The sequence below is a fragment of the Epinephelus lanceolatus genome, chromosome 16, assembly GCF_041903045.1.
Source record: "Epinephelus lanceolatus isolate andai-2023 chromosome 16, ASM4190304v1, whole genome shotgun sequence".
In the NCBI taxonomy this organism is placed as follows: domain Eukaryota; kingdom Metazoa; phylum Chordata; class Actinopteri; order Perciformes; family Serranidae; genus Epinephelus; species Epinephelus lanceolatus.
Window position 1 is genome coordinate 42,786,675 of NC_135749.1, and position 69,251 is coordinate 42,855,925.

General features: G+C 41.7%; 1 protein-coding gene, 3 long non-coding RNA genes and 1 pseudogene across 5 annotated transcripts; 4 read left to right on the forward strand and 1 right to left on the reverse strand.

The window, feature by feature from the left end:
- The first annotated feature begins 23,935 nt into the window (after positions 1-23,935).
- Positions 23,936-25,657, forward strand: LOC144467471 (uncharacterized). The gene is made up of 6 exons (XR_013493666.1): positions 23,936-24,139; positions 24,303-24,347; positions 24,453-24,500; positions 24,772-24,834; positions 25,294-25,368; positions 25,475-25,657. It is a non-coding gene; the product is annotated as an uncharacterized LOC144467471 (long non-coding RNA).
- Positions 25,658-25,664: 7 nt separating this feature from the next.
- LOC144467472 (uncharacterized) lies at positions 25,665-27,550 on the forward strand. Its single transcript, XR_013493667.1, has 3 exons — positions 25,665-26,032; positions 26,123-26,229; positions 27,412-27,550. It is a non-coding gene; the product is annotated as an uncharacterized LOC144467472 (long non-coding RNA).
- Positions 27,551-27,867: 317 nt separating this feature from the next.
- On the forward strand, positions 27,868-28,919 carry LOC144467473 (uncharacterized). The gene is made up of 3 exons (XR_013493668.1): positions 27,868-28,041; positions 28,148-28,320; positions 28,792-28,919. It is a non-coding gene; the product is annotated as an uncharacterized LOC144467473 (long non-coding RNA).
- Positions 28,920-31,120: 2,201 nt separating this feature from the next.
- LOC144467470 (uncharacterized) lies at positions 31,121-37,327 on the forward strand (annotated as a pseudogene). Its single transcript, XR_013493665.1, has 4 exons — positions 31,121-31,188; positions 32,437-32,602; positions 35,733-36,026; positions 36,538-37,327. The product of XR_013493665.1 is annotated as an uncharacterized LOC144467470 (transcript).
- Positions 37,328-40,488: 3,161 nt separating this feature from the next.
- On the reverse strand, positions 40,489-46,315 carry LOC144467474 (uncharacterized). The gene has a single exon (XM_078176121.1). It carries the CDS (start codon positions 44,005-44,007, stop codon positions 42,067-42,069), a length of 1,941 nt encoding a protein of 646 aa, XP_078032247.1. The 5' UTR covers positions 44,008-46,315; the 3' UTR covers positions 40,489-42,066.
- Positions 46,316-69,251: the final 22,936 nt, after the last annotated feature.

The following is a 69,251-nucleotide window of genomic DNA, read 5'->3' on the forward strand; positions in this document are numbered from 1 at the left end:
TTCTATGTAATATTATCTGTATAGGCTTTGTTGTGTGTGTGTATAATACCATCCATGTGTTGTATGTATGTTTTTTGGTTTGTGTGTGTTCTGTATTGTATTGTGTTTCAGTTATACTGTATTGTGTTTATTTTGTAATGTTTTTATGCTATGGACTCTTGGAAGAATAGCCCAAGTGGGCTAAAAGAGATCCAAACAAACAAACAAACAAACCTGTCTCCATTGTTTGATGTCAGAGCGATGATAAATAGCTATTTTCTAAAAGTTTACTAACTACTAAAATCCCACATCCTGTGTTAAATGCAATGTATCTTAACTATATTTACAATGAAGCTTAAATCTGCACTATGCACTTAGTCTGTATGTGAATGTTTACTGTTGCTATGGCAACAAGTGACAGCTGACGTTAGCATTAATTAGCTTAGCTCAATCGTCTGACAAACAATAACCCATAAATTATAATTCAACATATTTAAACAAAATCAACAACAGCTACCAACAGTTACAGTCCTTACAACCTTAGCTAATGTGTTGTCACAGGTTAGATTGTCAAAATGAAAGTATTAACGGCTTAAATCCCTGAGGAACTACGCTAGCTGTAAGTGTCTTTCCACTGTCACTTACTGCAGGTGCGTGTCGGTGCAATGAATTGACGCGCGCCAGGCTTGGCTCTCACAAACAATGTCCAGACGTTTTCCCGTTGCTTTGCTCCATTTATTTCTTACATACAGTACAGGCCAAAAGTTTGGACACACCTTCTCATTCAATGCGTTTTCTTTATTTTCATGACTATTTAAATTGTAGATTCTCACTGAAGGCATCAAAACTATGAATGAACACATGTGGAGTTATGTACTTAACAAAAAAAGGTGAAATAACTGAAAACATGTTTTAAATTCTAGTTTCTTCAAAATGGCCACCCTTTGCTCTGATTACTGCTTTGCACACTCTTGGCATTCTCTCCATGAGCTTCAAGAGGTAGTCACCTGAAATGGTTTTCCAACAGTCTTGAAGGAGTTCCCAGAGGTGTTTAGCACTTGTTGGCCCCTTTGCCTTCACTCTGCGGTCCAGCTCACCCCAAACCATCTCGATTGGGTTCAGGTCCGGTGACTGTGGAGACCAGGTCATCTGCCGCAGCACTCCATCACTCTCCTTCTTGGTCAAATAGCCCTTACACAGCCTGGAGGTGTGTTTGGGGTCATTGTCCTGTTGAAAAATAAATGATCGTCCAACTAAACGTAAACCGGATGGGATGGCATGTCGCTGCAGGATGCTGTGGTAGCCATGCTGGTTCAGTGTGCCTTCAATTTTGAATAAATCCCCAACAGTGTCACCAGCAAAACACCCCCACACCATCACACCTCCTCCTCCATGCTTCACAGTGGGAACCAGGCATGTGGAATCCATCCGTTCACCTTTTCTGCGTCTCACAAAGACACGGCGGTTGGAACCAAAGATCTCAAATTTGGACTCATCAGACCAAAGCACAGATTTCCACTGGTCTAATGTCCATTCCTTGTGTTTCTTGGCCCAAACAAATCTCTTCTGCTTGTTGCCTCTCCTTAGCAGTGGTTTCCTAGCAGCTATTTGACCATGAAGGCCTGATTGGCGCAGTCTCCTCTTAACAGTTGTTCTAGAGATGGGTCTGCTGCTAGAACTCTGTGTGGCATTCATCTGGTCTCTGATCTGAGCTGCTGTTAACTTGCCATTTCTGAGGCTGGTGACTCGGATGAACTTATCCTCAGAAGCAGAGGTGACTCTTGGTCTTCCTTTCCTGGGTCGGTCCTCATGTGTGCCAGTTTCGTTGTAGCGCTTGATGGTTTTTGCGACTCCACTTGGGGACACATTTAAAGTTTTTGCAATTTTCCAGACTGACTGACCTTCATTTCTTAAAGTAATGATGGCCACTCGTTTTTCTTTAGTTAGCTGATTGGTTCTTGCCATAATATGAATTTTAACAGTTGTCCAATAGGGCTGTCGGCTGTGTATTAACCTGACTTCTGCACAACACAACTGATGGTCCCAACCCCATTGATAAAGCAAGAAATTCCACTAATTAACCCTGATAAGGCACACCTGTGAAGTGGAAACCATTTCAGGTGACTACCTCTTGAAGCTCATGGAGAGAATGCCAAGAGTGTGCAAAGCAGTAATCAGAGCAAAGGGTGGCTATTTTGAAGAAACTAGAATATAAAACATGTTTTCAGTTATTTCACCTTTTTTTGTTAAGTACATAACTCCACATGTGTTCATTCATAGTTTTGATGCCTTCAGTGAGAATCTACAATGTAAATAGTCATGAAAATAAAGAAAACGCATTGAATGAGAAGGTGTGTCCAAACTTTTGGCCTGTACTGTATATTTAAGCACAAGAAGGTACAGCACCTTGCTTTGTAGCAATTTGGTAGCCTATTATCGTATACTGCTCCTGTCTGCCGACATCTCAGCCATGCCTCAGCCACGGTCAAAAAACTGTTTGCCTCTACTCACGCACACCTGGCCTCATTAACCTGGCTGACTAAATGAACTTCCACCGGAAGTTGCCACAGTGCCACACAGTACAAAAGTTTTACAACAAAAATAAGCACACGTGTAGATAAATGGCTGTAACACTAGCATTAATGATTGTTGCATCCACTCGTATGCAGTTACCTTATGTTACAGTTCCCTCAAACAATATATATATATATATATATATATATATATATATGTAAATATATATATATAGCACAGAGAAGCAGTCAGAGCTACAGGCTACAGTGAGGCTAAAAACAGAGTTCATATGATGTTTTTCGAAACAACTTTTTATGTCGCGGCTGCAGCACACTTGGATCACTATGGATGACCAGTATGAAGATACTTTGTGAATTCAATTTTGTGATCTTGGACATTAGTCTGGGGCGCCGTCTACCATTAAGTGTGCTAGCCGCTCCCGCCGCCGATCTCCATAAGGGATGTGAGGACTCTAAAACTTCACCAGGGCCTCCATCAGCATATGGGTGAGTAGATAATGGCTGAATTTTCATTTTTGGGTGCACTATCCCTTTAACCTCTTTCAAATAATAGACAAACCTACCAGACCTAATTTCAAAAACCCAAATAAATCCACATTAATAGATATTATACTCACTAACAGACCACACAAATACCCTGCCTCTGGAGTTTTGGCTCTTAATATTAGTGATCATTGTCCCATTGCCTGCATCAGAGACACCAAATTACCCAAATCTCAATCACAAATCATCACCACAAGAAATTATAAGCACTTCAATCTTCAGGAGTTTTTAAATGATTACTGGTCTCTAATATAAATAATATTTTCTCCATTACTGATTACTGATCCCTCCATGGCACTGGAAATCTTTTCACAATCCTTTAACGTTACAGCTGACAGACATGCCCCTTTCAAAAAACACAGAATCAAAAACAGATACAGTCCTTGGTTTTCCCCGCAACTCTCAGATGTAATACATAGCAGAGACAAAGCCTGGACCAAAGCTTGATCCAGTGGCACCCCTGATGACTGGTTACACTTCAGACAACAAAGAAACATCTGCACCAGCACGATCAGGAAAGCCAAATCAAATTATTATCAATCAGCTCTCTCTGCCTGCGACAGCTCCACCAAATTTTGGAACACCATAGCTTCACTTAAGAATTCTTCACAGTCACACCTCCCACCTCAAATCAAACTAGTATCTGGTCATATTACTGATAGACCATCCATAGTTGAAGCTTTTAATCACCATTTCCTCTCCTCTGGTCTTTTATTTAATATATCTGCACATCCCACTACAAACATTTACCACGTCCGTCCAGCAGAGGAAGTCCCCATGCCTCAGCCTCTGCTGAGGGCACATTCTCCTTTAACCTGGTCAGTAGTGTAGATGTACACAAAGCTCTCCTTAGGTTAAAATCATGAAAAAACACTGGTGCAGAAAATCTTGAGTCATATCTCCTCCGTCTAAGTGCCCCCTTCATCTGCTCTCATCTAGCTCATATTTTTAATCAAACCTTTTTAACAGGCAGGATTCCAGCTTCATGGAAAAGTGCCACAGTATTACCATTACACAAAAGTGGAGATGTCTGCGATCTGAACAGCTACCATCCAATATCTAAATTAACTCTCTTAGCGAAACTTCTTGAATCATTAGTTCATTTTCAACTACGCACCTTTATTGACTCTCTCAACCTACTACAGCCACAACAATCTGGTTTTCACCTGGGTCACAGCACCATAACAGCTGCAGCTTCAGTTATCGATAACATTGTCTCCTCCCTGGATAATAAACAATTTTGTGCCGCCCTCTTCATCGACCTCTCAAAAGCTTTTGATACTGTAGATCATAAAATCCTTCTCCATAAATTACAGTCCATAGGTCTTGATGAAGCCACAATTGATTGGTTCCACTCTTACCTTACAGAGAGAACTCAGACTGTGGTCGCTGATGGTACCCAGTCAAGCCAACTAGTCATCAGAAACGGGTTGCCACAAGGGTCTATCCTCGGTCCACTGTTGTTCACGTTATACACAAATAATATGGTTATTCCTAATCAATACTTCAACGTCCATTTTTTTGCTGATGATACTATTTTATATGCTTCGGGCTCCACTCCAGCCGAGGCTCTGAGTCATCTACAGTCTGCCTTTGATGATTTTCAACAATCACTCATTAATCACAGACTAGTTTTAAATGCAGAAAAGACCAAGTTCATGGTATTCTCTACCTCCACCAGTGACTCGGGATATCCTGCCATCAAAACTTTAAATGGCAGCCATATTACTCAGGTTGAGTCCTACAAATATCTCAGAATTACACTTGACTAACATTCAAGACTCATATTCAACAGTTGACTCAAAAATTAAAAACCAAACTAGGCTTCTTGTATAGAATTAAAGGCTGTCTGTCTTCTTCCAGCCGTAAAACTATTGTACAGTCAACCTTCATGTCTGTTCTGGACTATGGTGACATTCTGTATTGTCATGCTGCTCAATCAACACTTCAGCAGTTAAACCCTGTGTATCACAGTGCATTACGGTTTATCACAAATGACGCATTTCGTACTCATCATTGTTCTCTGTATCAAACAGTTGGATGGACTTCCTTACAGACAAGAAGAAATATCTATCTCATGTTATTTATTTTTAAAGCTCTACTGTTAAAGCTACCAAACTACCTCACATCTCTTCTCTCTTTCAATTCCAGTAACTACAGTACACGATCCAGTAACTACCTAACCTTAGATATCCCCTGCATGCGCACAAATGTTGGTAGATCTGGTTTCAGGTACTATGCACCTTTTAAATGGAACAAGTTACAATCGACCCTCAAACTTGAATCTCTTGTTCCTCTTGGAGTTTTTAAAGCTTCTCTATCCGATGTTTTTCATGATTCATGTAATTGTTTTTATTAATTCCTTGTTGTGTTGTTCCTGCTTGTGTCTGTGTGTTTTTGTTGTTATGGATGTTCCTTTGTTCTCAGGTCTCTCTTGAAAAAGAGATCTTGATCTCAATGAGACTGCCTGATTAAATAAAGATTAAATAAAAAATAAAAAAAATAAATGAAGCTGGTAGCCTGTGCAGTTGTGGTGAGTAAAAGCCACTATTTTTTAATTTTCTTACTTTAAGTCATCTGGTGAAAATTCTTGTATTTTTTAATATTGCAATATATATTGCAAAAAATAAAATAAAATCGCAATGTCAGTTTTTTACAATATCGTGCAGCCCCAGCAGCTACTAGTACTCGCTACCTTACGTTATAACATATCCTGTAACAGATGGCTAACATTATGTGACATTAACGATACTGTCTTTAATGTTACTTAACGTTGCGTTTCAAGCAATTATTATCGGACTAATTGTCTGTCACCATATCTGTAAATTCAAACTATACTGTAGATTTACATGCATAACGTTATGAGCTGCTTTCTTATAGTCTCTGAGCTTGTGTTATTTGAACTGAAAATTTATTTTTCTTTTACAGTGTCAGTCTGTGACTCAAATTCATATGAAGCAGTGGAAAACAGTTTTAATAAAGTAGTGAATTTAGAAATACATGAGTTCTGTTTTTTATTTTTATCGTGGTATCGAATAAGTATCGAGAATCGTGGAAATTCACTGGTATTGGTATTGACTATTGAAATTCTGGTATCACGACAAGCCTATAATAGACATTTTTTAACGTTTAAATTGATTTGTTCAGATTTCTACGGCACCACTGAGCGTGGTGTGTGTTTAGGTTGATCCTTTACTGAAAAGATATACAAAACCATATCAAACAACAATCCTGGGGTTCTGAGTATTTATTCATAAAATGTATGTCATTATCTACAATCAAAATAATGTACTCATTCAACCCTGTTACTTTGTGCAACCCCACTACTCTAATTTCAACCCTGTTACCATATAATTTTCTTTAAAAAAATTCTTAAATGATTTTCCCAGCTCTTAAGGGTGTAACATATTGTCTTTGTAATAGTATGAGTGATTATATGCAGAATGTATTTTAGAAAATATTTTAATAAATAAATACTAAAATAACTAAAAAATAATGTGTGACATCTTAAAAGTTGGACAAGATGATTTAAAAAGTTTTATCTGATTCTGTATTATCTGTGTTATCTGAACTTAAATGAGTAAACAATGTAAATGTGACTATTTTATATGTATTGGTAAAGTATTTAACCAATAATATTTTAAAATACACTTTTTTTCAGGGTCTTGAGTATTGGTAACAGGGTTGCATCAAGCATGGCAGACAAAAAATAAAAAATTTCATATAAAGTGTATCTTTGATGTCTGAGCTGGGTGAATCAAATTATTTGATGGTTTATTACCTGTTCTTCTTAAAAACATAACAGAAAATTATAAAATAAAGGGTCAATTTTTCAAAAGTTTTGTTGTCTAAATTGTCCTCCAATTGTGGAATGACCCAGGTATTGTGATAATTTTGGTTCCTGTGGTATGTTTTTGTGTTTGCTCTCTCTCCCTCCCCTCTTTTCTGTTCTGCAGTGCATGTGTGTGTCAGGGGGTGTGGCTGGCTTCTCCTGCAGCAGCAGATGAGGCACACCTGTCTTCACTCACCTCATCTTCCTGTCTATAAAAGCCTGGTCTTCACTCCACTATGCTGCCAGATAATTCCGTCATGTTCGGTAGAGCTCTGTGTTCTTACATTTTGTATCTTGTGATCAACTTGTTGCATAGCCGTATTTTTGCTGCCTGTTCTTCTAGTGTTGCTAGAGTTCTTTTGAACTTACCTGTGGTTTTTTTTCCTGTTGTGCTCAGGTCGTCCTTTGTGCCTCACCGTGTGCCTGAGTTTTTTCAATCCATCCTTCGGTGAATATTCTACGAGCCAGCCAGCTCCCTGCCTCCACTGCCTGCTCTTTTGTTTTTTCGTGTTATTAATAAACCTTTTTTTTGTTACTTACCTGCATCAGTATCTGCTTTGGGGTCCAAACAAAACCTGAACCTAACAGGTAACATTAAGATTTTATCGATACTACTATTTTTGTTGATACTCCTTATCGAGTCGGTACTTTATCAGTACTCTTATCGGTTCTTTTTCATTTCTAAATAATTGCTTTTTAGAAAATATATTAATTTAAAAATAATTTCGAACAGGATAACTGAATATGTTGAATATAACTAATGTTTCCAGAGCATCAACAGTAATTTCAGCAAAATCACTATAAATGATATTCCTGACATCACAATACTGAGGTTCAGTTTTTATTAGTATAAGTCATTCCTCCTGTCCTCATCCTCCTGTCCTCCTGTCCTGTCCTGCTCCCTCTCTGCTGATGTGATTCACTGTGTGCAGGTAATATTAGTGCTGGTAGAGAGAGGGGGGGCTGTTTGTCTTAGCCAGCAGCTTAGTTTAAAAGTATCTGCCCAATTTTACGATAAGTGTCAAACTAAGTTGGTCTACATACAGACAGCTGTCATTTGAGCTTATTAGTAATTTGCTATCAGCCGAACAAGCGTGCTGTCTAAATCAGCGTGTAAGACATAACGTTAGTTACGGTGGATGAGAGACTGTGGGCGGAGCATATCGCTGTCTACATGTTTACATGTTCATGCTTGCTGAAAACATGTATTGATAAATGATTGGCTTTTTACTGACTAAGATTTAATTTTACTCACAGTAATGAGTGTAGCTGCTGTCAACTCTAATAATTTTTTAGTTATCTTCCCTTTGTTTCCACCACAGCCGCTCAGCACAGATTACAGTGTCGTGTAGGCGTGTGTGTGTGGATGTGTATGTGTGTGGAGGAGGTCAGCTCCGGCACAGAGCGCAGATGAGAGGCTGCAGGATGAAAATGAAGTACCGATAGAAGAACATACCGTCAGAACTTATCAGCACTACGCTCTATCATAATTTAGCCCCGGGGCTAATTTAGTACCGGATTTCGGTACCTATCCATAGTCAACATCTAAAACGCTTAACAGTGTCGTCCCCTCCCTGTAACTTCACCAGACCAAACATATGTATTCAAACTAGGGATGTAACGATATGGAAAATTTGATATCTCGATTATAGTGACCAAATTATCATGATAAACGATAATATCGCAATATTTTTTTAAGTGCTGTAAAATGTCCAAAAAATAGATACATTTGAAATAATTTCACAAAATCTTGTAACTTCCTTATAGAATAGATATCACAAATGTGCAGGAGAAACCAAAAAAACACTAAGGGCAATGGTCCTCATTACACAGAATAATTCACACATTAGAAGTCTGCATGTGAGTGAGAGGAGTGCCTGTATGAGAAAAGGAGTGCATGTTATCGTGTGTGTGTGTTAGGTCAAGACTGTGAGCAGTGAATTTAATTAACCTTATAAAACCGAGAGCCCCCATTAAGGCTCTTGGTTAAAGGTTAACACGGCAGCGTTTTATGTTGTTTCCTTTAGCTTATGTCGAGAAAGCATAACTGGCCGTCTATATCGATTCTAGCTCGCCATACAATAACCATAATCATAGTGATTCAATCATAGTTGATCTCAATTAGTAGGGTCCATGTCATTGGTTCGACAGCCCATTGGTTCGACATCCCATTAGTCCGACTGTCCGCGGTGCTGAACGGCTCACGGCGGGCGTATGGTGCACCGCGACCAGCTTGAGGCGGAGCAGGCTCACGGCTTATGTGTTTGCCACTTTCTTTTTCATTTTAACCCACACCATGATCTTTTCCTGACCCTAACCAAGTGGTTTTTGTGCCTAAACCTAACCAGACCTTAACCACAGGGCGTCATGATGATTTTGGAACGGACTTCGGAACAATGAGTTTAATATGGTCGGAACAATGGGATGTCGAACCAATGGGCTGTCGAACCAATGGGCAGTTCCCAATTAGTATTAATATAAAATGAATATGTTTACATTACGTTACGTCGGTTTATATTCTGTTGGCTCAAATGTCCCGTATACGTCAAGAGTTACACATTATGACAGTCTTAGTAAAACCGAAGTCCCTCACACAATAACTGACGTTTGCATAGCATACGTTGCATTGGCTGTAAAGCTGTGAATGATGGTCACGGAGATGAGCCAGTAGTGTACCTTGGCATTCTTCAGAAACCCAAAGTACACCCAGACCTCAGATTTTGTGCGTTTAGTTGGGGGGAAAATGTCCTGAGTGCCGCTATCACCACCTTTTGCCATGTTTTCATTCTTTGTGTTTACACAAGCTATGCATTCACGCAGCTCCTGCATTGCGAGACTTGGATGAGGCTGTTATTACATATCCTGATAATCCACCGCGATAATGCAATTGATTTAAACATAAACGGTAATTCTTACCGTGTAAAAGTTAACCGAGATTTACCGTAATATCGGTAATCGTTACATCCCTAATTCAAACACATGTAGAGACAGACACATACACAACATTCTTTCATCACACAAATACCTCCTCAGCTGTATAACTCAGACTAACTACAACATTTAGTAACGATATTGTGATCAGCCTCCATGTAACAGAGCTCCAAGTAAACAAACACATTGCATATTTTCCATAAAACGTATGTTAAAAACCGATTCACAATCAAACTCCGAGTACAGCCACACATTTTGACAAATAAATGCAGGTCTGATTGTTGCCTGTCAACTAATCACTCGAGCTAGTGGCATTTAGTTGCTCAGATCGGGCATCACAGATAGACATTAAAATTCATCTCACTGAAACTAGCAGTTTAACTTACTGTACACTTAGTAGCAAAAGCATTTCAAAACAATAGCTTTAGTTTGCCAGTTTGCCGAGACCTACAGCTATAATGCTGTGTAAAACACAAAGGAAAAGGGAGAAAGCATAATAGGTCCTCATCAAAAGCCGATTCACAATCAAACTATGAGTACAGCCACACACATTGACAAATAAACGCAGCTCTTAATTCGACCCCAGGTCTGACTGTTGCCTGTTAGGTAATCACTCAAGCTAGTAGCAGTAGCTGCTTAGCTTATCACACATAGCAATGTTTCGGCTTTTGTCAATATGGACATGTTGCACATCTTAGCTCTGTTAGATTCTCCACAATTCAGTCATTAAATTCATCTTACTGACACCACCCAGCTAGCAGTTTAACTCTGTACAATTAATCAGTCAATCAATTTTATTTATAAAGCCCAATATCACAAATCACAATTTGCCTCAGAGGGCTTTACAGCATACGACATCCCTCTGTCCTTAGGACCCTCGCAGCGGATAAGGAAAAACTCCCCCCAAAAAAACCTTGAACAAGGAAAAAAAATGGTAGAAACCTCAGGAAGAGCAACTGAGAAGGGATCCCTCTTCCAGGATGGACAGACGTGCAAAAGATGTCGTACAGAGCAGATCATTATGATAAATTCCGTAATGAGACAGAAAGAGAGACAGAGACAGACAGAGATGCAGGACAGACAGTGATGACAGTAGGTTACAACAACATTAATTAAAGTAAGTAAATTAATTACGGCTATTGTGGTACAATATGTTGGAATATTAATGAAATATAATTATTAATTAATAATATATTAATATCTGATAGTATACATATGTGACAATATGTGTATAATAACAGTAGAAGTAGGACTAATGATAACAGCAGGAGGCATCAGGCAGGACCACGGCAGCAGCACAACCACACACGTCACATCTGCCAGGCACTGCCGCGATATAAGTTAACTTGCGAGACAGTGGAGCACAAAGGCTCCGGAGAAGAAGCCGAGTTAGCGAGATGCAGTAACAGGACATGAGTGTTAGCAAAGGAGAGAGAGAGAGAGAGAGAGAGAGAGAGAGAGAGAGAGAGAGAGAAGAGGAGAAGGTGCTTGGTGTATTATAGGAGGTCCCCTGGCAGACTAAGCCTAACCGTGTGTTCCCACCAAACGCGATGAATGCGATTTACCCGGCTTGTTGTCGTCACTGTGCATGTATGCACACATTTCTGTTGCCCTCACTAGCAGCTGAGCAGCTGTTGTCGCCAGCATCAAACTAAAATATAACTTCTAACGTTAATGTGGGAGCTAAGCAGAAAACTTTATCAGTCATGCCCGTCTGTAACATTAATAGACAATGTTAGTTTAACAGGACAACACAATTATGTGTGTCTGAAAAGTTATGTTAACTGTAAAGTCACAGATTGAAGCTGAGAAAACGTTTGGTTTCTCCCGTAACCCCTGGTTCTCTGATCACATAGTGAGGTAGAAACAGGAGCATCCTGAGCCTAAACTACCAACTCTATTTGATCAGCAATGAAAATATGGTGCCAATTCACCAGAAGCACAGAAAATAAACAGGGCTGTAGATAAATATATTTGTATGGACATATCTTGTTTCTGGTTGTTATTTATTTTGGGGGGATTTTTTGTTATCATTGATGTTACTGTTCTGATCTTTATTTAAAAAATGACATGCCTCTTAATTTTTTGCTGCTGTATCAAAAATGGTATCGAGTACTGAATATTTTCCTGGTTATCAATATCGAGTTTGAAATTTTAGTATCGTGACAACCCTAGTCACTTCATATAGTGAGGAATATCATATCTTACCACGTCTTAGTCTTGCATGTGTTTCTCCCTGTCTATCCACATTTGTAGTCCAGCTTGCAAGATGCAAATATCTCCATATTGTCCAGCTGACACTCCACTGTAGCCTTATTATGCATGCGTGACAGGGCAGTAGTCACCATATTCAATGAGGGGGACACGTCCCCCCCCAATGCCCAAAATGTCCCCCCAGTATATAACTGAAACTGAAAAACAACAACAAAAAAAGGTTCAAGTCAACATCATGTCAACAAGAAAACGTCCAGAATTTTTTTTTACTGCAAACAAAGTGGCAAATATTATCTTGGAGGACATCATTGCACTTGGTTGACAATTTTTCCATTATCTTAGATGTAAATATTGCATGTTTCTTTCAGATAAAACACATTTTTGACTTGTGAATGAGTCAATGGAATTTCTTGCAATAATGAAAAATACTGGCAATCATGTCTGCCTGGCACAAACCACATGTTTTGGACAACTGGGAAGTGACAGAATGTCCCACTATCATGGTTCTCATATTACCGGATTCCAGAGAGTCTGCCCTCTTCATATATGGCAGAATATGTCAACTTCCAACTTGCTATGGTGAGATACATGTAAAAATGTAAGAATTTAGTAACACGGATTTGTTTTTTCATTGATATAAAATTATTATAAAATACAGGCACATAGAAGGACATGGAATGATGGCAAATCTGGATAGCCCAGATTGTCCTGAAAAAAAAATAAGATATAGCATGTGTATGTAGCCTTTATAATGACTGTGATATGAGCTTAAAAGTAAAGGCAGTAAAAATACCCCAAAAAAGCCTAGGGCCCATACCTGTTAAACCCAAAAGTCTTGTTGGGGGACTTTGAGAGCTCCTTTACAAGCCTGGTGTGTAACAATACACTGATCACAAAGAATATAGTAATGTTGCACATTAAATTTTACAGCAGAACCTCAGCTACACAGCTGTAAAAACCCTTTTTACATGCCCCAAACACAGCTCAAGCAACAACTAAATAAACAACAACAACAACTAACTCCAACAACTCCATACAGCACAGATATTCTGACCCACTCGGTATATTTCGGGCTGTAACTCGACCACACGTTATTCAAAACACACGCCATTCATCTCAAATGAAAGCTGAGACTCCACCAAAGCACCCTACCACAAACCATCACAGAGCTACAGGCCAAAGAACAACAACAACAGAAATCTCTTCACCAAAATATATATGTCTCTTACCTTATTATTATTACCGTGAAATGCGCATTCTGCTGTTGATTCACACTCCGTTTGCGTATTACCAGATGTGGTCCGTCATTCAAATGAATCCAGGTGGAAAAAAGGTTCCAGGGGAACCAAAACAATGACCACTCACAGCAGCCGACATCTCCCCACAATGCGTTCTGCTGACTCTGATTGGGTTACAGTGCTGTCAATCTCATTTTGGTGGGTATAGCGTCATTCTATTGGCTCTAACAAATCAAACGAGGTGTCAATCACTCAAATTGGCCAAGCCGTCGCGGAGATACGGGCCTCCAAAGCTCAGAATAGAAACTCAGGTTCAAATGTAGTAGGTGCATATTGGTCAGTTTGGAGTGGGAAATAGAGGAAAAAAAACGAAAATGACAGTTGTATGTGTATATCCTAAACATCAGTAGGGATTTACAGAAACAAAAAATGACAGATATAGGATTGTACATGACAAAAATCACATGCAAACATGGTGCAATTTTGGAGAGCTCGTCTGAATTTTCTGTACTAAAATCTCTCTAATATTGTTCTGCTTCACTTTATCAGAATCAACCTTTGCAGAGATAATGTTCACATATTGTACTATGATTTGATAGAGGTTTAGAGCTGCAGCTGCATCATTCCAAAGGGATACTCATCCTGAAAATGCTTTTTTTTTTTTTTTTAGGCGAACCTCAAAATATTTCATTTGTGCTGTGTGCCATCTTCATTTACTCCTCACATATAACACATATACTGATATTTACACATCTTAACAAATCTCACAAGTGTTCCCTTTACCATGACACCAAAAGTATTCAAGCAGAGGCCTATAAAATAGGCTTAGGGTTTAAAAGGTTTTAAGTCATTAACTTAAAAAAGGGTCCCCTCCTCTGCCCTGAGGCAATGCGCCTTGATTAACAACCCTGCTAGGATCTTAAGACAATGCTTCTTTTCTCCACCACATCCTGTCCCTCCCTGTCAACCCAGGGGATCACGCCCTCCCCTCTCTTACCAAATGTTTCTGTGTGACAAAATTGAAATGTCTGTTGCAAGTGAGATTATACATTTGTTTCTTTTTTGTTGGTTGCTTTCCTATGTTCTAAAATTGTACATGTGCATAATCATGTTTTCTATCCAAATGATACTTTGCTTTAACCCTGTAAAACCAAAGTTGCAAAATTCAATTTCAACCGTTAACGCTTCGTCTAACATGGAGCCATACTGCCATCTGAGTTCCCGTAAGGGAGTCAACTTTATTGTTCGAGTTAAGATATAATGGGGGATTATTAATCAACTTGTTTGCATGAATACTATATGTGCTTCTTCATTTTGTTTTTCATTATATATTGCAACTATAGGTTAGTCTATAGTGTGTGCATTTGAAGTAGCTTAGTTTATACGGTACTCCGCTTATATATGCGGCATAATAATTGTATTTTGATTTAATATTAATTTGTATTTTTAATTGGATGTTAACAATCAATTTTGGTGAACAGCAAACACCCCGACAACGGCGCCCATGAGATGACTACCAATCCTCCTCTGATCAACTGTCATCTACCTCCAGCTCCAGTTTTTTAGACATCAGTCGACGAGGAGCTACAAAACAGCGAAGTCAAGCCCGTCCACGAAACACCACATCCGGAGAGGAAACAAGACTCACCGGCCGTTGGAGACCACAACCAGTGCCTCAGAAGCCATGTACCCGATCCTAGAACGAACAACAGAGGATCTGACAGTCTTCAATCTCTCCAGTAAGACATTAAACGCCTCACACTTGTCAGTTTTGAATAAGGGACTATCTTTTGTCCCTACTACCAAGTGTAATGAGTGTGATATACATGTTGACCTTTATAAGTTTTTCCATAACATAAGATTACGAGAATATTTCAGTAGGTCTAATTCTGACACATTAGAATCAGCAGAGCAACAAAATTTTCCCTTTTCAACAGCTATACAGACACCATTTCAGGGTAAAAGTTATTTTAGTCCCCCGATTAATTGTAGCCCTTCAATTGAAACATACTGCAGATTGGTTACTCAGGATGTGTCTTCCTTGTTAAAAAACAAGCAACATTGTAATCCCTACAGTAATCTTACAACAGATGAAATTACTGCTTTAAAAGATCTACAAGCCGACACTTCTATTATAATCAAACCAGCGGATAAAGGAGGAGCTACTGTTGTTTTGAATAAGTCTGACTATGTTGAAGAGTGTTTAAGACAACTTTCTGATGACACTTTCTACAAGAGACTGTCTAGCAATCCCACCCAATTATTTAAGGAATCTGTTTACAACACTCTGGACCATTTTTTTTCAAGTGGGTGAAATAACCAAAAAAGAACTTGATTTCCTAAAAATTGAACATTCTATAATCCCCAATTTTTACACTCTACCTAAGGTCCACAAGAGTTTGAAAAACCCCCCTGGCCGCCCGATTGTGTCTGGAATTGGATCGCTGACGTCATCCATCTCACAGTATGTTGACTTTCACATCAGACCTCTAGCTGAAAAGGCTCCCTCATACACCAAAGACACTGATCACGTTATCTATTGTTGAGTCTCTAAACCCTCTTCCTGAGGATGAACTGATTCTCGCTACTTTTGACGTGTCCTCCCTGTACACCTCTATCCCTCATGATGGAGGTGTTATGGCCATGGAACACCGTTTGTCTAAAAGGGACTGCAGCTCTATTCCTTCATTAACATGTCTTGTAGAATTTGTAAAATTAATTCTCACAGGTAATTATTTCACTTTTCAAGATTCCTGGTTTCTCCAAAACAGAGGTGTAGCTATGGGAAGCCCTTTTGCACCTTCTTTTGCTAATTTGTACATGGCATTTTTTTTTTAAGAGATGTACATTTACAATAATAACATCTTCAAAAACAACATAGTGGTATGGAAACACTTTCTTGATGATGTGTGGGTTCTCTGGCGAGGCACAGTTGATCAGTTGAAAACATTTTTCAATTATTTAAATAATTGTTCTGATTTTCTTAAATTCCTTGATCTGTGGATCAGAGAATAACACACTTTACACTGGCCTTTTCATTAAACCTACAGCACGCAATAGTCTACTTAGAGCAGATTCGTGTCACCCTCTCCCTTTAAAAAACAGCCTCCCTTACAGTCAGTTCTGCAGGGTTAAGAGGATATGTAGCAGACAGTTTAATTTTGATAAAAACATGACTGAGATGAATAAAAAATTCGGTGCAAGAGGTTACAAGTCAACTCAAATTAATTCACCTGTGGATCGTATCAACGCTAGACCAAGACCAGATCTGTTTCAGAGGAAAGTAAACAATAAAAAATCTTGTATTAGTTTTTCCACCAAATATTCTAAACAGTCTGAGAAGATTGGAGGTATCATTAAGAAACACTGGCACATCCTCCAGTCTGACCCTAACTTTCATCAAATTTATACACATCCCCCTCTTGTGGTCTTTAAATGTGGTAGCAATCTAAGAGACCATCTAGTAATATCAGATTTGGCCCCCACTTTGGAGTCTTGCCAAAGATTACTTACACCTATCCCAGATAGTAACAGACACTGTGGGTCATGTGCTCAGTGCAATTATACTTACCGCTGTAATACTTATAGACATCCACATTCTGGTAAATCAAACCCCATTAGAGGGGTCATCACTTGCCACACAAAATCTATGATTTATCTGATTACCTGTCCTTGTGGTAAGGCCTACATAGGCAAAACAAGCAGGGAATTAATTATTATTACCCTGTGGCTTCTCATTCTGTGGAAGCTAATCATCCTATTGCTTCATTGAAATACATAGGTATTGAGAAGGTTTCCCTCCCCAGAAGAGGTGGTAATTTAGAAAATCTCTTATCTAGGAGGGAACATTTCTACATACATTATTTGAACACTCTGGCACCAAATGGTCTGAATGTTGATTAGCATTTGAAATGTTTTCTATAACTTTTTGCTTTAGATAAATAGTAGGCTCGTTCGAGATGAACTGCGCCTCGCTTGAAAAGTAGACGAGAGCAGGCGGCCGCAGCGGGGGGCGGTGACAAAAAGCTGTGGTGAAGTCAGACAGTTTCCCGACAGTTTCCAGCAGCCTTCAGTCCATGCAGGAAGTCACAGACACACTAACATCCTGTCTGGAATGATGTCAATTCATTAAAAAAGTGATGAGACCATTATATCAGTTTGTTTTCACCATCAGTCACACATGTTTTCTGTTCACAGAGTAAACCTTCAGGTCAGACAAATACAATCTTAATCTCTAAAATTCAACACAAATGAGTAGTTTATCTAAAACGTCATATTGTCTTAACCAATCAGCTGTTAGATCAGGTGAGAGCCAGGCGGTGCAGTCGGTGGAGAGCAACTGCAGCCCCTGGCTCTAAAAACTGCGGCCGCCTCGCTCTCGCGGCTTTATCGCTGTTCACTTTTGTAATACGTCAGAGCAAGTCGGGATGAAGTCGGACACAAAACTAACTGGCATGCATTGTGCGCCGATCGCCGGTGATCGAATCTGCGCAACAATCTGCGTTGTTAACACGTTAACAACACGTTAACGACGCGTTAATTTCATGTGATTGTGAGCCCTTTGGCCACTTGTCCAGTTTGAAACGGGTGAGAGTCTTGAGTCCCCATCGGCTCCTGAGCTGTTGGGTTAAACCATTTATGTAAGCCTGGGGGGGTTTCCACCCTCTATTTAACATGATAAGAAACCTCTTAGTTCTTTGCCATTGTCTTCCTTTATTGTGTAGCTTATAAAAATAAAACATTTGGGTTGCAGTTTTAGAACTTTATTAGTTATTACCAACATTAGTTATTAAATTATAAATGATCTTTATCAGGATAAAATTGCCTCATTTTGCTCCACTATAGTGGGCATTCTAGCTTTAACACCATTCATCAAACGTTAATTTAATATCAATAAAAACATTAACATTTTTTTTATGGAAATAGTAACTGCAATGGTACTCAATGAATATCTGTATTTGGAAAACATGGAACTTTACTCTTTGAGCATTTTAATTTAATATATGACCAGCAGGGGGCATACCTTACCTTACTCACTCTTAGTTCTGATTAAATGGTAAAATATAGGTTGATAAGAATGTCCGGATTTAATGTTGGTGCTATGGTCAAAAGAAAATAATACACATTTATAATATTCATAATATTCATTCATTTAAAATATTCAACTGTCTGTGATTTGTTTCCTGCCGTGGAGTCTTGAGCCGTTTGCAGTGGAATCACATCAGTCCCAGCCTTTTCATATGGTCAGTAAGCCATTTTAAGTCTGTCACATTGCTAAATCAGAATAAAAACAGTCAGAAAAGAAGCCATAAAATTAATTCTGGTTGATATTATATTATATCATTTACATTTTTTTTATTTTATTTGCACTGTATATATACATTTTGTATATCTTGCTTTCTATTTATGTTATACAGAGTGTTTTGTTTTTGTTTTTGTTTTTTTTTTGCGGACCCATTGCTGCTGGGACAAAATAATTTCCCAGTCTGCAATCAATAAAGTAATTCTATTCTATTGTATTCTATTGTATTCTATTCTATTCTATTCTATATTAAGTGTATAATAGGCTACTCAGGAACAATCCAGGTTACTTGTTGGTGCGATCATTGTGGAGCATCTGTAATGCACAGTTGAAAACATTCATGTCCCTTATTTTCTGCATGACTATTTCCAGGCAGACATAAATTATGTGTGTGGTTCTAGAAAGAAACACTAGAATGGCCGGAATCCCAACACTATCATCATCGCACATAGTAAACCCTAATTATTGCATTTTACACATGATTTTAATAGAGAAATCTCAGAACAAGAAAATCAAAATTAAAAGTAACTTCTTTAATTGTGAAACAATTTATTTTAATACTTAATAACATATATTGAAAAATAATAATAATCAAAAAAGCTGGAAACGATCTGATCTAATACAAAAAAAAAAAAAGAGCCGTTTTGATCAATGGTCGCAGATTACCTCCGCTCTCCTCACAGTTACCACACACGGGCTTGTAGCATTTCAAGTGTCCGATGTTTGGTTCTGTTTGCAGCTCTTTTGGACCGGCACTGCCTCCGTGTCCGTGTCTGCTGCTGTGGTGGTTGTTTCTGCTGCTGCCCAGCTTGTGCCGACTGCCGCGGCCGCTTTCCCCTCCATGTATTCTGCCCTCAGCTCCTCTGACAGCTGCTGCAGGACTTTCCTCCGGGCTCTCCTGCTGCTGGTGCTCCTTAAATAAGATGCGGGCACTGATCCCAGCCAGGTCGAGGGTGTTATAGAAGACCGCAACTGGCCATCTTCCTCCGCCTTTGGACGTCCACGCCGTACTTGGTGTTGTTGTAGTACATCACAGACACTCGTTTTGCCTTTGCCCCATTAAAGGTGCCCACACCTGTGTGCAGGTGCTCAGGATGCAGACATTCTTCCTCAGCTTTCCCTGGTACACAGTCAGTCACATCATTTCTGCGAAATGATGTGCGGTCAATATGACCGCTTATGGCCGGAATAGATATAACATATCATATTTTCTTTGTCTTTTGTGTAATTTATATAAAAACTATTAAAAGTTAAAATTCAGACACTTTTAGGAAAAGTCATGTAAGGGCAGTATTGCATTTTTTCATTCAACAAAGTTATTGCACATATACATTTGAAAACGGTCAAAATTACGGTCTTGGCTGATCTATGTTACAAAAAAATGCGTATCTTGTGTTTACTTAAATGTTATAATGTGTTTTAAACAACGGAGTGTCTATTTACACGGAGGTGAAAATTAGCCTTTGCCCCGCGATCTAGCTATTTACACTTGACCCCTCACCCATTCTAAGAGGCCGTTTACACGTCGCCGGCTATTTTCATAAACGGACATTTCACCATCTCCGTTTTCAAAAAGATCTTCGTTTACACTTACCCGTGTATATATACACAAGAGCATGCCAAACCTGTAGGTGGCAGTGTAACGAGAGGCTCAAGCCTTCCATGTATCCATTGTCACCATAGCAACATAGGTCGCACTTTTGACACAGGCGCAAGTTCCGGCACATACTGTGACGTCGGCTGCCTATAACTCCGTTTATCTCCGTTTATCTCAGTTTACATGCAAACGCGCAACCGGAGTTTTCCAAAATCTCCACTCTGGCCGGAGTTTTTAGAAAGACTCGTTTTCAGAGGAGAAATCTCCGTTTGCGTGTAAACGAAGGGCACAAATGAAGGAAGATGTCTCCGTTTATCAAAATCACCGTGCACGTGTAAACGGCCTCTAATCCTGAAGGTCTTTAGAAGGGTATACATTTCATTAAAATGGGTAAATAACACCTGTGTACCTAATTATGTCTGATGAGTGACTAATCTCTGAACAAGAAGAGGTCTGTTTAGGTTTTAACAAGCCCCATTATCAGTGATAATGCTGGTTATATAGCCCTAAATTAAATTTAGATGCTCAAAAAAGGTTATATATACATACATATATATATATATATATATATATATATATATATATATATATATATATATATATATAGATATATATATAGATATATATATATAGATATATATACAGTACAGGCCAAAAGTTTGGACACACCTTCTCATTCAATGCGTTTTCTTTATTTTCATGACTATTTACATTGTAGATTCTCACTGAAGGCATCAAAACTATGAATGAACACATGTGGAGTTATGTACTTAACAAAAAAAGGTGAAATAACTGAAAACATGTTTTATATTCTAGTTTCTTCAAAATAGCCACCCTTTGCTCTGATTACTGCTTTGCACACTCTTGGCATTCTCTCCATGAGCTTCAAGAGGTAGTCACCTGAAATGGTTTTCCAACAGTCTTGAAGGAGTTCCCAGAGGTGTTTAGCACTTGTTGGCCCCTTTGCCTTCACTCTGCGGTCCAGCTCACCCCAAACCATCTGGATTGGGTTCAGGTCCGGTGACTGTGGAGGCCAGGTCATCTGCCGCAGCACTCCATCACTCTCCTTCTTGGTCAAATAGCCCTTACACAGCCTGGAGGTGTGTTTGGGGTCATTGTCCTGTTGAAAAATAAATGATCGTCCAACTAAACGCAAACCGGATGGGATGGCATGTCGCTGCAGGATGCTGTGGTAGCCATGCTGGTTCAGTGTGCCTTCAATTTTGAATAAATCCCCAACAGTGTCACCAGCAAAACACCCCCACACCATCACACCTCCTCCTCCATGCTTCACAGTGGGAACCAGGCATGTGGAATCCATCCGTTCACCTTTTCTGCGTCTCACAAAGACACGGCGGTTGGAACCAAAGATCTCAAATTTGGACTCATCAGACCAAAGCACAGATTTCCACTGGTCTAATGTCCATTCCTTGTGTTTCTTGGCCCAAACAAATCTCTTCTGCTTGTTGCCTCTCCTTAGCAGTGGTTTCCTAGCAGCTATTTGACCATGAAGGCCTGATTCGCGCAGTCTCCTCTTAACAGTTGTTCTAGAGATGGGTCTGCTGCTAGAACTCTGTGTGGCATTCATCTGGTCTCTGATCTGAGCTGCTGTTAACTTGCCATTTCTGAGGCTGGTGACTCGGATGAACTTATCCTCAGAAGCAGAGGTGACTCTTGGTCTTCCTTTCCTGGGTCGGTCCTCATGTGTGCCAGTTTGGTTGTAGCGCTTGATGGTTTTTGCGACTCCACTTGGGGACACATTTAAAGTTTTTGCAATTTTCCGGACTGACTGACCTTCATTTCTTAAAGTAATGATGGCCACTGGTTTTTCTTTAGTTAGCTGATTGGTTCTTGCCATAATATGAATTTTAACAGTTGTCCAATAGGGCTGTCGGCTGTGTATTAACCTGACTTCTGCACAACACAACTGATGGTCCCAACCCCATTGATAAAGCAAGAAATTCCACTAATTAACCCTGATAAGGCACACCTGTGAAGTGGAAACCATTTCAGGTGACTACCTCTTGAAGCTCATGGAGAGAATGCCAAGAGTGTGCAAAGCAGTAATCAGAGCAAAGGGTGGCTATTTTGAAGAAACTAGAATATAAAACATGTTTTCAGTTATTTCACCTTTTTTTGTTAAGTACATAACTCCACATGTGTTCATTCATAGTTTTGATGCCTTCAGTGAGAATCTACAATGTAAATAGTCATGAAAATAAAGAAAACGCATTGAATGAGAAGGTGTGTCCAAACTTTTGGCCTGTACTGTATATATATATATATATATTAGTTACATTGTTGGCTTTTGATATTGAGTAGCCTGAGTAAAACTGCCACTGAAGACCAACAAACTGATCGATTTTTGTCATTTATTTTTGCAGAATCTTTTGACACAGTACAGTACAGTCTCTGTATTTATCATATTCAAAGGAATTCATATGTCCAATCAAGATATTTTACATATTCTTAATTAATTATTTTATATATGTTGTATTATTTGTATGAATATCTATTTTGCCGATTGTCTGCTTGTTCATAAACTAAAATAAAGATTTCTAAATTGAAAAAAACAAAACAAGAAACAGGCTTGACTCAAGAGCAAGAGGTGCAAGTCAGTTGCAGGCTGCGTATAATTGCTTGTTAAACTGCAGCCAATCACAACGCTGCTTCCCCTCCCCCACTCATTTGCAGGCACCTGGCCGTGGCTAATGGACATACTAAGAGAAGCCGGGACTGGATGCTTCAGCACTCTGTTGGTGGCGGACGGTGCATTATGTCGAGTAGAGGTCGAGATTACATCACTGCTATGAGAAACAGATTTAATGGTGTAATTGAACGAATTCAGAACAGACAGGAGCAGCCGAGTTCTTCCGAGAGTCTTGTAGAAAGGTAAGTACTTTAAGTTATCTGTAAAGGACTCCAAGTGATGTTCACAAGGTTGAAGTTTGCGTCGGTTTTGTAACATTATTTATGTTGTGTCTCTTTAAGCTAACCATAATAAACCATTGACGGAGTAATTTAAGTAAGTCATGTTTAAGTGATGTTAATAAAATACTCCATGTCATTGTCTACGTGAATTTGAACATTTTATTGCGGAGACAAGTTGGGATTCTTGTAACATTAATGCATCCATGGTTGAAGTGTGCGCTGTAGTGTTGGCTAACATTACCCTATTTAGCAAGCTAACTTTGCAAAAATGCCATGTTTGGAAACGACGTTGGATAGAAAGATTTCAGCCATTTAAGGTTTTATAAAATGGAGGACTTGACTCACGCCGTTTCAGCAGCTCGGTTTTAAATGTATATTGATGGCAGTGAAATAACAGTTTGACAGTAGGCCTACATTTACTACAGTCTCTTAAAGAGGTTTCTAAAACGGTTACCCAGTATTTTATGTCTAGGTTATCTACTCCGTTTTGATTACAATTTATTCTTTTAGGAGACTTTGGCTAATTAGGCTTTTGGCTTTGCTTCACAGTCTGCACATTTTCTGTCACTTTTTCAGGTTGCGGATTTTCAGGGAAAATGATGCCCCCAGTAGAGGGCCAAGGAGGAGGGGGCAAACAAGACTTGCCACTTTCAGAGTAGGTCTCGTCCTCCATCCTGATATGGAAACAGTCCACCCACAAAAAGGTATGTTACAAGATGTTTAATTATGCATAGGCTACATTATATGTTCCTGTAAGAGAATTTGGCACAAATTACTTGTTTGTAGTGATTTTATTTTATGCAATTTGCATTGTAGTGGAAGCGTTGAGAAAAATAAAGGTGCCAGTGTCCTTGTCAGCGGAGGAGTTCCATGCTGTCCTCAGAAATGCGTTTCCGAGAGTGGGCAGCACGGATTTTGAGTTGGCAAGGGTAGATTGTCATAAAAAAAATTACAAGACTTCAAGTTTCTCCACTGTCACCATCTGTGCTGAAAGCCAGCAGAGAGCTTAATCGATCAGCTTTATATATACTCCCAAAGGTACTGTACATTGACCATACCTTGAGCTAAATTGCCTGTTTAATTGTAAAATGAATTTTTTAATGTGTAAATGTAATTGTCACTGTTTTGGGTTGACCTGTTCATGTGGACTTGATGATTCCTATTGATGAATAACTGAACATTTACTCCGTACTTTTTAAAGGAGAGTCTGGCAGAGCAGGTCGGAGAACAGCAAGATGGGTGTAATGTAAGAATACTTTTTACCACCCTACAGATCTGACAAGCAACATTTTAGCAGTATATTGTAGGTGTTAACATTCAAATGACCAGTACATTATTTTGGTCTCTTTAGGATGCAGTAGAAGTCTTGGCCTCTTGCCAAAGCCTGGACCAAGATGATGTAGGCACCTTTTTATCAATACCTGTGAAACTCCATTTTAAAGGCAGTGTTGGTAACCATGTCCAATATAGACTTTTTGTGTATATTGGGGGGGGGGGGGGGGGCCCAAAGGGCAGGGGGAGGGGTTAGATGGAGCCCCGGGGAGATACATCTTCCTAGATTTTCTACATTACCAAGCCTGCCTTTTAAAGCTGTTCCTAGGCTTATTTTATACTTCACATATATATTGTATAACTTGCCAAAAATCGGGTGTTGTCCTGGTATTTTGAAGGATGGACAGGTGGTCCATGCTTTGCATAACTCCCCAGAGAGGCCTCATACAATCGAGAGGGGTGTAAGTACATTTATCAGCACTTTTAGCATTATCTAATGAACATTTATCTATAACAATTATTACCCAACATCAACATTTTTGAAGTGTTAAAGTGTAAGTCCGGCGTAGGAGTTTATTTAAAAAAATGCTGTTTTACAAGCCTTAGCAGTAGGCTAGGTCTGTATTGACAGGCAGTCCATACAAGTCGATGCACTGGAGTTCAGTTCAAGGAGGAAAGTATTGAACGCCGTTTTGGATACGTTCAGTACACCGCCCCAAGCTAATCATTGTTAGCCATGTCTGGCTGTTGGCGTGTTTCAGGGATTTCTCCCTTAATGGTTGACAAACGAAAAAAATTGTCTCGATGGCTTATTTGATGTATTTTCATGCCGAAAAAGACCATGGGGTCCATTTACGCTGGACTTGCACTTTAAGACAATCAATTGTTGACATTGATATATCACATTTATTGTTTTACAGGTTGTACAGGAATCTCATGACACAGAGATAGTGGAAGTAGCAGATGATGTAGTGGAAGTAGCAGATTTTGCTGATGTAAGCTTTTGTCTTTTATGAGTTTCATAAGAGGGACTTTGAATATAAGTCAATGTCAATCATAAATAGATTTAATGTTTTTATATTTCTTAATGTTGCCCAATAGGATTTACATGAGTGGCGTGCACTTCGTGCAAGACGCAATGAGGAATACCTTGAAAGTCTGCAGACTGACCAAGAAAGGGTAAGCACAGTGAGCGACCAAGCCGAGCCGCAGGATGGCATTCCACTGCAAGTGAAATATCCGGATGGCCATGTTGTAAGGAGGAGATTTCTCCTCATGCAGCCAATTCAGGTACTCAAATTGTGTTTAGATATCAGATACCTCCTGGTGCATTATTGCTAATTTACAAAAATCCCCTAAATTATATGCAAACACTGTCAATGTACACTTTTTTCTCTAATTGTTTAAGAACTTTAAACAAGGAGATTATGTCGGCTCAGCATTAATATATATATATATATTTTTTTTTTTTGTTTTGTTTTTTTGAAGCACCTATTTGACTTTGTCGGCTCAGATGACATGGCAACAGAGGTCTTCTCTATTCAGAGAGCCAGGGCATCACCAATAAGAAGTACAACAATGGGCAGAATAATTGATCATATCAATGAATCCTGCACAGTTTTTGTAACCTGGGATGACGTAATGGACACGGACATTACTGTGAGACTCCTGTATTACTATTTAATTTAAAACATCATTATTTAATGGTAATTGAGTTTACTCAGGTTTTTAATTTTTGTTCTTTGCCAGGACACTCTGGTTCCCGAAGAAGATGACAGTCCTCAAAACATCTCATCCGTGCCCTTGGATACAACTGCTGGCTTCCTGAATTTGAGTCATGTTAATGACACTAACGAGTAAGTAGTAGTTTCCTACTTTACTATTAATAATTTACTGTATGTATTAAATGAGCCATGGCCAGCAGGCCAACAGAGTGCTTTATACAGATTAAATATATTATATTAATGCAACTGTTTTGGATGTTGCAAAACCCCACCTGCAAAATGGTTCCATCAGCCTTCAATTCAATTCAATTTTATTTATAAAGCCCAATATCACAAATCACAATTTGCCTCACAGGGCTTTACAGCATACGACATCCCTCTGTCCTTAAGACCCTCACAGCGGATAAGGAAAAACTCCCCAAAAAAAAAAACCCTTTAACGGGGAAAAAAAACGGTAGAAACCTCAGGAAGAGCAACTGAGGAGGGATCCCTCTTCCAGGACGGACAGACGTGCAATAGATGTCGTACAGAACAGATCAGCATAATAAATTAACAGTAATCCATATGACACAATGAGACAGAGAGAGAGAGAGAGAGAGAGAGAGAGAGAGAGAGAGAGAGAGAGAGATGCAGGTAATGACAGTAGCTTACAACAACATTAATGAAAGTAATAATATTATAGTTATAGTTCTGGCTACTGTGGTACAATATGTTGAAAGTATGTATTAATATCTGACAGTATACTTGTGTGACAATAGTCATATGTGTATAATAACAGTAGAAGTATGACTAATGACTAATGATGGCAGCAGCAGCAGGAGGCATCTGGCAGGACCACGGCAGCAGCACAACCACACACGTCACACTGTCCAGGCACCGCTGCGGTATGAGTTATTCTGAGAGACAGTGGAGCACAAAGGCTCCGGAGAAGAAGCCGAGTTAGTGACATCCAGAATGGCCGAGTTAGCAAGATGCAGTAATAGGATGAGAGTGAGAGAGAGAGAGAGAGAGAGAGAGAGAGAGAGAGAGAGAGAGCCCGGTGTATTATAGGGGGTCCTCCGGCAGACTAGGCCTAAGTCAGCCTAACTAGGGGCTGGTACAGGGCAAGCCTGAGCCAGCCCTAACTATAAGCTTTATCAAAGAGGAAAGTCTTAAGTCTAGTCTTAAATGTGGAGACGGTGTCTGCCTCCCGGACCGTAACAGGAAGATGATTCCACAGGAGAGGAGCCTGATAGCTGAAGGCTCTGGCTCCTGATCTCCTGATCTTCACAGCTCATGGATGACATAACTGGTTACTGTTGTGTGTTGTTCCAGATCAGATCTGAAAACCTTACTGACCACTCTAGCATCAAAGGTCTGGATTGGAGAGACGCCCAGCTGTAATATGATAAATGTATGCAGAGAAAACATAATGGATGGTGCCATCCGAGCCTTTGCAAGGAGGAGTTTCAATCCAGAATCCAAATTAAGTGTCATATTTATGGATGACTTCATGCAAGCAGAGGGTTCAGTGGACGAGGGGGGCCCTACACAGGAGTTTTTCCGACTACTTATGATGGCTCTCAAAGACAGCACCCTATTTACAGGGCCACAGAACAGCAAGAACCTGTCCCTGGACAGCCATGGTTGGTACCCACATATGGCACTTATCTAACTCACCTAATTGATATTCCTGCATTTGTTGAAATTTTAGCTTTGAGTTTGTTGAAAAAGCCTTATCCTGCAGATATTTGCCAACTGGAAAATCTCATTTCCATTTTTGCAGCAATACACAGAGGTCTCTACAAAACATATGGAGTGATGATGGCTGTCGTACTGGTGCATGGAGGAGTGTCACCTTCTTTTTTTTCTGAGAGGCTCTACCAAAACCTTTGCTCTACACCTACATCACCACCCACTCTCAAAGAAGTAGAAGATCAGGATTTGTAGTTGAAACTCAAAAAGGTATGTCAATTTTGTCCTTACTTGCTGTATTTATTTTACTTTATTTTACACTTGAAGTATCTCAAAGGCCTGCTTCTACTAATGAACTGTTGATGATGTCTTAAAGATCAGTGAGGCAGTTGATATTACAGCGGCTAGAGCTGCCATTGAGGAAGCTGCGGAGAGCCTGTCCTTGTTGGGGTCCCTGAGGCGTATCACCACCATGGAGGGACGGGACCAGTTGGTTCAGGCTGCCACAAGTTTCTACGTGGAAGGAAGGACAAAGGAAGCCTTGCAACAGTGAGTATTTGAGTATAGTCCCACACTTCATCTGTAATGGTGTCTATAAATTGTAAATTTTGTTCAGTTTTAAATCCTTAATTTTGTTCATGACAGTGCTACAGCGGTTGGACCACATTTTACTTACATTTTGAGGAAAATGCTTGGGTGAGCTGGAAAATACTTATTGCTGGAAAAACAAATCTTCATGGTGCCACATACTGTTGTCTAATATAGTGCACTTGCTTCTGTTTGGGGCCAAAGTTTGACTGTTCACAATGTGTTGGGCCTGTCTTTGTTAAAGGATACTTAACTGGGTAATGACGATCAATTGTGTGCCACTCCTGATTCACTTCACCTATGGCAATTGCTTAGTTATCATGACATGGGTGTGTTGGGCTAACATGCTTTTCTCTGAACATGCTTTCTTATATCTCACTTGTGTTGTTTTTTGTGTGTATTGATCTCTTTAATTTTATTTGTTCTTTACAGACTTGCTGAAGGACTGGGCACACTTGGTCTCCTGGACCTGATGAAGATTAACCCCAGCATCTTCAAGGAGGTGTTTACTTCATCAGAGAGGCCTTTAAAGGCCACAGACTTAATCTCCCTGTTCAAAGCAACGCTGTCCCATCCTGAAAGCAACCAGTGGCGAAAAGAGAAGAGAGTGGAAGGGTACTGGAGAGACTTCTTACTTGATATTGAAGGTAAATGAATGATTCACTGTAACAATTGTGCTGAGTATTGAGATTTCATTTGAGCTACTCTGACTTTTGCCGACATAATCCTGCTTATCAACTGTTAATTATTGTATGACTGTACAGTTTTACAGATGGTGTGTTTGAGATCACAATGGAACAAATCCTGGTGTTTGCCTCTGGAGCCGACAGAGTGCCAGCTCTTGGTTTTTCCCCTCACCCAACGCTGACTTTCATTCACGAGACAGGGCGGAAGTACCCTGAAGCCAACACCTGCCTTGTAAATTTGAGACTGCCTATCCATGACAATTATGTACAGTTCACCAAGTTCATGTGTGAGGGCATTATTCAAGCTCCCACTTTTGGTCTGGCTTAAAGTCACTGACATGATTTAATGATGGCTGTTTTTGTTCATTAATTGAATATGATTTGAACCTGTTTCTTTCTGATAGTATTTGATGTGTATGCTATTACAAGTAACTAAAGAGTCACTATAGTAGGACATCAAGTAGTTTTCAAGCTTTAGCTGGTGGGCACATGGACCTGCTATTGTTTCTGGAACTCTCCTAATTAGAAATTTAGATTATGTCTACTTTATAGGTCTGTAGTTGATGACCTAACACACTGTTAAAGATATCTTAATTAAAAAAGCTGTATTTACATGTGTTACAGAACTTGAGCAGTGTTGTTTGAAACTGTATCCCCTATAATTAACTGCTGCACAGATCAGAGTACGGAAAACTTGTGTTTTTAGGGAAATATGCTTTTATCCCAATGTTTATAAAAGTGTCCTTTTGAGTAGCACAGTTTGTGCTACTATGCTTGAGTCTGCCTGACACAGCTCTAATAAAAAAAAAAATAATTTGGCCAGTAAGTGGCGGTGTGTCAAGTTGCTGTGAGTTAAAATTGCAATGCAACAGGCTTCCGTAGGGTCTGGAAAAACAATACATGCGAGCGGGATACAAGGAACGAAGGTCATGGCTCTTTCAACTTTTCTAGATCATTGTAAAGCTACATATGCAGAAAGTTCCAGACTTTTCCTCACGGATAATGTTTCCAGTGATGTCCTGCGACCAGTACTTATAAGGTAATACTACTTTACGTTAGACTCCAAGAATAAATTCATGCTATTAGCAAGCTAACACAGGTTGTTTGACCTGGTATTGTCGCAAATTCTGAATATTCTCCATGCGGCTGAGCACATGTTTAATGGTCAAAAAATCGTTAATCACGAATTACATTTGTACATTATTGCATGTTGCAGAAAAATAACATTAAATGTGTAGCAACAGACTGAGCCAGTGTGTCTTCATTCTGCACCCGCTACAATTACAGTAAATCCCACGAAATTGCCTGCCAGCAAAATTATTCCCTAACTGGGCCAACCCCCTTTATTAAAAAGATATGTTACTACGTGCTTTATCATAAGGTTACGCTTTTTAGGCGAAGTAACCCTACTGATGTTTTTAATTAAGGATTTGCGGCGCATATGTAGGGGTGAGTTTTTGTGACTGGTCAGTGGCCTAGCTTCGGCCGGTCCGAACTGATCGCTTGCATGTATTGTCCTCCGTGTCAATGGTCAACAGGTCATGAACACAAAACTTGAGTGAAATTAACATGACAAGGACAGCTGGCTTGTAGAAAGTTAGTAACGGCAGTAGCAGTTCTGGTAGTAATAACAGGGAGGAACTGCAGCAAAATAGTCCCAATGATCCAGGGCTTTATAACAATTGTTCAAGAAGTTTATTGGGAGTTTTAATCTGCACGTGTCCTGCACCCACTTCAAGATCGCTAGCACCCAATCCCGGTCACTTTACAGCTGACACAAATCGGTGATAAATGTGCAAACCAGCCATGTAGAGATGTCAGGCACTTGTACAACCTATAGGTGCTTGCAATGAGAGAGTTTGAGGTTATACTCAGTCATGCTCCATGCAGTTGTGTTCAAGTGGATATAAAGATTCTAAAATGCCATATTTTTTAGTTGGATGGGAATGCAACATTTAATGTAATTAAGATTACTTTTTCAGAAATGTCCCATTTTGTTAATTCCTTAGACTGGAGACCCTTGAGAGGAGCATCAGATGGGCAAGAGGGAGGATTCTCCCATTGGATGATGCAGATGAACTCCTTCCATTAGTGACTGTTTTTATTCAACTAGTGCAAACAGCTTTGTCAACTCAAGATGAAGGTATTTTCTTTGATTCATACAGTTGGCTATCTCTCTTGTCAGTCACACTATGTACAGGTAAATGCAGTTCAAAGTGCTTTGCAAGGAATAATTCACACACAAGACAGAGAACTGTAATGCACGAGACGAATAAATGAAAATGAAATATCTTAGCAGCATACTTGAAAAGGAAAAAATGCATACATTCCAGGATTATTACAAACATCTAGTTAGATCTTATTTTAAAGAAGTAAGTTTTGAGGTTGGGGTGGACAGGATAGTTGTAATGTCTGCTAGAGATTACATCATGCATTATGTCAGATAATTGATTATTAAAGTATTTCTGATTCTGATGTCAAGGCTTTCAAGTTTTGAGACACTTAAATGTGAACTTGTTTTCAACATGCTTAACTGATGTTCAGGAGGTAGGTTTGACTAATATAAATGAGTGTGAAAGTGCCTGTGATTTTACAGGAGTGCAGAGAGGTGTATTAAACTGCGACTCTGCTTCTTGATCCCAACTCTGGGTTATCAGGGTTTAAGACCGTCTACAAACTCGGCCAGGTTCTTAGATATGAGAGCGGCTCCGTCCAAAGTGGGATGAATACCATCTCTCCTAATAAGACCAGGTTTTCCCCAGAAAGACTGCCAATTATCCATTTAAGTTAAGCAGTCTCTTGTAACGTGTGTGAGACCCACAGGTAGTACTTAATCTCAAACTGATAGAAATCCTGCCACTGTCACTAGAATTGCCAGACACCAACCTCTACTGCATCCCTGACCATAACCATCTCTAATGATCAAATTCTTGAAATTATGAATTCTGAGGTCTAGATTAATATTTTATCTTAATTTCATCTGTTTAACCAGTTTAAACTATTCCCTATTAAAACATTAACTGGAACACCTGCCATTACGTCTGTGATATTCCTGGAGCCAGACTATCCGTAGGAGATATTAGTATTCATTCAAGCTAAATATTCTTCATATAACATAAAGATAATCTAAAAATTGCATAGTGTTGCTTAAATGCATTGTATTTCATACGACTAAAAAAATTCATATCCATGCACCTCCACAAATCCACCTGTATGAGTGTAATAAAATATAGGCCTTATCAGGAGAGCACTATCAATCCTGTCTGCTGTTGGTTTAAATTAGCCTTTAGAAGACATGGACTGTCTCAGTGTGATCTTCGGGATACTGGCTGACATGCATGCATATTAGTTAATATCTGTCTTCTCATTAAATCTCTTTTTGCAACATTAGGTACCTCTGGATATCAAGCCCCATTGGTCCGGACAGGTGATTTTGGACGATCCAGCTACCTAATCACAGAAGAACACCTGAGATTCCTGCTTTCATGTGGATTTGTAATTGCAAAAATTGCTGAAATCCTGGATGTATCAGTCAGTACAGTTAAACTGAGATTGAGGTATGAATGACAATTGCAAGGTATACAAACAGTATATTTTCCGCTGATTGCAGGGCTAATTTTTAAATGTTTAAATATTGTGTTCTTTGTCAGTTTATTCACTTGCGGTGCTTGACGGTAAATTATTTTTCCCAAAAAAACATACGCTCCTAAATTGAAAAATGAGAGAGAGAGAGAGAGAGAGAGAGGAGTGCGTCTTCCTCTGAGATACACACGTACGTGTTTTAGTTACAAAGACAACAAATTCAATAAAAAATGTAACAAAGTTAATGGGAAATACTGAATAGTGTTGCACACATGCTCCTAAATACATTTTACAAATAGGCCACTCCCACACTTAAATAACCTTCCTCTTCCTGGATTTCCTCCTTACTTACACATGGCTTTCTCAGCCCAAACAGCACTGCCATCTTCAACCAAACCCAGGCTCCATACATGCGAGCTCCAGGCAGAAGCAATGCTGATACTAGCTTTCCTGTCACATTCACCATACTCTATTTCACACACTACATAGCATAACTACAATATAAGCTAAAGTTAAAGGAGCTAACTGGACTTACAGGATCAGCAGGCACACTCACCTTGCCGCATGGCCTCAAACAAAATGGATTCCAATAGGCTAAGTCAGGCCTCTGCCATATCTAAGAGATTGTAGGTAATGTTCAGTTTGGCCGGGGAGGCCTGGGGCTTGGCTCAGGCAAACCGGTATGGAATACAGCAGGCCTCAAAGATAAAAGAAAGCTGGTTGTAGAACAGATACGCAGACAGGAAGAGATAGTAAGGGGTGCAAAGGTAGTGGCCCAGGCTAAACAGGGACAGTGGTTGAATTGGGAAAGTGTAGAGAAGAGGAAGCTTAGTTGGAGGGACCTGTGGAGTATGGAGGAGAATCGTATTAGATTCATGGTAGGGGCTACATACGATGTCTTACCAACCCCCCAGAACCTAAAACTGTGGGTAAATGAGGACCCGTCATGCCCATTGTATTCACGTACCGCAACTTTAAAGCATATTTTGTCAGGCTGTAAAGTTAGCTTGTCACAAGGCCGATATACATGGCGACATAATCAGGTGTTGAAATGTTTAGCTGCAGGCATCGAAGGGAAACGAAGACAGGTGAATTCAGAAGGTGTTAAGGATAGGAGCTTAGTAATTCAGTTTGTCCGTGAGGGAGAGAAATACAGAAGGGATAAGTTAGTGAGGAGGCAAGGGTGTGGCCGCCTAGAAGGTGCTTGTGATTGGGAAATGCAAGTAGATTTAGGGGGAAAGCTTGTTGTTCCTCAGGAAATAGCCTGTACCAGGCAGAGGCCTGACTTAGTGTTGTGGTCAGTGGGTCAACGGATAGTTTATTTCATTGAGCTGACAGTTCCTTGGGAAGACTCAGTGGAAGAAGCCTATGAAAGAAAAAAGCTTAGATATGCAGACTTAGGAGCAGAAGCTGAGCAGCGAGGATGGAAGACTAGGATTTGTCCAGTGGAAGTGGGGTGTAGGGGATTCATAGCAAGATCAGATGAAGCAATTAAATGCAGCCAGTTTATCTATTACAGAAGAAATAATGTCAGCTGGGGGCCAGCAGGGGGAACTACTAAGCAGGGCACATAACTCCTTGAGATCAGGTGGAGAGATCCACTTCCTGTCAGGAGAAATCCAGGAAGAGGAAGTATTTAAGTGTGGGAGTGGCCTATTGGAATCCATTTTGTTTGAGGCCATGTGGCAAGGTGAGTGTGCCTGGTGATCCTGTAAGTCCAGTTAGCTCCTTTAACTTTAGCTTATATTGTAGTTATGCTATGTAGTGTGTGAAATAGAGTATGGTGAATGTGACAGGAAAGCTAGTATCAGCATTGCTTCTGCCTGGAGCTCGCATGTATGGAGCCTGGGTTTGGTTGAAGATGGCAGTGCTGTTTGGGCTGAGAAAGCCATGTGTAAGTAAGGAGGAAATCCAGGAAGAGGAAGGTTATTTAAGTGTGGGAGTGGCCTATTTGAATCCATTTTGTTTGAGACCATGCTGCAAAGTGAGTGTGTTTGCTGATCTTGTGAGTTCATTTATCTCCTTTAACTTTAGCTTACATTGTAGTTACGCTATGTAGCGTGTGAAATAGAGTATGGTGAATGTGCTAGTAAAGGTAGTATCAACATTGCTTCTGCCTGGAGCTCGCATAAACGGAGCCTGGGTTTGGTTGAAGGTGGCAGTGCTGTTTGGGCTGAGATCACTGTTTAGCCTCCTGGAGGTGTCATTGTTGTGAGGGCTCGTCTTGGGGAGGTAGACTGTACAGCCAAACCTGGCGGGGGAGTGTGATAGCCTAACAAGGCTTCCTTCCCTGGGTCTACCTCCTCTGTGGTAGTATAGGTAAGGTAAAGGAGGTTGTTCGGTCAGTGTGGGGAGCAGTGAGACCTGGCATTAGGGGAGTGTCTCTGGGACGCCAGAGATCACTGTCTAGCCTCCTGGAGGTGTCGTGGGACCAACTAGACGAAACACCGGTGAAAGGAGGTTCCCACCCGATGACCCCAAAGACATGTTAGTTATCACTGCTCACTGGTCTGTATAGTTAAGCCTTGCCATAATAGCTTATCGTAGGGCTTAGGAGGTTATTCACTGAGTGCTGATCCTTTTTTTTTTTTTTTTTTTTTAGAGCACAAACTTCTTGTGTTTATTTGAATACAGTACACTGTTGAGCCCTGACTTGATTTTTTTTTTTAAATTTTACCATAAACTCAGTGAAATTGGTAGAAACCCGCTCATTTCAAGCTGGTATTTGGCATCTGAAGGTCAAAATAAACTGGAATAAGCAAAAGTTAAATTACGTAATGTTATGTATACAGGTAAGACATTCCATTTATGTGAGTTGGGTCATTCTGAGAAATAAAACCAATGGCCATATTCTTTACATTCAAAACCAATAGTTTGGCTTAGTTTATTGTTGAGGAAAGAAACTGTCTTGAGGATAACTCATTTAACTAAATTTTAAAGGTGTAATTTATTACTAGAGTTGCTATTATTATTATTATTATTATTATTATTATTATTATTATTATTATTGCTGTTACCTGTATCAGAAGTTGTGTTTTTGTAACATGATCACTTTCAGGGAAATGCAGATACACTTGGACTGAAATGTGTTCTTCTCTCTCCTAGGTTGTTCAACTTGTCCTATTTAATGAGGTATGCACGCCTATCTGATGCAGAACTTGATGAAGTGGTCCGGCAGTTGGTTGGAGAAAATGAAGAGATAGGCGCTAATGCTGTTCGGGCCAGACTATCTTCTATGGGTGTTCGAGTGCAGAGAAGGGCAGTGAGAGAGAGTTTGATTCGAGTGAATCCAGCTGGAGCCGCACACAGAGCATTGTCTCACCGATTGCACCGGAGAACCTACAGTGTTGCAGGTCCCAACTTGCTGTGGCACATTGATGGGAACCACAAGCTCATCAGGTAGGCTGATGATAAATTAATTTCAGTGAGACTAAACACTCAACCAACTGGATAATTTACAGGGTTCTACAGTGCAAGCTTTTCACTCACTTTTGTGAGTGAATATGCTGCATGCAAATGTAAAAAAAAAAATTGTCTGTACTGGTGTGAGTGTCTTATGGATCCGATTAACTATGATGACATCAGAATAAACAAGCACAGATCCTGCACAGATGTATGTTGTTATGACACAAGTTAATATTCATTTTTTTGTAAAGTGTTTTCCCAGTCTATTGAACTGTAAACAGATTTTATAAATTCAGGTGTACTCTGTTATGTAACTTGTAATTATGAGAAGATGTTTGCTGTGTCTGTTTTGTATTATATTACTGATTCATTGACATTACAGTACATACAAAATTGCACTTTGACTGCACCCCTACATTTTTGGCAGGAGTAAGCATAGAACCCTGAAGTTATTAATGTTATCCTAACACAGAATACAAATAATAGCTTTTTGTTTAATTTTTAGGTGGAGAATGGTGATCCATGGTGGAATCTGTGGCTTCAGCAGACTGGTTGTGTTTTTGCAGGCTTCAGACAATAACAGAAGTAGCACAGTATTTGATCAGTTTGTTCAGGCCACTGCTAGGTATGGGGTACCATCTTGAATAAGGTGTGACTACGGGGGCGAAAACAATGCTGTTTGCTTGTTCATGAACATTTACCGTGGATCAGAAAGGGGAAGTGCCATATGGGGCAGAAGTGTCCATAACCAGCGGATTGAGAGGCTTTGGGGAGATCTTTGGCGGGGTATGACTAATGTGTACCACCAGCTTTTCTCCTTCCTTGAAAATGATGGAATCATTGACTGTACGAATGAGCTGCACTTGTGGGCACTGCATTATGTTTACCTGCCACGGATTAACCGGGACCTGGAGGTTTTCAGGGAACAATGGAACAACCATGGCTTGCGCACTGTTGGCCACCGCACACCATGCCAGATATTTGTCCAAGGATGTCTTCAGAGGCAAACACAACCACTCACAGCCATAGCTGAGATTTTTGGATCCGACACTGCTCAAGAAGGTGCAGCTGCTGCTCTTCCTGCTCTGAATTGGCAAGACGTAGTAACAGTCCCTGCTAACCAATTCAGTCCAAGCCATGCACAGATGCAACAACTCCAGGGTGTAGACACTCTGGCAGGACCTACTGGTAGTCTGGCTATAGATACACTCCAAAGTGTAATTGACATTTTGGAACAGTAATTTCCCGTCCATGTCACGGCCACGACCGTAAACCTGCTACATATAGCTGATAGACTCCTTTCCCATTGCCAGTAGACGAGTGACACTGACTATAGTAACTTGTATCTGAGCAGAGGTGTTTTCACATTTCCTCTGAACACCTATAGCCCTACAATAAAAGTTATGTTTATGAAGGGTATAATGATGTATTTTTGCTGATGGAACTCTGGTTATTCATTCTAATGGTGTTTTTTGGATTATATTGTAAAGTTGATGAGTGATTGTGATTTTGAACGTTTTTACTATATACTAATGGTATGAAATAAAAATACCTTTCTCATGATGGTCTATTTCTGTGGGTGTTTTTTTCAACACTTTTCTGTTAATTAAAATATTAATTAATAATTAAAGCTGGACATTCTTATCAACCTGTATTTTAACATTTTATCAGGACTAAGAGTAAGGTATGCCCCCTGCTGGTCATATATTAAATTAAAATGCTCAAAGAGTAAAGTTCCATGTTTTCCAAATACAGATATTCATTGAGTACCATTGCAGTTACTATTTCCATAAAAAAAAAATGTTAATGTTTTTATTAATATTAAATTAACGTTTGATGAATGGTGTTAAAGCTAGAATGCCCACTATAGTGGAGCAAAATGAGGCAATTTTATCCTGATAAAGATCATTTATAATTTAATAACTAATGTTGGTAATAACTAATAAAGTTCTAAAACTGCAACCCAAATGTTTTATTTTTATAAGCTACACAATAAAGGAAGACAATGGCAAAGAACTAAGAGGTTTCTTATCATGTTAAATAGAGGGTGGAAACCCCCCCAGGCTTACATAAATGGTTTAACCCAACAGCTCAGGAGCCGATGGGGACTCAAGACTCTCACCCGTTTCAAACTGGACAAGTGGCCAAAGGGCTCACAATCACGTGAAATTAACGCGTCGTTAACGTGTTGTTAACGTGTTAACAACGCGTAAACAAAACGTAGACAACACGTTAACAACACGTTAACAACGCGTGAAAAATTGACGCGTTGTTTACATGTTGTCTACGTGTTGTCTACGTGTTGTTTACGTGTTGGAATTCACGTGTTAGTGACCTCGTTGGCGTTCCATAGCACTCCACTCACACGACTATGAGGGGTGAAATGTATCAGCGAACACGCACACACTGCATTCACTGCGTACTTGATACATGTACATTATGTGCAACCATCACCGTGTACTTGCTTTGCGTCCACTGCGTGTGCATTCACCGTGTACTTGCGTCCACTGCGCGTGCATTCACCGTGTACTTGTTACACATGCAATGCGCGTGCAAATGCCTGCACACGCCTAGACGTGTGGTTATTAGACGTGCGTGCGTAGACACGTCATGTGATCGCAGGGGTCAAAAGTGTCAGCTCGAAGCAACAACGCGTCGTGTTACGGACGTGTGACACGTATATATATATATATATATATATATATATATACAGTACAGGCCAAAAGTTTGGACACACCTTCTCATTCAATGCGTTTTCTTTATTTTCATGACTATTTACATTGTAGATTCTCACTGAAGGCATCAAAACTATGAATGAACACATGTGGAGTTATGTACCTAACAAAAAAAGGTGAAATAACTGAAAACATGTTTTATATTCTACTTTCTTCAAAATAGCCACCCTTTGCTCTGATTACTGCTTTGCACACTCTTGGCATTCTCTCGATGAGCTTCAAGAGGTAGTCACCTGAAATGGTTTTCCAACAGTCTTGAAGGAGTTCCCAGAGGTGTTTAGCACTTGTTGGCCCCTTTGCCTTCACTCTGCGGTCCAGCTCACCCCAAACCATCTCTACTGGGTTCAGGTCCGGTGACTGTGGAGGCCAGGTCATCTGCCGCAGCACTCCATCACTCTCCTTCTTGGTCAAATAGCCCTTACACAGCCTGGAGGTGTGTTTGGGGTCATTGTCCTGTTGAAAAATAAATGATCGTCCAACTAAACGCAAACCGGATGGGATGGCATGTCGCTGCAGGATGCTGTGGTAGCCATGCTGGTTCAGTGTGCCTTCAATTTTGAATAAATCCCCAACAGTGTCACCAGCAAAACACCCCCACACCATCACACCTCCTCCTCCATGCTTCACAGTGGGAACCAGGCATGTGGAATCCATCCGTTCACCTTTTCTGCGTCTCACAAAGACACGGCGGTTGGAACCAAAGATCTCAAATTTGGACTCATCAGACCAAAGCACAGATTTCCACTGGTCTAATGTCCATTCCTTGTGTTTCTTGGCCCAAACAAATCTCTTCTGCTTGTTGCCTCTCCTTAGCAGTGGTTTCCTAGCAGCTATTTGACCATGAAGGCCTGATTGGCGCAGTCTCCTCTTAACAGTTGTTCTAGAGATGGGTCTGCTGCTAGAACTCTGTGTGGCATTCATCTGGTCTCTGATCTGAGCTGCTGTTAACTTGCGATTTCTGAGGCTGGTGACTCGGATGAACTTATCCTCAGAAGCAGAAGTGACTCTTGGTCTTCCTTTCCTGGGTCGGTCCTCATGTGTGCCAGTTTCCTTGTAGCGCTTGATGGTTTTTGCGACTCCACTTGGGGACACATTTAAAGTTTTTGCAATTTTCCGGACTGACTGACCTTCATTTCTTAAAGTAATGATGGCAACTCGTTTTTCTTTAGTTAGCTGATTGGTTCTTGCCATAATATGAATTTTAACAGTTGTCCAATAGGGCTGTCGGCTGTGTATTAACCTGACTTCTGCACAACACAACTGATGGTCCCAACCCCATTGATAAAGCAAGAAATTCCACTAATTAACCCTGATAAGGCACACCTGTGAAGTGGAAATCATTTCAGGTGACTACCTCTTGAAGCTCATGGAGAGAATGCCAAGAGTGTGCAAAGCAGTAATCAGAGCAAAGGGTGGCTATTTTGAAGAAACTAGAATATAAAACATTTTCAGTTATTTCACCTTTTTTTGTTAAGTACATAACTCCACATGTGTTCATTCATAGTTTTGATGCCTTCAGTGAGAATCTACAATGTAAATAGTCATGAAAATAAAGAAAACACATTGAATGAGAAGGTGTGTCCAAACTTTTGGCCTGTACTGTATATATATGTATATGTAGTGGCCATTTGTTCAAAAGAGTAATCCAAATCAAACTCGTGTCAAACAAAAACAAAGGACCACAAAAAGAAAGTCATTGTCCATGCAGAGTTTTTGCGTTTCCAGTGGTTTATTCAACCAAAAACAAGCAAGCAAACAAAGAACAAAGAAATCCCTGCATGCCTCTCCCACTCTGGTAAAAAACCATATGCCCACCCAGGTGCATTCTGGTTGCCTACCTGCTTTCCTACATATATAAACTTTGGTGCCCACAGTATGCCCAAAACAAAATGAAATAGTGAACAAATACTAAACAAGAAACAACTAAACTAAATGAATAATTAACAAAACAAAATACTAGCAAACAAAATCATAACGAAATCAAATATCTAGAATAATCAAATAATATTAATTATTATTAATATTATTTGATTATTCTAGATATTAAAATAATATTAATTATTAGCGAAACAACTAAATACTAACAACAAATAAATAGCTCCAACTCTCCGGCCCCTAATTGTGCATTAAGTCACAATTACTTTAATTTCTCAAAGGAGCTATTCCCTCAACCCAACCTATGACTAGACAAAGTTCATACATTAGCTTCGGTTCACTTTCTTCCTTGTGATGAACCTGCAACAACAAAGAGAGAGAGAGAGAGAGAGAAAAAGAAAGAGAGAGAGTGAGTTAGAGAGAGAAAGAGAAAGAGAAAGAGAGAGAGTGAATAAGAGAGAGAGAAAGAGAGTCCATGATGTCATGCTCCAGCTTCCGGCAGCAGGCAGAGCTTCGTCACAGGCCTCTCTAGAATGCTGGTCCTGGTTCGAAAGGCGCACAGAGCGCACCAGGCCCTTTGCATCTGCTCTCACATCCAAGATTTTCCCCATCAGCCAAGGAGCTCTTGGAGCTGCAGCATCTGCAATGAGGACGATGTCTCCAGGAATCAGACTTCTCCTTGATCTTGTCCATTTCTGTCTCTCTTGCATCACTGGTAGGTATTCAGAAATCCATCTCTTCCAAAAGAGTTCTGCCATATACTGTATTTGCTTCCACCTTTTCCTGATGTACAGATCACTGTGATCAAACAGTCCTGGTGGCATGATTGGCTTGCCCTTTAACATCAGAATGTGATTAGGTGTGAGCGCCTCCAGGTCATCCAGGTCATCAGAGACTTTTGTGATGGGTCTGTCATTCAATATGGCCTCAGCCTCACAGAAAACAGTTTGGAGCCCTTCATCTTCCAGAATTTGCTGTTTGAGAACTGAAGTGAGAACACTTTTCACTGAGCGAATCAGGCGCTCCCAAATACCACCATGATTGGAAGCTGCTGGTGTGTTAAAGCTCCATTTTATGCCATCCTGGACCAAAGCTCTCTGAATTTTGCCATGATTCAAACCAGCCAGACTTTCTTTCAGCTCCCGGTTAGCTCCAGCAAAGTTTGTGCCGTTATCAGACCTGATAGTGGAGACTGGGCCTCGTCTACAGATGAACCTCCAAACAGCATTTATACAGGAATCTGCATCCAGCGTGAATGCCACCTCCAAATGCACAACACGGCTGGTCAGACAGGTGAAAAGCACTCCATACCTTTTAAGAAGACTTCTGCCTCTTTTAACATCAATGGGCCCAAAATAGTCAACTCCAACATCTGTAAAAGGGGCTCTATCCGGCAACACTCTTTCCTCAGGTAAGTCTGCCATCTAATGTTCAATAAGTTTCCCTCTGTTGCGTCTGCAAACAACACAGTCAGATATGACTCTCCTTGCAGCAGAGTTTGCATTGATGATCCAGTATCTCTGCCGCAGCCTGGACAGCATGTGATTTCTTCCTGCATGTCCCAGTTGATGATGAATATGGCACAGAATCAGTACAGATACATGCAGATCTTTGGACAAAATGACTGGATGTTTGGACTCTGCTGGCAGTGCTGCTTTATCCAGCCGACCACCTACTCTGAGGATTCCATTATCCATCACCAGATCCAGTCTGTACAGCGGACTCCCCTTGGAAACATTTTTGCAGCCATTCTTCAGTGAGGCAATTTCAGCTTTAAACTTGTGTTCTTGTACATACTGAATGATTGACTGTCCTGCTTTCTCAAGATCTTCAGGAGTTAAGCTCTGTCCTTTGAGTGTGGCTTTAAAGCTCTGAATTTTTCTTTCCGCTGCATGTTCTTGAGTCTCCAGCTTGTCCTTATTGAGGTCTGCAGAGGCACACAACTCCTTTCTCTTCTGTCCCAATAACACAAGAGTTCTCTTGACCTTCAGAAACCAAGCAACAGATGTTTTTAGTCTTGTCCAAGATGAAAAGTAACAGAGCAGGCGATCTGTGGCACTTTCAAAATCCACAACAACAGAATTTACTGCAGGAATCACATCAAGATCAGCATCCAATTTAGGCCAAACCTCCTTTGGCTCACAGAGAAGCTTTGGCCCATTTATCCATCTCCTGCCTTTCAGGAAATTTTCTGCCCTCATTCCTCTTGATGCATCATCTGCCGGATTCTCCTTAGAACCAACGTATCTCCACTGATCAGCATCTGCTGCTTCTCTGATGATGGAGACTCTGTTTGCCACAAAAGTTTGGAATCGCCTGGTTCCTTTACAGATGTATTTAAGAACAGTTGTGCTGTCAGTCCAGAAAACTGACTTCTCCAGATTAAGTTGCAACTCCTTCTGAAGCATTTTATCAACTCGAACTGCAAGAACTGATGCTGTGAGTTCCAGACGAGGAATTGTTGTCTGCTTCAGTGGAGCAACTCTGGCCTTTCCCAACAGAAATGCAACCTGAACTCTGTCATCCTTTTCCAGCCTCAAATAAGACACTGTTCCATATCCAACTTGGCTGGGGTCAGAGAAGTGGTGAAGCTGTACAGTGGCAGGGTCTCCAAAGTCTCTGGGTTTAACACAGCGATCCACGTTGAATTCAGCCACCTTCTGGAGATCCTCCAACCACTCAAACCACTTCTTAGAGAGGGAGTGGGGGATAACTTCATCCCACCCCAATCTTCTCCTACAAAGCTCCTGTAGCAACAGCTTGGCTGGCATGGTGAATGGGGCCAAAAATCCTAAAGGGTCATAAAGTGAGCTGACCACTGACAAAATGCCTCTTCTAGTCTGTGGCTGTTCCTGTGCTGAGGTCCTAAACTTGAATTTGTCAGTTTGAATGCACCACTGTAGCCCCAAGGCCCGCTCCATTGGAAGTTGGTCCACATCCAAATCCAGCTCCATCACTTCTTTTGCTCTGCAATCTCCAGCAATTGACAGCAGCACTGTTCGGCTGTTGCTGATCCACTTGGAAAGATTAAATCCTCCTTTGTGACAAAGTGCAGTCACATCCTTGACCATTTGCACTGCCTCCTCCTCTGAGGCCACTGATTTCAAACAATCAACGACATAAAAATTACATTTGACTGTATTAACCACTTCATGAGGGAAATGTTGGGCATTGTCATCTGCAGTTCTCCTCAATGCGTAATTTGCACAGCTTGGTGAGGACACAGCTCCATAGAAATGTACTTTCATGCAATGTTCCAGTGGAGACTGTGAAGTGTCTCCACCAGGCCACCAGAGAAAACAGAGAAAGTTAATGTGCTTTTCAGAAACATGAACTTGGTGATACATTGCTTGGATGTCGGCCATGACTGCAACAGGCTCTTGTCTAAATCGAACAAGGACTCCAATTAGAGAGTTGGTCAAATCAGGGCCCTGCAAAAGCTGGCAGTTCAGTGACGTCCCTTTCTATGCTGCTCCACAGTCAAAAACAACTCGCAGCTTGCCTTTTCTGGGATGATAAACCCTGTGATGAGGGATATACCACACTTTTCCATCACTCTGCTTAAGTTGATCAGAAGACACAAGCATTCTTGACAAATTTTCTTTTTAGGCTCTGGAGGCGCTGTTCTGCAACATGGCGATTATTTGGCAAGTGAGGGTTTTCCTGCCTGAAAGTAAGTCAATGCAGTAATGGCTTCCAATTAACTTTGTGGTGTTGTTCATAACATTCATAAACTTGACATCGTCTCTGGACATTTCAAACTGTTCATCTGATGACCTGTCATTAAAGTCATGATTAAACTGTTTAACCAGCATTTCCTGAAGATGTTCAACAGAGATCCGGTTGGATCACAGCAGAGCAGTCACTCTTATTCCTGTTGCTCCCACCACGAAGTGGACCATTGATGACCCAACCGACCCTGGTTCTGACAGCATAAGGTCCCTCATCCTGGCTGTTTATCAGCTCCCAAGGCTCCATCACTTTTGGTGCATCAGCTCCAATGAGCAGCTCAACACCTTCACCAATGTCATGAAGTTGAACATCCTTGAGATAAGACCACTGATCAACGTCCTCTTGTCGTGGGATATTGAGTGTTGAGACAGGCATGTCCTTCTGAGTCAAAACATCAGGTAACTCTATGAAGTCATTCAACTCCATACCAGACACTTCAAGACCTAACAGCACATGAGCATTCACAATCTTCTTTTGACCCATTGTTCTTAACAGAATACTTGTTCTTTTACCCCTCAAGTTTAATTTTCTTGCCAAGTTCTCTGTACAAAATGTTCCTGAACTCCCAGGGTCCAAAAAGGCATATGTCTGCACAGTTTTGTTACTCCTCTGACTCTTGACTTTGACTGCAACAATAGAAAAAATGGAGGCATCTTCATGACCGGCCCCAATATGGCCACAGGTCTGAAACACTGCAGGTGAAACATTTGAAGAGCTCACAGACTGTTGATCAGAGGGTGTTCCTTTATCCTGCCGCTCTATATGAAGGACACTTGGGTGCTTTTGGTGACACACGTTGCAATCCAAACGACTCCTGCAGTCTTTGCTTGTGTGGCCTACTTTCAGGCAACCAAAACAGATTCCTTTTTCTTTGATGAAATTAATCTTGTCCCTGTGTACTTTCATTTTAAACTGTGAACATTGATCCATTGAATGATTACCTTGTGAACAGAACAGGCGGTTGAGAGTGGAGGACTTGGTCCTGTTTCCTGTATGTTGAGTTATGACTCCTTCCTTTACTGCAGTGACATTGGTGGCAAAGCTGCTTCCCTTTTTCCTTTGTTTGAAGTGACTAGCAGTGGAAGCTTTGGAGTTGGTGAGCTGTGGGTCTTGAATGTTGCCAAAAACTGGATCTGAAGCAATTTTGACTTGTCTTTCAATAAAACCAACAAGATCAGTGAACATTGCTCTCTCACCCCTTCGTTCTTGCAGATCACAAGCAACATTTCTCCATTTTTCCCGTAACTTGTAAGGAAGTTTCAAAATGATGCTCCTCATGTTGGATGGTAAGTCCAGTTCTTTCATGTGCATCAGTTGCTCTGTTAAATTTGAGCATCCACGAAGAAACAAGGAGAATGATTGCAACCCTTTAATGTCCTTGCTTTTAACAGGTGTCCAGTTAAGTATTTTTTCCATATATGCAGCAGCAATTTTGTGTTCATTTCCAAAGTGCTCCGCAAGAAGACTTTTGGCTCGGTGGTATCCCTGCTCTGAAGGTAAGTGCTGACAACTGTGCCCCAGGTCTTTTGGCTGCCCCCTGGTGTACTGTTCAAGAAAATGTAAACTGTATGACAGACAGCGTGTATGGATCTTGGGTGGCAGCAATCGCTTCAGGGTGTCGGGTCAGGACACTCCTTTAATGTTCAGATGAGTGTGTAGAAATAAAAGGCGGAGTCCAGATATAAAGTTCAGTCTGTTTATCTATAGGTGTGTGTGTGGTTTAGGTTTTATGGACGCACACACTGCAGAAACATTCATCTGATGTCTCCACGCTCCTAACTGATCTACACGTCTTTGAGGCGTTCACGGACATAGGCAGTGTGGGATATCTGAGTTCACATGCACAGCACATGATCAGCGCTTGATTAGGCAAAGGAGATATATAGGAGCGAAACATGCACAGAGGGACGACCTTTTGTACAGCCGCCCCAAAATTTGGTGTGCAAATTTGACATCAAGGAGTGCTTCACTACATCTTGGTAGAGTCCCGGGGTAGAGCGGGCAGCCTGATGAGACGTACCACCGGGCGAGTGTAGGTCTGGTCCTTAACCTGGACGACTGCAGTCCTCACCCGACCATCGGCCCCAGGTATGACGGTTTTCACTGTTCCCACTTGCCAGAGAGCTCTTGGAGCCTGCTGATCGACGATGAGGACTACAGTTCCAACAACAATGTCTTCTTTTTCAGTATGCCATTTCTGCCATGCTTGCAAGGTGGGCAGGAAGTGGTGTATGAAGTGCCTCCAGAAATGGTCGGCTAGGACTTGAGTATGTCTCCACCTCTTGTGGCTGAGCAGTTCTGATTCTGGGAAGACCACTGGCGGCAGGGAGCAGTCCGGCCGCCCCATCAACAAGGAGTTGGGTGTGACGGGATCCGGGTCTGCGATGTCTGTGGAAACATAACCCAAAGGCCTGGAGTTGAGGATGCTCTCTACCTCGAGCAAGACGGTCCTCAACACCTCTTCTGACACGGTCTGAGCCCCCAATGTGGTGCGCAGGGCTGCCTTTACAGATCGAACCTCTCTTTCCCAAGACCCACCAAAGTGAGGAGCATTAGGGGGATTGAAGCGGAATCGGATCTGTTGTGCCGCCAGTTGTTCTCGGAGGGCTGGCTCCAGGGCACTGAATGCTTCATGCAGTTCTCTCCTTCCTCCCTTGAAGTTGGTGCCTTGATCCAAAAGGAGCTCAAAGGGCTTTCCCCTACGAGCTATGAATCGTCGGAGGGACATCAGAAAAGAATCAGAATCCATGTTCACCACCAGATCTAGGTGGACTGCACGAGTGGTAAGACACTTGAAAAGGATGCCCCACCTCTTTTCAGTGCGTCGTCCCACTTTGATGAGCATAGGGCCGAAGCAGTCCATCCCAGTTGAGTAGAAGGCAGGTCGAAAGAGCCTCAAGCTTGAGGGGGGCAGATCTGCCATTCTCGGAACCTCTGGTTGGCCTCTCCACTTCTTACACTCAGGACAGTGGTGTTGATGCCTCCTCACTGCTTCTCTACCCCTCAGTATCCAGTACTTCCTACGCAGCTCTGCGAAGACACGTTCAGCTCCAGGATGATGCAACTGATCGTCACAGTGCTGGATTAGGAGCTTCGTGATTGTGTGAGAGGGGTCTAGAAGTACTGGATACAGAACTTCATCGCTCAGGCTATCACACCTGCGGAGTCTACCTCTTACTCTGATCAGGTCAGAAGACTCATCGTACTCCGGAGCGAGGGTAAGCAGTCTGCTGCTAGCTGGAATTGCCTTTCCTGATTTGACTAGTGCAAACTCTTCAGGAAAGCTCTCCATCTGAGCATGTCTCAGGAGGGCCAGTTCTGCCCTTCGGAAGTCGGCAGCGGCAGGATGATCGGTGCTATTGGCCGCCCCGTGCAACGGCTGTGTGGTGGCTTTCAGGAGCTCCTGATAGGTGCTGAACTGTTGGATGTCAGGTATTGCTGGACTGGTTGACCCTGTCAACAGGCCGCAGAACACTGCCTTCCTCAGCTCCTCTACTTCTTCTATGGGCTCTCCCACAGGTGCCTTCGGCCACTGGTCGGCCAGCAGCTGAAGAAAGGGTGGCCCCTGACTCCAGCGGTTCTCTCCAGCAAGATGAGCCAGTGTCTTCCCTCTTGTAATATCGTCAGCGGGATTGGTTGGTGAGTCGATATAGCGCCAGGATGCAGAGTCAGAGAGCTCTTGTATCTCCGCAACTCTGGTTCCCACAAATACTTTATACCGGCATGAGTCCGAATGGAGCCAGTTGAGTACTGTGGTGGAGTCTGTCCAATACACCACCTCCTGGATGTCAAGAGTGAGCTCTTTCTTCAAGACCGAAGCTAACTGTGCTCCTGTCAGGGCTCCACACAGCTCCAGCCTGGGGATTGAGAGTTGCTTCTTGGGCGCTACTCTTGATCTTGCAGCCAAGAAAGCCACATGGACTTGTCCTTCACCTTTGTCAGTACGCAGATTTGCCACGGACCCGTATGCACTCTCAGAGGCGTCACAGAACACATGAATGCTCCGAATGCTGTTGCTGCAGTCCAAACGCCGGTCAGTGTAGCATCTCGGCAGCGTGATGTGTGACAGCTGGGGCAGTTCACTTTCCCACAATTGCCAGGCTTGGAGCAGATCTTCTGGCGAGTGGGGATCATCCCATCCTCTTTTCTTGTTCCAGAGATGTTGCACGATGACCTTGGTTCTCGTGGTGTATGGGATAATGAACCCGAGAGGGTCGTACTGCTGGGCAAGCAATCTGTAGATGTTGCGCATGGTAGGTTCTGGACTCTCGCTCTGGTGGTGCTTGTACCGCAGCGTATCAGACTTGCACTGCCATACGAGTCCTAGAGTGCGCTCTTGAGGGTCAGCCGTCTCCTGGGTGAACCAGAGTACGCTGCTCTCTGACCGCGACTCTCTTGGTAGGTGGCCAATGACTGTGGGAACATTACTAGCCCATTGCCGCAGTTCAAAACCACCCTCCATGAGGAGGGACTGCAGTCGGTCTACCAACTTCTTAGCCTGCGCTTCAGAGGGGAGACTCTGCAAACAGTTGTCAACATAGAAATTACGTTCTATGGACAGACGAGCATCTTCTTCTGGCTATGTGTGCTTCTGGACACGACACTGAAGTGCAAAGGTGGCACAACATGGGCTGCATGTTGTCCCAAAGGGGAGCACCTGCCACTCGTAGATGGTAGGTTTCTCATCTACCTTCATGTCTCGCCACAGGAAACGGAGGAAAGGTTTGTCTTCCTCCAGCAGACAGACCTGGTGGAACATCCCTTTCACATCACTACTGATGGCGACTGGGTGTTCCCTGAACCTAAGGAAGACTCCCAACAGACTGGCTCCCAGTGTGGGCCCAGGCAGGAGGTGGTCATTCAGGTTCTGGCCCTCGAATGTGAAGGAGCAATTGAAGACTATCCTGTCCTTTTCATTGTGGCACACCAGGTGGTGCGGGATGAACCACGATTGCCTGCTCTCTTCAGCCTCTGTTGGTGACACAGGTGTGACATAACCAGCATCAAGAAGTTTGCGAATCTCTCTGGAGTAGGCCACCGCCCTTTCTGGTTCTCTGGCTAGCCGTCTCTCTGTCCCACGTAACTGAGCCAAGACCGCCTCCTGTGTAGCACGGAGTGGAGGAAGATTTTCCTTCCACAGCAGCGGGGTGGCATTCCGTCTTACTCTGTTCACTGTAACCCTGATTGTCCTCTCTTCAAGCCTTCAGATGGCCTCTGCATCTTGCTTGGACCTGGTAATGAGCCGCTCACTCCAATACGGTAAGGTATCTAACTGCCACAGTCTCTCAACGTGGCTGAAGAGCTTGGCTTCTGGAGAGGCACAGGAGGTGAAAAGGCACTGCTGTGGAGTTAACCGGTGACGCAGGAATCTTGAGGGACCTTGTAAAGTCCACCCGAGTCTGGTGAGCACAGCTGCGGGTCCACCAGGGGGGCCCAGGCTTACCGGCTTCACTGGAGTGATAAGATGTGGGTTATCCGACCCAATGAGCAGTAATGGCTGTGCCTCCTTGATGTCTGGCAGTGGCAGGTCCTTGAGATGACGGTACCTCTCCTGCAGGGCTTTGACTGGGTACGTATGGCGAGCAAGGCCAAGTTCCTTTGCAGTGAAAGCTCTGTGGATCTGAAAGGACTTGCCTGGCTGTGACGCAGAAGCTACAGAAAATGACACACTGGCGCCATGGATAATGCAAACTTCTTGCCGGACAGTGTGGAGTGCCAGGTCTTCAGCTTCCCCTTGGAGCCCCAGGCGATCAGCTGCTTCACGTAGGAGTATGGTACGCTCTGAACCATCGTCCAATATAGCATAGGTCTCAATCACCTTGTTACCACTTTGGAGGATGACACGACTCAACTTTAGTAGCACCTGGCTGCTGCCGGTTGGCCGATCTATGTAAAGCGTCTCAGAGATGGAACTTACCAAGCAAGTGCTTTCTTCAGTCGTGTTGGGCTTACCAGATGCTGTAGCATTTTGGCTGGTATTGACTTCATGAAGAACCTCAAGGTGCCTTCTTTCACACTGTTTGCACTTGGCTTTGAGGTTATACTTAACCACTTGATGCTCACGGCCGCATCTCCAGCACCTCTTATTCGCCTTGATCCACTCCGTCTTCTGCTCCCTTGACAAGAGTTTGAAGTTACTGCACTGATTCAGGTAGTGCTGCACAGAGTCACAGAAGGGGCAGTACTTCTTTGGCTTCTCCTGTGCTACAGTCGTGTCCTTCCCTGACTTTTCTTTCTGCTCACTACCATGGAGAATAGTAGTAGTCTTCTGAGACTTGCCTTCAGTGCGCCTCTCCCTACGTGGAGCTTGCGTCTCTTTTTCTGGGTTGTTACAGTACTGGCCTCCTATCACCTGTACCCGCACCTCATACTCAAGCCAATCAGCCAGGTCAAGCAGTGTCGGAATAGGAGTGTGGATGGGGTTCACAAATCTCTGAAAGTTGGCTCTTAGGTCGTACGGCAATTTAGCTAAGAGGCGAGATACGTGTGAGCCGCACCTCAGCTCCGTCCAACCCTGCCCACCCAACTGGTGCAACATGCCCACCAGTGCACGGACTTGGAGTGCAAATGACTTGAAGGCTCTGATGTCACCACTCCTGATGTTGGGGGCATCCATCAGTGTTGAGATCCTCTTCAAGGCCAGATGTTGAGGTTGGCCGTACATCTCATTGAGCGCTCTCATGGTGTCACTGAATGGGAATAGACTATTGCTGTATGAGTCAGCGATGAGCAGTGCTTCTTCACACTTCAGGTGATCAGTCAGTATCTGAAACTTGAACTGTTCTGGAGCATCAGGTGGGAGTATGTTGTCCAAAGCTAGCCTCAATCTTGCAAACTCACGTGGGTCCTCGTGCACGAAATTGGGGATTGTTGGCTTAGGTCCACGATAAGTCTCTACCGGTGGGGGTCTGCCGAGAGGGGGTGGAGCCTGAGGCCTCTCAGCTGGTTGCAAGTGATCATGTGGATACCAGCAGAGATCCTCTGGGTAGCGGTTATCCACGTGCCTGTACTGATCACTGTAACCATCACGGTAGCCATATCCATAAACAGGACGATAGCGATCATCAGGGCAGCTTCGACGATCAAGAGGATGATGCCTGCCATCTTGCCCATAGTAGTTATCATCATAATGGGCTCTCAGACTAGGCAGTCTATGAGATGTAGCAGGCTGGCTGTAGCTGCCGCTATGGTGGCGATAAGCCTCATAGGGCAGAGGGCGGACCCTGTCTTCTGGCATAGGAGAGGATGCGCCATATCGGGTTGGGAAGCTGTCATAAGGCTGACGGTATGCAGCCCCATGCTGAGAGTGGGTTCTGCCATCACGGGGTTGGAGACTGTCATCATGGAGACGATAGGCATCATCAGGCTGGAACCGATACCTGCTATCAGGCTGATTTATTGTAGCACCATGAGGAGGGCGGTAACTGTCCATAGGCTGACAGTGAACAGCACCAAGCAGAGGGCAGTCCTTGCCTTTTTCTTGATACAGCTGCGACTGCTCCCCTGCAGTTGCGTCTTGAGGTGGAGGGGACTTCTCGTCCTCTGGTGTTTGTGGGGGGATGTATAGAGATTGAGGGGATGACTCACCTGAAGTTGATGGTGAATGTGCTGCATGCTGACTGTGCAACCCTGCTCCCTTTAGACTGTGACTGAGCTCCTCAATCAGGTCACGCTGGCTGCCTCGTGGGTGTGGAGACCTATCACTGAGTGGCACCTGTGGGGCACTTTCCCGCTGACGTGGGTCCTCATAACCTCAAAGTGGCGTCAGCTTACTGATGTGTGCAGGTGTGGATGACATCTCATCCTCACGCAGTCTGGGCCGTGACATGGCATGCTGTGAAGCTAGTGCAGGAGAGCTAGAGATCACCTCTGTAAGGTGTTGCACATCTCGTCGCAGTTGGTCATGTAACTGACAGGGTAACTGACCTCATAGTCCTGTAGATATGATGACAGTTGGCTACGTCGGTGTGGGCGGTCCACCTCTAGTTCTGGGTCTCTCTCATCTAGGCTGAACATGTTGGGCTGAAGCAGTTGCTTGGATCTGGCACGAAGGACCAAAAATTGTATGACAGACAGCGTGTATGAATCGCTTCAGGGTGTCGGGTCAGGACACTCCTTTAATGTTCAGATGAGTGTGTAGAAATAAAAGGCGGAGTCCAGATATAAAGTTCAGTCTGTTTATCTATAGGTGTGTGTGTGGTTTAGGTTTTATGGACGCACACACTGCAGAAACATTCATCTGATGTCTCCACGCTCCTAACTGGTCTACACGTCTTTGAGGCGTTCACGGACATAGGCAGTGTGGGATATCTGAGTTCACATGCACAGCACATGATCAGCGCTTGATTAGGCAAAGGAGATATATAGGAGCGAAACATGCACAGAGGGACGACCTTTTGTACATAAACAGTCACTCCAATTGTCTGTTTTCTCCTCCACTCCATTTTCAAAAGCTCTGATGAAAGACCTGTATTGAAGTGGATCTCCATCAAACACAGGGATATTCCTAGATGGAAGGACAGAGCACAGATTTTGTTGGACAAGCAAAGCAGCGATGTCATTTTGTCTTTGCATGATGTTTACAATGTCATTTTGATAAGTGTCAGTCAGAGCTTGGGTTTGATGATGAGCATGTCCCATTTGAGTTCCATTTACAGTTTGCATCACATGAACTGGAGCATCAACCTTTAATGTCATTTCATCCATTTGTTTCATCTGTCTTTGTTTAGGCTTAACAACTGGTGGTTGGGGTACAGGAGCAGACAAACCAAGAGCATAATCTTTTTTATCCATTTTATCTGGAACAAAGATGTTGGCATAGGGATTTAATTCACTTGCACCACGAGAGCTGTTCCTTTCAAAATAAGAGTTCATGCCGTTTGAATGTTCTGAGCCACACTGTGACGAACTGTTTTCCAAGACTTGAAGCTTTGCCTTTGTTGCTGCCAGTTCTGTTTCAAGCTCAAGTTGCTCCTTTTCTCTCCTTAGTTTTTCCTGTTGTGCTTCTATTTGATGTTTCCTTTTTTGCGCAGCGATGTGCTCCTCAAGCGCTGCCTTATCGGCCTCAGCTTTAATGCGAGTAAATGATGTCGAGGAAATCCGTGATAGCTGAGAGTGTGCTTTTACAGAGCTTGCTTTTACACTTGAAACATTGGAGGCACTATCTTCAGGATTTATTCCATCAGCAACACATTGATCATCAGGATCATCTTTATTTGGCTCAACATATGGTTGACCCGCATCAGAGAGCCAGCTTTTTACCTTTTCAGTGAAATCACAGTACATTGTCATTTTTTCCATGAAGTATTTACTTTGCCTTTCAACTTCATCTTTAGGCAAAGGTAGGCTCATAAAAGATTTATGGGTGTCATTTGCGTCTTGGTAACACTTCATGAACACAGCAAGCTCATTCTTTATTGAATCAACATTTTCCTTTGCTGCCATCATCGCATTCATATGTTCCATGCACCTTTTGGCTTGTTTGCATTTTGCACTCCTTTTTTCCTGGTAAGTTGTCACATTGTATTCCAGACCTTCAGAAGACATTTTAACTATTCTTTTCGATGACAGCTTTTCAGCGTCCTTTGCAGCAACATCAGACATTTTCCGTTTCTTTTAAACTGTTTTTGTTACACACCAATCACAGTCCACAATTGCACAAAAGAGCAGGTTGGAAACACACAATGATTATTGACCAACAGATCCTCTTCATCCAAGAAACACACACAGCGGCAGGCTTTTTATGAATGAATGAATAAAGGCGCCATGGCTGTGCGTACAAGTAGACATGCAGCAATTCAAACCATCCTCTCATTGAATTCCATGAAACTTGCATTGTGAAATACTGTTTGTCAAACTCCACTCGTTTGGCCGTTTTCCATTACAGCTCTTTACAGTTATATCACATACCAGTTTTTTGAGAAGGTTGAACGTCTTGTCGATCTGGGCCAGAAGCAGCATGTGCGCCGACGATGAATCCAAAGGGTGATCAAACAATCTCAGCTGTCCATTCGTCCATAATCCAAACGATGCAACAAGTCCAGTAGTGAAGCGTATTTCCTTTGAGTCCAAGGGCAGGTTTTTTACTTGATGTAGTGGCCGTTTGTTCAAAAGAGTAATCCAAATCAAACTCGTGTCAAACAAAAACAAAGGACCACTGCCGCACCATGGGCATGTAGTGTACGCAGGCAAAAGAAAGTCATTGTCCATGCAGAGTTTTTGCGTTTCCAGTGGTTTATTCAACCAAAAACAAGCAAGCAAACAAAGAACAAAGAAATCCCTGCATGCCTCTCCCGCTCTGGTAAAAAACCATATGCCCACCCAGATGCATTCTGGTCGCCTACCTGCTTTCCTACATATATAAACTTTGGTGCCCACAGTATGCCCAAAACGAAATGAAATAGTGAACAAATACTAAACAAGAAACAACTAAACTAAATGAGTAATTAACAAAACAAAATACTAGCAAACATAATCATAACGAAATCAAATATCTAGAATAATCAAATAATATTAATTATTAGCGAAACAACTAAATACTAACAACAAATAAATAGCTCCAACAATATATATATATATATATATATATATATATATATATATATATATTTATTACACTGTATTCTGATTGGTCAGTCGCGGCATTCAGAGGTCTGATATTACTGTGTATGTCGCATGTCATACGAAAATTATTATAAATTTCAATAGAATAAACTTGCCTGATTAACTGAAAACAATTCTACAACAACGAAAAAAACAATAGCCTATCGAAAATATAAGTCAAGTCAAGTAAATTGAGCATCTGAAAAAAAGCCCATTTTACTGCACTGAGACTCACAGCGAGCAACTGACACTGAAGTGTCCCAAAATGCGTGTGACAGATCATCTGTTATAATACTTGCAGCTTTATATCAAAGAAAAAATGTCTCATGAAATTGTTATATTTTTAATGTAAACTGTAAATGTATTTCTATTTAACGTTTAGAGTGATTCCAGCATATAGTCTGAGTAAACTGTTGAAACTGGTGAAAATATTTCCACATAATTTACATGGAGTATTAGATTTTGAAAAGGTATCACACTATTTGAATGCATTGCAGAGTAGAGAGTTTCACCCTCCTGGTCACAGGCTGAGGTGGATTAAAATGAGGTGTGTTAATTCAGCACCATGGACAGCTCCACGGATTTATCATTAAACAGCGACCTGCTCCACCTCGATCTGTGATATCCACGGATTTGGGTCATTCAGTTTTAATTATTAATTAATAGCGTAATAGGGTACGGTCGGATTAAAACCAGCGGACCTCTGTGTTATACTTTCCCAAACTATAGGCTTTATTGTGTGTAGAACCACTTTCTACAGGCGGCGGCTGGCTTAACTCGTCAATAATGCGCTGAGAAAAATGTTTGAAGTCCACAAAAAGTAATTTATTACAAAAAAAGGTCAACAAAACAGGTTAATTTTCTGTCAAACATTTTTTTAAAGATGTGCACTCCACAGACAGAAAGCACCACACGGAGTGAGGTTTTTGAGCGCGCTCGGCTATAAGTTATAACTGACAGGACTGCAAATATAACAAAAACACTTAAGATGTCATACTTTAAAACAAACTCTCAACTGGCCGGCTTGTGGCGCTGGTCTGACCCGGCCGTATGCAGTGGAGGTTCCAGCGCTGGAACACCAAGCGGCTCACAGCGTGACAGACGCCCGCACACACAAAGTTGGAAAGCGGGAGGACACTCCTAATTCCTCGGTTCTTAACTAACCTCCACCCTACCCCCGGAACTTCTCCACCTACGCTGGCTGTCTTCGCCCCCCCTCCCGGCCGTGAATGCAATAAAGGTGGCTTCGTCGGGCACTTTACAGCAGCTCCGCTTCCCAGAGCCAAACTGTCGCTCGCTCGGATCTCCTTTCTCAGTTCATGCCCTGCAATCAAGTCCAGCTGTGTATGATCAGTCCAGAGTCTCTGTCAGATCCACAGGTGAATGCACTGTCTTTGATTACTTGTCGCCATGGCAACCGGTCCACTCAACCCCATTAATTAGCCTGCAATATGAATAAATGTTGGACGGTGATTAGAAATTCCTCCAACATGGTGCAGGGAAACTATTTTTCGGATCGACCCAGGAGCAGTAGCATCGCTATGCTAACTAGCAGGCTATGCTAATCAGACGTGTGTGTGTAGACACGTCATGTGATCACAGGGGTGACCAACTCTTGAAGCAACAACGCGTCGTGTTACCAAAGATACTGTATGCCAACTGACGAGGAAAGTCTTTGCTGCTCAGACTGGGAATTGGCGATGCCTGCACTTGAGAATCTGGACATCAGTACTGACGAGACTGCTGCTCTTCAGAGACCAAGCATCACCGATCACCCTGAGTGCGCACACGTGAGCGTGGAGCACAGAGAAGCCGTCAGAGCTACAGGCGGAAGTGACGCTAAAAACAGAGTTCAAATGACATTTTTCGAAACAACTTTTTATGTCGGGGCTTCAGGACACTTAGATCACTACGGATGAGCATGTTGGAAATATTTTGTGGTTTGAATTTTGTGTTCTTGGACGTTAGTCTGGGGTGTCATCAGCCATTAGGTGTGCTAGCCGCTCCCCCCGCCGATCTCCGCAAGGGATGTGAGGACTCTAGAAGTAGATAATGGCTGAATTTTCATTTTTGGGTGCACTATCCCTTTAAGGAACGCAGGAAATACTGGGTTAGTTCCTATCAGAAGTGCTACTGTCATTGAGTAATGTTCATCACACTGACATAAAGTCTTTACCTGAATATTCTTTTTTCTTGAAAAAAGATGCTGCAGATGATTAGAATTGTGACATAGTAGCTGGAAAACACAATGGGACCATATCATGAAGCCTCACATGGTCCAAATTCAAAGTAGATAACAATATCACAGAAAATCATAAGGTTTTCTCCTGGCGCTTTTAAAAAAAAGAGGGTAAAACAATGTACTGTATATGAGTGAAAAAAAGGCAACAAAGACATAGATGACTCTTTAGAGCTTATTGTATATAAATACACTTCCTAAATTGTCAAAAATACTGTTTTCTTCTCATAAGACAACAGAGGAGCTATTTTTTTTATCATTTCTGTAAATTTGTGATTGTCTATGATGACAGTTAGATGTCTAAATAGCTCTAGGGGGCAGGATTGTTATTTACCTAAAGACCCATAAGCCACTGGGCCAATCGCTGGTTACTGATTGGATGTAAGGCCACAGGAACTAGGGCAGGCACTTCCTTTAACACAGGCCCACTCTGCCTACAGAGTAGCCCAGGAATGAGTCCTAAAACCTAGAAATGAGTCAGCATTTTTCCACTCCTAGTTCCCTTGTCTTGAAGTTAGTGGATTTTTGAATGATTTTGTTGTTAGAAGCCTGAAATAAAGTTTACACAAGCTGAAGAGTCTTTCACGTTTTGTTGTACAACATAAAATACATCAGTCAATACCCCACTGGTGAATTTTTAAGCTTTTGTGTGTCTTAAAGAAGGCAGTTGCTAACAAGTGGCTAAATGGATTACAAAACATCATCACACCAAACACGGCTTTACAGCCTCACAGCGTTGGTGGCGTTAAGTCATGTGACCATGGTGTCATTCATTTATAGCCTAACGTTAGATTTTTACTTCTGGTGATTGCATTCAGTCAAAAATCATGAAAGTGGTGTTTATTTGTGAAGATTATCTTGCTGAACAAAATGTATCATAAAGATTTGTTTGCTACAGAGTTTATTTTCTGCAGTAATCCCAAATTCAAAGGAAAAGTCCAGGCTTTTTCATGAGGCAATGCTATCTCCACATCAGCCTACAGACACTGTCATACCTTGAGCACTCTGTTGAAGCCAGGCCTCAGGAATGCTGCTCAGCCTTGCAGCAATTTTTTTCCCAGTGGCCATTGGAGGTATTGCAGTGAAAAAGTTCCCTGCGGCCCAAAAAACATTTACCCATAGACCACAATTATGAAAAAGACCTGTGTAAAACTGTTGACAGGACACCTCAAACTGCAAACAGGGTAATTATGACTCTTTATATGCTCAGTTTTTGATCCATGGTGGTTTTACATCTGTAAAACATTCCTCAAATGAAGAAAAGTGTTTTAAAAATCTGTGACATCATCACAATGTAAAGTCTATGAGCTGAGAGTGTACTCATGAGTGGGACCAGCAGGAGAAACACTGCTGCTCATATTCAGTGAGCCGAATCCCGCAGAAGTTAAGCCAGAAGCTAGAAACATTTTTTTAGCATATGTACCAGGTGACCAACTCCTCTACCATAGGCGTTTCTAGCCCATTTTTGGGCTAGATTGGGCTAAATTGAATCCCAGCACCCCTAAAATTTGAGAGATTTTTTTTTATTATTTTTACTGTATGTCCTTTTTTAACAAGCTAGAATAGTGTCAAAACCATACAGTACTTGGTTGAAACGTAATATTTTAACAACAAAAATACAGCGCACCCCCCCCCCCCCCCCCCCCCCAAAAAAAAAAAGCGACTAGCGACCAATCTAGCAACTTTTTCTGATGTTATTGAAGACTTGTGGAGACTCTGTTGTGAGAGCACGTATCATTCTTATTCTACTTAACGGGCAGCGGATGCTGCCGTGGGCTCCTCTCTCGCCCCAGAGCACTCACAGACGGCCCAGTCCTTCCTCCCAGCAGCAGTCAGAGCAGGAGATGTTAACCCCTGCACGTCCAGACTGCAAGTGAATTGCGCATGCGCGGAACCGCCGCTGGCTGATTCCGACCTGGCTTACAGTCAGGGCGGGGTGTAAATTTACATCCCACCCTGACTGTAAGCCATGTGAAATATTTACATTTCACATGATAATTTGTACATTTTAGATACCACTATCAACTAAAGAAAAATCAGCACGACACAGGGCGCGCATTAACAATGATTCAGCAGCAAGGGAAGCATATCTTGCAAAAAGAAAAGAGAGGTAATACATCTAGACACAATACAACAGTTCATTTTACAGTTATTATAATTATATTAGAACTTTCAGATTCTTAAATGGGAATTTGTCAGTTCATGAGTTTTTGTGTTTTATAGTTATCAGAAGAGGAAAAGAGAGGGAAAATCAGCCAACTGTCTAAGCTAGAAAAGGAAAAAATGAGGCAACAGTGGAGGCAAGATTGATTGATTGATTGATTGAAGATCAGAAAAAGCACAGGGACAGGGAAAGGGCCATGGAGGAAATCTTGAATTTCACACCCGAGTCAATAGAACCCCCAGCAGAGCTTGAACCTAACCCTCCCAACAAGGATGAACCTAACCTTGAACTTAACCCTCCCAACAAGGATGATATAGTCAGTGTAGATACACCTAAGGCTTCTTCAACACCACAAAGAAAAGCATGCAGTAGATGGAAAAGAGAGAAAGCAACGTTGCGCAGGAAAATGCAAAAAATGAAACGAGAAGTGGAAGCTGCCAAAAGAGAGTCTGAAAAGTTAAGAAAACGAATAGAAAGATTAAAGAAAATGAAGCCTGAAAAGCAAAAGGCTAAATCTACTGAAGGAAACAGATCAAGTCCAGTGGCCATCCAGAGAAAAGAAAGAGTTGTAGACTTCCTCTGTCGAAATGAGAACAGTCGCTTACTGCCAGGGAGAAAGGACACAGTCACAAAAAACAAAAACAAACAACAGAGACGTGTATTAGTTAAACCCCTCACTGAACTCCACCTGCAGTATAATTCTGAAGTGCAAAAGGCTCACGGGCTGTCTTACAGTTTGTTCAATATTGTCCATTTTTTGTAACGCAGCCAAAATGATCAGACAGGAGTACATGTGCGTGCTTAGACCATGAGAATGTCAAACTCTTGACCGAAAAACTGCACCAGAAAGGTCTCCTTAAAACTACCAGCATGTCTCAGCTGTTGTCTTCTATTGTATGCAGTCCAGACAACAAGACATGCATGTATCGAGTCTGCCCCAAATGCTGTTATAATGAGGTTGAAATTCCAGTACCACAGGCAGAAGAGACCATGACATGGCATCAGTGGATCAGAAAATCCGTGTCAGAGGGGCCGAAAACATACATGAATTTTGTAAAAGAAACACAAACTGGAATATGTGCTGAACTGTTGAACATTTTCAATCAGAAGCTCGACAGCCTAGCCAAACACCACTACAACTGGTTGCACCAAGCCAAAGAGTGCAGGGCTTTAAAAGAAAGCCTAAGAGAAGATGAAATTGTCCTCCATGTGGACTTCTCAGAGAATTTCTCCTGCAAACTTAATAGTGAGGTGCAGGCTTTTCATTTTGGAGGGAGTCGGAAGCAGGCCACAGTCCACACATGTGTGGCTTATACATCATTAGGCTCAATCTAATGTCAAGTTCTTCTGGGTGACTGAGGAGGACATCAGAAGATTTGATGAAGCGGTCCCTGAGGTTGTGCCTCCTGTAAAGGGAACTTTGGCGATGCACCAATTAATCTCCACTGAACCAGGGAAAGTCATGCACAGAGAGATCTCCTGCTTCTGTAGCAGACCAAATATCTGCCAATGCCACAATCCCATAATGGTCAACCTCCAAACAGCCAGTGCCCAGGCCAGTGCCCGGGCCAGTTCTCAGGCCAGTGCCCATGAGAGCGCCCATGAGAGCACCCATGAGAGCAGTGATCTAAATGGAAAGTTTATCATGGTGAATTATGAAGGTCAGCCATTTGTGGGGCAGGTCCTTCAAGTAGTTGGGGAAGAGATTGAGGTGAGCTGCATGCAGCAACTGGGAGGAAAAAATGCATTCACTTGGCCACATCGTGCTGACATCATTTTTTTCTACGCAGCTGAAGTGCTCAAAGTGATTGCAGAGCCAGAGCCTCTCAATTCACGGCACACACGGCTAATGCATTCAGACTGGGAATACTTTAATACACAAAACTGAGATGAGATATTGTCTACCAATGTTGACTCAACATTTGAAAATGTTCCGATTTTGTTAAAAGATAGTTCACTATTGCCATTTAGAATAGTGTTATAGTGCTGTAGTGTTGTATCAAATGTAATCTTATGTGAAGTGTTTTTGATGGGTTAGGGTTAGAGTTAGGTTTAAGTCTCTATTTAAGAAAACTTAAATAGAGACTGATGACTAAAACACATTACTATTTGAATTGAAAATGCATTTTTTTCAGCATATTTCATGTCATAACTAATGTTGTCAGGTGGTACAACCAATATTCGTCAGGTGGTGCAACCAATTTAAACCAATAAATGATAGGTTAAAGTGACCAAATGGTTTCTAAATGTAATGTGTGTAGTTATAATACTGAATATATGAATTTGTGTATTTGTGTAATTATTTTCCTGACTTTAAATGTAAAATTGGATGTTAACGATACTTAAAACCTGACCTGCAGAATGCAAAAATCTTAAATTATTCTAAAAAAACCCCCACAATGATAAAATAATAATGTGTTACCTAATGTAGACACCCTAAGAGATAGTTGCCAAAGAATTAATCTTTAAATCTTTAAAATATATATATATACATTTTTTATAAATATTTGGTTGTGCCACCTGACATTTTTTTGTTGTGAAGTTAAAAATACTGTTAAAAAATGAGTTAAAACTGTAAGAAAAGCTATTCAATAAATAAGACTTGTTCAAACACATTGTTCTGGACTCAAGAATATGCATTACATCTAAATTGAAAATACTTTTTAAAAATACCTTTTTAGAAGCTTTATTTGTCATTGACCCAAATGTAAAATTTTCTTTGTCAAATATAAATCACTAAAAGAAGGTTCATTTGTAGTTCTAAACATATTCAGGGTGTTTTTTTACTCAGTTTTTGTTTCTCCCACGATGTTATTCCTCTCTCCTACAGCAGCCATTACAATTACATGCATATGGACAATTATGCAAATTAGGCGATGATGTCATTTAGCGACTTCTAGCGACTTTTAGGACAGCCAATAGCTACTTTTCTTACTGAGGAGTTGGCAACAGTGATCCATACAGAGCAATGCGCTGCCTTCCAGAGTGGGTGATACAGTATGCTATGCAGTAGTGGTGTAAGTACCTGGCTTAAACCAGGATATGTGGCACATTTCTTAACTTCTACCACTCAATACCAACACATTATTATCATTACCAGTCCTCATTTTTGCTGCATTTAATTGTAGGTCACTGTTTATGTTGTTAGGTAGGAGTTATCTGACGTTTTTTCTAGCTAGGAAATGTTACAGGTGGTCAGTACCACTGTCCTCTGTTTGAATTGGAATGAGAGAAGCTAGCTGTTGTGTCATGTGCATTAAAGCCAAGGTGCTACTGACTAGCTAACTGACTGGATGCCCATTAACATTATAACTGCTATTGTGTGTGTGTGTGTGTGTGTGTGTGCGTGTGTGTACAGACAGACAGACAGCCTCATCATGGATATAAGATTGTTTTTTCGAAAAATAGAGCCAGGTTCAGGTAAGAATGTAAGATCAAATGGTCTATCCATCTAGAATGATGTTGTAAGTTGGATCAGTGTATCAGTTTATATCTCTTATTAGATATAAAATGCATTGTTTGTAGAGCTGGGTTGAAAAAATAGATTTAATTGATTCAAATCGATTTTCCTTTAAATGACACAAAATCGATTCATTAATTAAAAAATCGATCTTTTACTATAACTATTTTCCTCCGTGGACGTGTTGTCAAACAGTGGTGGGAGCACGTCCACTGAAGGCGTGGGTCTACGGTGCGAGTATTTTCACTCGCATTTTCCCCTAAAAATATAACGCTAATAATGTATGCATGTTTATTAAATGCACATCAGTTTCACAGAAAAAGATTAAGAAATACCACTAAGCATCATTACACTGCTAACTGTAGCCTCAGTTTGTGACTCATACAGATCTGCTGGTAAAGTTAACTTAGAGTTAGCAAGCGTGTTAAAGACGGCAGAGAGGCGACGTTGTGCAACTAAACCAAAGATTTATTAGTTCTCTGTAGCAGTAAACACATGGGCCAATAACAAATCTGTTAACTAACTATGCTAAAGCTTTACAACCTATTCAGGGCTGCCGACGATAACTTTAACATGACAAACAGCAAGGCTAACGTTACGGCTAACAAGCTAACGTACTGACGCTCCTCAGACACTCAGACACACACACACACACACACACATACCGGACAGCCTCTCAGTTCTTCCTTAGCCGCTAACATTAGCTCATGTACATCACATGTACCACACAGAAACTTTGACAAAGGGTCATAATGTGCTTCTAGTGACTGTCAAATTGCCAGCGAACGTTGTTTACACAGACACGGAGAGCAGCGTGCCTGCTCTCATGGGACAAAGATCCTCTGAAAAGAAAGACGATTCACTCTGCTCTGCCGCCAGGAACAAACTGGGAGGCAAAGATCCTCTCTGAGACAGAGGGTTCACTTTGCTGCAGGGTTCAACTACGTATATTGTTTCTCTTCTGATACAGTCAATGTGTGCATCACAACCACTGTAGTGTATTGCACAAAAGCTGTATAAGACGGTTATAGGCAGCAAACTTGTGGATGTCCTTTGTTTACATTTTTTGTAGCCACTTCATTTAAATTGTCTGCCTTGTGATTAGATTTAATTTAAAATATTTATTTTGTATGTGTCAGGTAATGTTAAATAAAAGTACATGATGACTAATGTACTGTTTTGGGGTCAATTCTTAATGTAAACAGTATTTTTAATAGTAATGCACCAGGTCAGAGGGTTCCTTGTTAAATATACTTCATTAGTTCTCAGAAAATATCTTAATATCCAAGCAAATTTTGTATCATAATTGAAATATACTTGACTGAATCGATATTGAACTGAATTGAATTGAATTTAATCGAATCGAATCGAACTGAGTCCTTGAAAATCGAATCAAATCAATCTGGAAAATCTGAATTGATACCCAGCCCTAATTGTTTGGTTATTTGTCTTTTGGTTGACAGTACAAAGAGAGAGAGGAGCAGAGAGAGGACTTTATTTATTAGTATTCTTATTAGTATTTTTGGTACTCACTACAGTGGCTCAGGATTTAAATAACCTTTATCAGATTTGATGGTTTAGTCACAGACATTCCCAAAAAAGTGTTGTGCTTTTCTTTCACAAATGTGGGAATTAAATTGTGTTAAAATGTACAAAACAGTAAAATTTATCTTGCCTGGCCGGGCAGCACTCTGGGTGCTCAGCACCCCTAAACCTCTGATCCTAGAATCGCCCCTGTCCTCTACAATGTATTGGCGCCAGCTTGGCATTCACTATCTAGGTATCATTATGAATCTCTGATTGAAGTCTAAACTTTCAGTATAGAAACTTGGCTCAAGTGAGGTGTCATTTAAAAGATCAGAGTTTAGCCACCATTTTGATAGTGAGCAGTCGTTTTTGTTTGTTTTACAGTCACGGCCGATAATCTGGAAGAGTTGGGGGAAATCATTCATCAAGCAGAGGCCGAAGAATCTAAGCACTCTGCTCCGGCGCTGATTCCCTCACCAGCCGACGTGGTTAAAAGAGTTGACCCAGTCCAACCTTTGTCTCAGACCGCTCCGGAGCATGCGAAGGACGGTACACGTCCTCCTGTACAAACGCTACATTCTTCTGGACCCGGGAGGAAGAGGTGGCGGACGCCCAGCACCAGCAGCAGCAGCACTAGCACCACCAGTAGCAACGACAGCGATGGTTGACCGAGTGTTTCTCACAACGCTTGTAAAACCGGAGAGTCAAAACCTTTTATTTTCTTTTTCAAAAAAATAAAAACGCAGGATCTGTGTTGGCTTCACGCTGCAATGCTACAAACATGAAGTTGGACCATTATCGATATAGGTCCAACGTGAAACACACGTCGGCTCATAAATGTTCCCCCTAACCAACAAACGTGTATTGCATATGTGATATAGGTCCGACGTGAAACACGCGTCGGCTCATAAATGTTACCCCTAACTAACAAACATATATTTCATATTCATCACTTGTTTTTATTTCATTAAGAATACAATTTGAATTAAAGCTGCAAGCAGCAATGAATGGGCCCTCGCACCTTCACGCAACTCAGGGGGGCTGGCAGGATGCCTTCTGGCGCGTCAGATCATTTCTTTCAAAATTAGACATCGCATGCAGGAGTAACTTGGCATATCCTTGGTACAGTGCTGGAATGACATACTTCACATTTTGTATCACTTCCTCTTTCCACTAGAGGGAGTTGGAGAGCGCACTAATTATACATCATGTTTTTATACATCAAATATACACCACAGCATGTAACTTTCAGATGAATTGAAAGATAAGTGTTTGATGAGACCTACTTCCTGTTGCCACTAGGTGGTACTATGAGTATCAGGAAATATGGTAATGAAAATGTGTTCAGGGCGGGACTGTCATCAATCCTGTGAAGTTTGGGCAAGATTGGACCATGTATGCTGGAGTTATATACTACTTCCTGTTTAGTGGCGAGACCCCTAACTTTGACGCCATCCCGCGGTCACACGCATTGACCAAAACTCAAGCTTCTAATAACTTTTCATCTTCAAGGTCTTGGGGTGGGATAGACCAAGGTTTGAAGTCGATCGGATAAAATCTGTAGGACTAATTCGTTAATTTAGGACCCCTGGAAATGGGCAAAAATGCACAAAAGTGGCACATGTAAATTCAAAATGGCAGACTTCCTGTTGGGTTTGGAGCATGACTCCAAGAGGCTTTTTTGTACGTGATAGAATGTTACAGGTGCCTACCAAGTTTCATACATGCAGGTCAAACCAGCTTCAGGGGCTGCTTAATTGAAATGTTCTAGGGGGCTCTGTTGAACCATCTTGGTGTATCAAAGCACAAAAATTACATCAGACAACAGTACTTGCAACCTCTGATGTGTATACCATGTTTGGTGAGTTTTCAAGCATCCCTTGTCCCTTCAAAACAACATCGTGTTTGATGACGAACAAGGCGGCGCCACGGTGACAGTGTTTGATGAAAACTCAAAAGCTTCATTTCTAAGTATCATCAAGGTCTAAGGACTTAGACCAGCAAGTTTGAGGTGGGTCTGATTAACCTGCTAGAAGCGGGACATCAAAGAATGTATAAAGTAGCTTTCTGTTGCCAGTGGGTGGCGCTATGGCAGTGATTCAAAATTCCTCTGTAGATGTGTTCAGGGCTGGACTGTCATCATATGTGTGAAGTTTTTGCAAGATATTCCCACGTGGAGTCAAGTTACAGCAACGTTTATCATCACAGCGAAACATCAAAGTTCGCTGCCAGGCTGTGGCCACGCCCTTCGACGAAAACTCACAGTTTCCACAATAAAGCATCACCAACGTCTTATGACTTTTTTGACAAACTTTGAGATGGATCTGGTCAATTCTGTAGGAGATGTACATTAAAGTCTAAAACATGACATTTCCTGTTGCCAGTAGGGGGCGCTATATTTATCTCTAATTATTGCCATGTAGATGTGTTCAGGACGGGACTGGCATCAATCCTGTGAAGTTTGGGCAAGATTGGACCATGTATGTTGGAGTTATAAACTACTTCCTGTTTAGTGGCGAGACCCCTAACTTTGACGCCATCCCACGGTCACACGCATTGACGAAAACTCAAGCTTTTGATAACTTTTCATCTTCAAGGTCTTGGGATGGGACAGACCAAGGTTTGAAGTCGAACGGATGAAATCTCTAGAGCTAGTTCGTTCATTTATGACCCCTGGAAAAGACCAAAAATGCACCAAAATTGCACAGTAAATTCAAAATGGCCGACTTCCTGTTGGGTTTAGAGCATGCCTCCAAGAGGCTTTTTTGTACATCTCTGCGCGTTACATAAGCCAGCCGAGTTTCATACATGTAGGTGAAACGAGCTTCAGGGGCTGTTTCCTCAAACTTTTGTGGGGGCGCTACTGAGCCATTTTTTGGAACCTGCACACAAGACCCTTAAAATATCAAATTTTTCACCAGTTCTGAGATGTGTGCAAAGTTTCATGAGTTTTCGGGTATGTTAAGCCTCCCAAAAAGGCAATTCGTTTGGAGGAATAATAATAATAATAATAATAATAATAATAATAATAATAATAATAAAATCCTTGCATTTCAATAGGGTACTCGCACTGCTAGGTGCTCGGGCCCTAATAATAAAAAATCCTTGCATTTCAATAGGGTCCTTGCACTGCTAGGTGCTCGAGCCATAATTAAAGCTGCAAGCAGCTGTGATAGGGCCCTCGCTCCCCCATGCAACCGTGGGGGCCTGAGGCACGTGGGGGCTGTGGCACGAAGCGAGAAGGGAGAAAAAACCTGGCAGGAGCAAAAAAACGTAATGTTTCTTTTATCCACCAGGTGGCGCTACGAGCGTAACCAGATGTGAGCAGGTGCATTCAGGGGTGGACTGTCATCACGCATGTGAAATTTTGAGCAAATCTGACAATGTCAATGTATAATAGGGCATTTCCTGTTTCCACAAGGGGGCGGCATGAGTGTAACCAGATGTGGGCAGGTGCGTTCAGGGGTGGACCGTCACCACACGTGAAGTTTCGAGCAAATCGGACAATACATGAAGGATTTATATCAAGTTGATGTTCCGTGGCGAAGGATGAAAAGTTGCCACTGCCACGGCCTGCAACATGACAGGACACGTGTGTCACTGTGGAGATTCATCAACTTGATCGTCATGTGGCCACAAAATGGAGTTGATCAGGTCAGGAGCTTGAGGTTGGCGTTTGTCAGTGTAAAAGTTGGCATTTCCTGTTTCTACAAGGGACCGCCATGAGCAAGATTACCTTCGAGCATGTGGAGGCGTTGAGGGCGGGGCTCTTATCATGTACAGAAATTCTGAAGCAGTTTGGATGAATTATGTGGGAGAGAGAGCTACTTGAATATGCATGGCAATGGATCAAAAATGGCAGCACCATAGCAGCCACGCCCTTTGACCTACAGACATGCAGAGCACAACTTTTGATCAGCATGGTGTCTGGATGATCTGTAAAAAATTTGAAGTCGATTGAATGAAATCCCTAGGACTAGTTCGTTAAAATACAACATGTGGAAATCATGCCAAAATGACAAGTCAAAATCAAAATGGCCGACTTCTTCTTTGGAGTAGACCATTGGTACCAGAGACTTTTATGTGCGTCTGGACAACATACACATGTGTACCAATTTTCATGCTCCTACTCCAAAAAAAACCCTATGGGGAGCGGTGTTCGAAAATGTCAAGGGGGCGCTATAGAGGCATTTTGTCCCCCTCATGGGTGACGCCCCTATCAGATGCAAGATCTCACCATTCTTTACCTGTGTATCAATTTTCATGAGGATATGAAGTCGCTGAAGCCATCACAAAGCCAAACGTATTTGTTGGTGAGGGAGGCGCCATTGCGGCCACGCCCCTTGACATAGAGAAAGCTTTTAATAACTTTTGATCAGCATGGTCTCTGGATGATCTGTAAAAAATTTGAAGTCGATTGGATGAAATCCCTAGAACTAGTTCGTTAAAATACAACATTTGGAAATCACGTCAAAATGACAAGTCAAAATCAAAATGGCCGACTTCCTCTTTGGAGTAGACCATTTTTCAAGGTCTAGACCAAATTTCAAGGGGGAGCTACAGAGGCATTTTGTCCCCCCCATGGGCGACGCCCCTATCAGATGTAAGAGCTCGCTATTCTGTGACCTGTGTATCAATTTTCATGAGGAGATGAGGTCATTGAAGCCATCAAAATGCAAAACGTATTTAGTGGCGAGGGATCGATAGTCGCCACGCCGCCACATGGACACCATTAGACGTAGCTTCACAGTGTTCATAAGGTAGCTTCACCAACTTGTTCTGCATGCATTAGAAGTGGAATGAAGTTGATGCGGTCAAGTTTGTGGCATCAGTACATGTTAAAGTCAAAACTGGTCACTTCCTGTTACCACTGGGGGGCACTATG

Coding starts and splice junctions, on each gene's coding strand:
- LOC144467474 (XM_078176121.1), bottom strand. CDS start 44,007: ATGGCCGACATCCAAGCAATGTATCACCAAGTTCATGTTTCTGAAAAG.